Raw genomic sequence first — 71,548 nt, 5'->3', positions numbered from 1 at the left:
TGGGAGCCATGGACTGAGCCTTGGCTCCCAGCTGAAGAGGGCACCAATGGTCCTGCAGATCCAAGAACATGTTGAATTATGTTGGATAGAAAGGGAGCAGATGGAGAATATGTTGTAGCCAAATAAGTCTTTTCTTTCTCATGTCTGTCTCCCCTCACCAAAAATGTAAGCTCTGCTCCCCAGAGCCAGCCAGGAATCTGCCCATCAAACCCAAAGATGCTGGTCTAGCACCACCTAGTGGAAAGACTGAAGTCAGCACGGGGTGGCTTTTGGGCCCTTCTTGGGAAGGAAAAAGGGGCAAAGGTGACTTTAACTTATCTACTTGCTAGGCACTGGGAGGAGAGGGAAAAACACTCCACCAGAACCCTTCCTGAGAAATCGCTCCAGCTGAGAACGTCTTCACTTGTGCCCTGTAGTGCATGGTGTATAGTATTTTATAGTAGAGTGGTGGGAGGTAGGTCTGTATGCATGTATCATGCGTGTGCTTCCATATGTCTGTATAGTTATTGATCAACTGGTTTAATATATATAAAGAACTTAGATCAGTACCTGCATTTGCTGGAGAAATTAGCTGCTTTAGACTTTTTCCAACCAAAAGTCTATGCCCTTAAGAACACCAAAGGTGAGATGGCTCCTGTCACGAAGGCGTAGGCAGAGAAACATCTGGCTTCTGGTGGCACAGAAAGGTGAAGGGAGGGGTGCGGCAGCCGAGCTGAGCCCTCAGAGGCACTTAGGGTTAATTTGTTGTGTGCAGAGAAGAAATCTGGGGGTGGAACTGTACGCCAGAGCCGGAGGTGTGGGGTCGGGAACGCAGGAACACATCTGTGCATCTCCCTGTCATCTCACATTTTATATTTACTTCTGTTGATGAGATTTCGTCATGCTCGATTACGATTCATAGACTCGTGTTTCCAGATTTTATGCATCAAATGCTCTGATTTACAGAGTCACCCTAAGCCTGACACTGGCCCCCAAAGTGCTGTTTCTGGGGGTGTGGGCACTGAGGCTTGTCCTAGGGTCACACAAGGGACTCGTTTCTGGATACAGTGGCCTGTGGAGAGTCTCGGGAGGGCTGTGGCAGGTTGGAGAGACCACCAAACACCCAGGTCTGGGCCATGCATGGGGGCAGAGGAGCAACGGGGCTCTGGGGGCAGCCACCTGGCATCATAGATAAACCCACACTGACCCCATACCCCACCTTCTCCTCTTCCTCCTGCCCTTCCTCAACCCCCTCCCATTTGACCCTGAAACCTTCTCTCCCTCGCTAAACTTTGACGAAGCAAGGGTTGCGTCTAACCCATAAAATATAGCAACAGTGACGGTGTCGCTTCTGTGATTACATTACATAAGATGGTTATGGTGATTAGAAGCAAGTCGGAGGTTCTGCCCACACTCAAGGCGAGGAGTTTATGTGAGGGCACGAAGTCTCAGAGAGCAAAGGTATGTGGGCACCTCAGTGAGAGTCCGCTGCACAATCTTCATAGCAACCTGTGATGTCGGAACACTGCCCCCATTGTATAGGAAAGGAAACGTTGCCCAAGGTCACCCAGGTAGAAAGTGTCAGGTCTAGAACTTGAACCCTTGTCTGTTTGCTTCCACACGTGAGCTCTTCGCCACAGGACAATACCACAAAAGGGAAAGCGGGTGTAAGCCCAAGCCGCCCTACCGGGCAGAGTCTGGCGCTTTCACACAGAGACTAGGTCAGTGATGGCGAACCTTTTGAGCTCCGCGTGTCAGCATTTTGAAAAACCCTAACTTAACTCTGGTGCCGTGTCACATAGAGAAATGTTTTGATATTTGCAACCATAGTAAAACAAAGACTTATATTTTTGGTATTTATTTTATATATTTAAATGCCATTTAGCAAAGAAAAATCAACCAAAAAAATGAGTTCGAGTGTCACCTCTGACACACGTGTCACAGGTTCGCCATCACTGGTCTTAGGGCACCCTCAGCCTCCTCTACAGCACGGGGTTCTGAGTCTGTTTGAGCTGAAAAGAGGCCCCAGGTACTTGGTCATTGATCTAACCTTGACTCCAAACTTCTCTAGAGGAGCAAAGGGTGAAAAGGGTTGGAAAAGCTCAGAGCACCGGAGTACAGGCTATAGGAGATGCCAAGCCCTTTCTATGGCAAGCCCAGGGGACATTTTCACCTCATTCTCAGGCCGGCATCTTGATCATGGCTGCGAGGATGGGCCCCTGTGGATTTTGCTGACTTGGGACTCTTCTTGCCGGCTCTTCCCAGGAACAAGAGTCAGAGTCTGTCCCTTGGCTCCTGCCTACCTATCCGCATTTCAGATCTCATAGAAGGCCCTCTTTCCCCCACTGGATAGATTTTAGGACGTTTATGAAGGAGGGTTGCCTTGGAGGAATTCAGGATAAGTCACCTCTATTGGGTACTTATTGTGTGTCTTGACACATATTACTTTACGTGACCCCTTCAATATCCTTTCAAGGTAGGTATTGTTATTTCCAGTAAATGTAGAAGAAAACTGAGTCTCAGGGTAACTTGCCCAAGGTCGTATTACTAATAAGTGGCAGAATCAAGATTCACACCCAGGTCTGCCTGGTTACCCAACCAGTGTTTACTCTACTCTGCCAGTCGCCTCTCTGTGCGGCTCCTCTCATCCACCTCTGGCTTCTCAATCTAGACCCCATTCTTGTGGGTCTCATTCGGTCCTATGTCCACACCCCTACTTCTGATTACTTTTTCAAAAGTTATCACCATCCTTCATTACACTATTCATCACGATCACCCCGTAATTACTATCACCCCTCACATCACCACCACCACCGCCATCAGCTTAACCATTGCCACCAACAAAATCATCACTCTCATCACAATCCCCCAAAACCAACATCATTATCTCTGATTTCACTATAACCATCACAACCTCTCTTTCCTCATATCACCTCTAATAAATAGCATGTTTTCATAATAGCATAATAGGTAATAGCATAATCCCAACACCACGATTCACCTCCTCATCATCGCCTTTCTTACTATATCCACCACCACCACCACCACGACCACCACCATCACCACCAAAGCTCTTATTAAGCACTTAGCCTCCAGATATCTTTTTTTCCCCCGAGGAGCCCCTGGGGAGCGGGAGACAGAGCCAAGGCACAGACACAGGGATGGATCTCCCTGTGAGCCCCTGCAATGAAACGTCTAGGGGGTCTCCCCTGCCACAGCGCAGGGCTCAGTTGTTCCCAAAACCAGGTCAAAGCCCCAAAAGGAGGGGTCTATTTCCTGGGGCTGCTGCTCCGATGACTACAGACTGGCCTAAAGAAACAGGAACATGTGCTCTCCCAGTTCTAGGGCCAGAATCTGAAATCAGGGTGTCTGGGGCTGTGCTCCCTCCGAGGGCTCCAGGGGAGGCTCCTTCCTGCCTCTTCAGCATCTGGGGGCTCCTGGCCGCATCCCTTCAACCTTCACATGGCCCCTCTTCCATCCTCACATGACCACTCTGGAGTGATCATGTGGCCCCACCCCCTTATTCACATGCCCACTTCTGGCTGATCACGTGGCCCCGCCCCCCTTGTTCATGTGACTACTTCTGCTTGATCACATGGCCCTGCCCCCTTGTTCACATGCTTATGTTCCTGTGTTCACGTGGCCCCACCCCCTTAAGGCCTTGAATGGTCTCTGTTTCCGGGGTGCCACCTCTCTGGTTGGCTGTCTGCCCCTGTTCTCTCACCTGTCAACAGTCCCTTTGCCAAAGTCCTTCCAGAAAGTCGGTTGCACATGCCATCTCTTTCCTGCTGGACTGTGACAGCTGGGATTGAAAAGGAGACAGGAGAGCAGTGGCCCATCCAGAGTCCATGCAAGGGGTCCAGAGGGGCCTGTGCAGTCCCTGGGAGGCTGGGGGAGGGAAGGGTGGTGGGACAGGGGTGCTGATTAGGAAGTGGAAAGCCCTCAAGGAAGGTGGGGCACACACACAATCGCCCCACACTCCTGTGAGGAGCAGCTGTGGCCCATTGTACAGGTGAGGCTACTGCAGCACAGGGAGGGTGAGCGACTTCCTCGAGGGCACACAGCAGTAAAAGGGCAGAGTTAAAAATGGAACCCTGGGCTGCCCATAGCCTATGCCTCCTTTACCTGTGACCTCTGGGTAAGCGGCCCCTCACCCTGTGCCCATTTGCTCTAATGGGCTTCACCCTTCCCCCCATCCCCTTCTCCACCCCCAGCAGATTGAGGTCCTTTCATTGCACCAGTGCCTCTGGGTGGCTGCCCTCTGCCCCACGTTCCCTCCCAGCTGGTAACCGTGGCAGAGTCCCGCTGCATTGGGGCAAGGGTCTTAGGTGGAGAACGCCCCACCTCCCCTCGTCATCTGTGGCTTAGATGACAAATACCGTTATTTTTCCTGGGTCTGGCTTCTGTGCCCGCCTCCCCTGGCAGATTTTGTTTTACCTCGAAAAGAAATTGATTCGGGGTCTGCAAACCAGCTGACTTCCTGCATTTGCTCTGTGAGACGTGGCTGTGCCCCCAGTGCCTCCTGGTGCAAGTCCCTGATGCCACCCCACTTTCGTGGCAGCATCTCCCATCCCCTGGAGGCCCCATTCCGCGTACGGCACCCTCAGCGCGCCCCTGCGGCTCCAGGGACCTGCTGAGCCCAGGCCCCAGCTGGTCACTAGTCCCCCAGGTCCTGCCTGCAGCCCCAGGGTCCTCAAACCAGTTTGGGGGGGCGGTGGTGGGTTGACCCCTTGGACAGAGGGGTGCAGACACCAGGTGGGCACTCCACCCCCCACCCCCACACACACACCCGGAAACGTCATGAGCACAGAGTCTGTGCTGACGTCCAGCTCCTAGAGGGCTTGGCCTGCGCAGTGCAGCCACCCATCTGCAGAGTGGCGGGCGGAACAGGCCTCCCAGGGCAGCTGGGTACCCACCTGGCCAACCTCCAGATATCTTAACTGGGAACCGGACTAAATTAGGAAAGCAAACACTCCGTAAGCTGGTGCTAATTTGTCACTGACCCAAGATTAATTAGCCACTCCTGTGCTTCCCTCATATCCATTCTCAACACTTCCCACAGTACCCTTGTCTTTCTCTCTGTCCTCAAGCTCATAAAATACCTGTCCTTTCTGGGGCCACTGCCACCCTCTGCCCCTGAGCCTTTCTGGGAGACAATGGCTCAAACACCAACTTCCTTCCCTCCAAACTCCTCCTCTATCTGAGGTGGAGGCCTGAACCCCAAAACTCTCTTCCTCCCAACTCCTCTTCTATGAGTAGGAGGTATGAACCCCCAAATTTTCTCCCTCCCAGCTTCTCCTTATCTGAGCTGGAAACCAGGCCCTCCTGATCCTGGCTGTTAGTACCATTTCCAGGCTTTCCTGGAGCCCAGGGAAAGCTGGCCTCTGCCACCCCCACCCTGGGCAGCCGAGGGTCTGGCATTGATCAGCAGCCCCGCAATTACCCTGCAGGCCCTGGCAGGGATTTCAAGGCTGGTTGACTTCAAATGAGAAATCCATGGGGATTTGAAGAAGGCGGGGGACCCTTTGCTAGGGGGAAGGGCGTGGGGAAAGCCACCCTCACCTGCATGGACCTCTGTGTCTAGAACCACAGCTTTGGCCAGGAAGCATCTACCATCTCTCTGGGTCGATCCTGGAGGCCTCACCTGGAATCTGACCAAGCCAAGCCCCCTGCCCACAGTCACACCCGCCCTTAGAGAGGAGCCATCCTGAGAACCTGGGCAGGCTTGGGGAAGACCCTCCCCAGAGCAGACAAATCGAGGCCTCTCCTCCCTGGAGGCTTAGGATGAAGGCTTGGAAGGATGAGTGGCAATTCAGTAAAGCTACTCAAGGCATTAAAAGAAACTGTTCCAGGAACCAAAGGGATTCAGAGGTGAGGCCCACCGGGAAATGCCTTCTGAAATGAGACCCATAAATACACATCCTCTGATCCCATGCATTTCCTCAGGGCACCTGCACACACACGTTTTCTCTGGTGAACATGCTCTCACCCGTCTCCTACATCCATGCACTCACACACTCAGAGACAAAAATAAACACGAAAAGGCCATCCCGTGTGTCCCTTCTCACACACACTCACACACACACACACACACCCCTTCCCCCATCCTCGCACATACTCGCTAACACATTCCACACCATCGCACACTCACCTCCTCTCACACACATATGCTCATACATCTTCAAACACATTCTCACATCCTCAGAAGCCAACTACCCGGGGAAAAAGAGAGATGTCACCTACACACTCAGAAGCTCTCTGAGGAATTGCGGACGAGGCCAGCCACTTGTTCTTTTCTCCCTCTCCCCCCTCGCGGAGGGAATTTCATTTAGAAGTTGCCCGAGCCCTAGCTTTCAGATTACAGTCTAGACCATATAGGTTTCCTAAAGATAAGGCTGAGAAATTGATTTCAATTACCGAAGTGGAGAGGCTGCCCTGCTCAGCCTCCCGAGCGGAGCGTTAACCCTGCAGGTCCGGGAGCCGGAGCGGAGGCGTCCCGCGTGGCAGGCACACGTGGGGCCCGCGCACGCGCGCTTGGAGCTCACCTGGCCCTTTTCAAAGAGAAGCAGCAGGAAACTGCCTCAGCACCGCCTTCCCAGGGCCTCCCAGTGGGCTTTGCAAAAGTGCGCCAGTCTGCCCGGGGGCTGAAGACCCTTCCGATGAAGGGAAGGGAGGCCACCTCATGCGTGTCGTCCTCTTCTGAGTTCGGGAGCTGGAATATGAGCGACTTGCAAGGGCAGGGCCGCATCCAGGGCACAGGGCAGAGTTGAGAGTCCCCCTGGGGAGCGCCTATTGTGGAGGATCTGGGAGGTGCCCCACAGTACCAACCCCCTGGGAGCCCAGCGGGGTCCTCTGAGTGCCATGCCCACTTCTCTTCTCTTCCCCAGAGCGTTGCTGACCATGACCTCATCTCTCTTCATCATTCCCACCACCCCCCATGGAGGCTGACCGCAGAGCTGCGTGGCCCAGGGGCACTGGCCATGTTTCTCCAATTCCTGGGCCTGCTTTTACATGTGGGCGCTCGCCTTGCCAGCCGCACCGAGCACTGGCTTTCAGGCCCTGCCCAGGGCCGAGAGCCGGGGAAGCGGGGGCTACAGGGCTCAGCTCTTCCTCCTGGAACACGTGAGAGGGTCTCCCTCCCGTAAGCACTTCCCATGGGGGGGAGGAGGGGGTTATGAGCCAAGAAGGCTTTCCTTGCTTTCATGGCAGAAATTCAGGCCCAGGAAGTGTGTTTTCAGGCTATTCTTGCTGCTTACCACCCTCCGCCCTGCCCACGGCCAGGGCCAGGTTGGCTTGGGATGGGCGTTGGTGGACAGTGAAGAATGGGCATTTCTGCTTGGGGCAAATTCTAGCTCGGACCCAGACAGCGGGATCCCCGAGAGATTTGTTCATCTTTAACTCCTCCTCCTCCTCTGCTGTCTGAGCATAGTGGCGTCCAGGGGCCTCTGCTGCTGCCCTGGGAGGGGTGTTGGGGGAGGCGAAGGGGGAGCCAAGAGCCAGGGAGGACGCAGTGTTCCCTTTCCGCTCCTGTGCGCCTTAATTAAGTGCTTTCATTTTCCTCCTTTCGCTCCACACAGGCCCGGCTGAGATAAGGCATTGATCCCCTCCCGGAGGAGGAGAAGCCGGCAGGAGGCCTGCAGTACTCTCTTTGTGGGACAAGACGGATGGCTTATTAGCGAGCCCTTAATTGTGTCGTTTGTAACTTGGGGAAGTTCAAAGGGAAAAGAAAAGAAGGCTGAACTGGAGGCTGCCTGGGGTTCCATTCCTCCCTTCAAGGGGGGTTCTGCTCAACATCCCAAATAAGAGAGACCAGCCCAGATCAGCCCAGCCCAGACCTGCCCCATCAAAGGGGGAGCTAGGAATCAGGATGCTCCTGAAGGACATCATCTCACGCAGCCAGAATGATGCTCTGTATTGCCTGATGCAGCCAAGGACAAGGCCCTGAGCTGGGAGTCCAGAACCCCAAGTTTAGGTACCAACTCTGCCACTAGCTGGCTGCATGACCTTGATCAAGTCTACACCTCTCTGGGCCTCAGTTTCCCTTTTCCTCAAATGTGAGGGCTGACCTGCATCCATGTGTTTGAATTCTGGGCTAGGACCGTGTGGCAGGGAGGAGCCAGAGCCCCAGCTTCTTCAGGGTCCATTTACATCCTCTCTGTGTATTGGAATTTCATGTCAGCTCTGTGACATCACCCACTTATTTAACCTCCAGTCTTCGTGCTTCGGCTGCAAAATGGGCTTAAAAACAGGATCACAGGGTTGTCGGGCATTAATACAGTTCCTTGCACATAGTAAGAACTCCATTGTTACTGCTTCTGTTTTGAAGTTTCTTGCTTTAAAAAAAGATTGGATTCGATCTCACAAAAAAAGCCAGGTTAGGTTATTGTCCCTATGTTACAGGTGAGGAGACTTAGCTCAGAGCAGTTCATTATCTTGACACCAGACACACAACTGCCCTCAGTAGCCCTGGACAGAGACCCTGAGTCCTTTCCCTTCCAGGGTCCAGAAGGGAGGGGTGGCAGGGCCCCCTGGATCAGCTTTCACCAGTGTCTCACCAAGGGGGGACCCTGACCATGCCCAGCTAGAGAGAAGGCACCTTCCAGAGTGGATGTCAACCCACTCAGAAGCTTGGTCTCCTCTTGACCACGTCTTGTGAAACAGGACAGCTGCCCTGTCCATTCTTAGTCAATGCCCACACGCTGGGAGGAGAGGCAGTGAGCAGCATCCCAAATCCCTGGTCAGTTTCAAAAGACCTAGAGTCCAAAGCTCCCAGTTTTCTTCCCTGATGAAGATGCTGAGAATCAAGACAACAGCTTTCACTGTAGGGGTTTTCAACTGGGTGCCACGAACCCAGGGGTTCCTTAGCAGAGTTGTAAGGGTCAACCAGGGTAGAGGATGTCAGTAAACTGGCTCCTACTCCTCCGTCCCCCTAGTGACCACACTTCAACTGGAAAATCACTTTATCTGTTTTATGTTGGGTTTCCCTGTGAGGTGTCACTTTCTGAACGGCTCCAGCTTTTTTAAAGTTTGAAGATCCCCTTTCAGCAGGAAAAGCATGGAGTGGGGAGCCAGAAAGACTGGTTTCAGCCCCAGCTCTGTGCTGTGAACGTGGGCACAGCCCTTCCTCTAGGTGGACAGAGGGAGTTTGTGTCCAAGGGGTACTTCCTCCTGTGGGTCAAGTCCACCTGGACTCCCTGGGCTGCTCTGTGGATGGGATGAGATCAAGTGGGCGGGGAGCCACATCCCCAGCAATCCTCACTGCCTATCTTGCCGAAGCCACCAGAGGCCTAATAAAGCCCGGCATTGTTTTCTTCCTCGGATCTCTCTGAAAATATTGATAGTGGCTTGCCAAACAAAAAAGCAATTCTTTTCTCCTTATGGCGGGAGGAGGACAGGAAAATGAGCCTGCTCATTAGTTAGGCAGCGGAGATGTCTCCCTCACTCCCCTGCTCGCCAGCCTGGCTGGGAGACTCAGGGTAAAACACAGATGAGAGAGATTCATCTGTTTGCATTTAATTTGAGGCTGAAGTTCCCCGCTCTTGACAATGGGGAGCTGCATTCCAGCATGCAGAACCAGGATGAGGGTGATGGAGGAGTGATTACTGCCTGTGAGGTACAGTAATTATAGATCAAGGGCTTCTTGGTACTATCTGGGTCCCATCACTGTTTCCTTGGTGATTAAAGCAGCACAAGTAAGGGAGGGCCGGGTGCCGATGTGAAGCAGCATTGGTGAGGACTGGCACTTCTGAGACCGCCAGAGAAACCATCTCTATCACCAATAGAACACAGTGGCCGCCCTTCATCAATTGTCAACTCTAAGCTAAACCGTGAACTCAGAGCACTGGGGACTTCATCTAATAAATCCCCCACAACAGCCCTGAGGCAAAATGGGGAGAGTCAGAGCTTCATTTTACACCTGTGGAAACTGAGGCTCAGAGAAGATTAGTAAATTGCTTAAAGTCACAAAACTTGAGCCAGATTCTAACCAGATCCTCACCCCAAATTCCACAGCCTATGCTCTTAACCATTCCCCTGTTCCCTCCCAAGTTTCAGAGTTCATAGATTAACTAGAGGCCCCGTGCATGAGATTCGTGCACTTGGGGGGGTCCCTCAGCCTGGCCTGCGCTTTCTCACAGTCCGGGAGCCCTTGGGGGATGTCCACTTGCCTCAGAGGCAGAAGAGGCTCCCACCACCACCACTGTGCTCACCAGCCATGAGCCCGGCTTCTGGCTGAGCTGCACTCCCCCTGTGGGAGCGCACTAACCACCAGGGGGCAGCTCCTGCATTGAGCGTCTGCCCCCTGGTGGTCAGTGTGCATCATAGTGACCGGTCAGTCTGCCATTCAGTCCATTTGCATATTACCCTTTTATTATATAGGAAAATAATAATAATAATATTTACTGAGTGATTACTGGGTGCCAGGCACACTGCTCTAAGTGTTTTTACCTCATTTCTTCAACAATCAATGGGGTAAGTACTACTATCTCATTTTACAGATGACAAAACTGAAGCACGAAGAACTTAACTCAGCTGCACAAAGTCACACACCTACTTAGGAATGGAGCTGGGATTTAGTATTCTGTCGTTCAGCCAGGTTGACTATTTCCTGTCCATCTGACAGCCCCTGGTGGGGAAGGGTTGAGCTGGGGCCCGTGAGCAGCTGGACATGTTGCTGACTCACTTGGTGACAGGCAGGAGACAGAACACCCCTCTTACTCATATAACGGGGAGCTAAAAAGGAAGCTTCACAGAAACATCGCGATACAACACACGCTGCCTGCCCAAGTGAGGGGCCTGACCAAGACTCCCTCCTGGGGTCTAAGTCCCATCTGGGAACCGGCCAAAGACTGAGCAGAGAGGCAGCAGCTGCCTGGAGGTGGCCTGCGTGGCCAGGGTGTGTGGGGCCAAAGGCTGCGCAAGTGTTTACTGCAGAGCCAAGCGACAGAGAAGAGCTCGGGGCCCGTCAAATCCTGCCGGGAGGAGCAGGGACTCACAGCAGGACTTTGTGGAGAGGCCCAGGGAGACGGGAGTTGAGCAGAGTCAGGAGGTGTCCACCAGCCGAGCCTCATTCAGACCTGCACCCGCTTCCCCAGCCCTGGAGGGCTCAGTGGCAGCAGCCCCATTTCTGTCCCCCACAACCAAAAGCTGCTCTGGCTGGAGGAGGGGAGAGATTTGACACTGACTCAAATTTGAAATGAGAATTATTATCTGGGACTAGACATTCTAATTTTGGAACAGAAACCTGTTTCATACCTGAAAGTGGCTCTTTTAAATGGACTCGTTACCTAAAAGGGAGCCAATACGCCATGGGGAGAATATTTAAAAGGACAATGGGAGATACAAATAAGATCGCATTTTGTTTCCATCCCATAAATTGCCATTTTAAGTTGTTCAGTGTATCAGTTTTACCTACCAAATCCAGGATTCTGTGGGATGAGCAGCCAAAAGTGCAGGGGGAGAGATTCTGAAGTCCAGCCCAGAGCAAAAGTAAGGCAGGATTTATCCGCTAATGGAACCCTGCGGACTAGCCAGTCTCTCTGGCCCAGCCCTGAGCCAGTGCGTGTCAGGAGAAGCAGCAACATCAATACCAACCATTTCAACAGCAACACTGTCAGAGGGCCCGGGAGCGGCCCGTCCCCAGCCCCGGCCTGGGTCTCTCCTGGAGACCTCTGACCTCTCACAAGCCCTAGGGGCTAAGTCAAGAGAACTTTGGAATTCATACAAAGCCCACACCAGGTAACTGTAAAGTCACTGAAAGTGTTTAAGCAAGAAGGTAGCCTGGGTCTTGCCTGGGACCTTGGGGAGCAAGCAGGCTGGAGAGGGGGCCATGGTCTCTCGGGAATGGCTTCTGGCTGCTTCTGGGCCATACCCACCCACCCATTCACCCTCTGGCTGCAGGTTGGACGCTTTTGTAACTTCCCACAGCCAAAGGTTAGATGGGCCTGGACTTCCCGGGACCCAGGAACAGCACACAGAGATGCCAGAACCTCAAGCATGCTATTCTGATGCAGCCGCCCTCGCTGCTTCAGCCCCTGAGACCTCCCAGCCCAGAACAGAACCACCGCCCTGACCTGAGCATCTCCCAAATGCCCCAGACAGTCTCTGGGCCTCGAGGCAGGCCGGGGTGAGCCAGGAGAGGTGGCGCATCTCCCGGAGCCCATATCCCTGGAGACTCCACGGGTGAGCCTGGCGTCTCCCGCATAGGCCTGTTGGACACAAAGAAGAACAGAGACTGTTCTCTCTGGGCATGAGCTCCAGCTGCTCCCAGCCACCCGGGGCAGCCCCGCTCCACCTCACACCAGCTGCAGGTTGGTTCCACGGCCATTGTGGCTCCAGCTCCTGCTCTAGCACCAGGCCTGGAGCCAGGCTGCCTGTTCAAATCTCTGATCCGCCACTTAGCCCTGTGACCTTACGCCAGTGACTTACCCCCTCTGCTGTCACTTTCCTCCTCTTCATACAGACGTGGTAATAGAACCTACCTGCCAGGTCCTGCATGGTGAGGCGGCTGGGGTGACAGAACAATGCCTCGCTAGCCTGACTCCAGCCCTCGCCCTCTTTCCCGGCTTCTTGGGCTCAGAGGGCTGACTTAGTGCGCTGCCCCCCTCCCCACTCCAGGGTGGATTGGTTTGAATGCGAACTGTAATCTCCTGAAAGGCCCCAAAGGGACCCATTGGCTCCTTCTAAGGAGCATTAACTCACACTGTAACCAGCTCTCCGCCCGCAGGAGGCCAGGTCCCCAGGGAGCCCTCCTGCCGGCCCTGGAGGAGCTGGCAGCCCGGTTTCCAGCCTGGGAGTAAGAGTCGCCTGACAGCAGCCCCCACCCAGCCTTATGCATGTTCAGGAGCCCGCTACCTCTCAGAGACCCCGCCCGCGGCCAGCTGCGTCCTCCTTGCAGGGCCATCAGGAGGAGAAAGGGCTGCAGGGCCACTCAGTCAGGCAGGCAGCACAAGATGGCCCGGAGCCGTCTCCTTCCTGTGGCTGAGAGCAGCCCTCAAGCTCCCACTGAACAGATTCCCTGTGGGTTTGATCACAAGTCCATGACCCCTGCCCAGGAGCCCCTCCTCCTCCTGTGGGGGAAAGGAGGAGTCCCCTAGCAACTAGCTCCCTGGGGCCCCCTTGGGGGAAATGAGGAGTCCCCTAGCAACTAGCTCCCTGGGGCCCCCTTGGGGGAAATGAGGAGTCCCCTAGCAACTAGCTCCCTGGGGCCCTCATGGCCTTGGCTGCTGTCCTGGGTCCACCTTTCCAGGCCAGTCACAGGTCCTGGGCATCAGAGCAGTGGGAAACCCCTCATGAGCTCCTCCCTCACCAAGACCAGCAGCCAGGAGTAAAAGAGCAGCAAATCTCGGGGTACAGTCCCCATCTATGTGGTCCTGCCTGAGCCTTCGGGGTGTTTACAGCCTTAGCCTCATTGACTCCTCAAACCTCCCCATGCGGGGAACACAATCATGTCATCATGAAACAGTGAGAGCGCTGAAGCTGAGGTGCGGGAGCAAAAGCTACGTAAACTCCATGAAGGCAGATATGTCCCTGTTTAATTCACTCCTGTATCCTCAGGCTCCAAAACCATTCCCAGTATCAAGGAAACACTCAAACTTTTTCTCTTGTATGAATGAATGATCAAAGAAACAAATGAATAATTGCTTCTGGGGTCAGCAGTTGACAGATTATCTCCCATCAGCCCGAACCGCCAGCAGCCCCACAGCTGGAACACAAAGTCCCAGCCTGTGGCCCCGGAAGGTCTAGAAGATGGGGGTCCCTATGCTGAGCTGGGGCCTCCATGGATTTGACGAGTGTGGCTAAGATGGAAGAAAATGCAATTGAACCAATGCCCCAGAAGTCAGTCTAGCAGAAAAGCATTGATGCCAGGACCCCAGCCTGTAACAGGTAGGCCTGTTACGCTGTCTGCCACCCTGTCTGCCGACTCCCTGGCCAGGGCCTGCCCACCTCACCCAGCTCTCAGCAGCAGGAGGTCACAGGCTGAACCCGGAGACACCTCCAGTCAATCCCCCACTGTGTCCAGAGCTCACTACCTCTTACTCCTGGGGTCCTGCTCAGCCAGGAAGTGACTGAGCCTCAAGTAGGAGAGAGAATAAAGTAAATGATTCTCTGCCCCACCCCCTCCCGATACTCACAGATGCAGGTTGCCACTCAAAAAGCAATCTCTCCAAATGTTTAAAAACATGCCTACAATTTATATCTTGTGCTTGACAGAGCACCTCCAAGTCATTTCCTGGCTCATAGAAGTACAGATTCCTAAGCCCAGGGGGCTGTTCTACCCCGCTAGGGCACTAAGTTGGATACCCCCATGGGAGAGTGGAGAGAATAAGGTGGGAAATCCCCTTGGATCTCCTTCCCACCTCGGAAGCCATCAGAAGGGAATCTCAGAGGCCAACAGCTGCAGTCCCAGCCAGGAGTCCCCAAAGGTTACAAAGCCAAAGAAAAAAATGGGTGTGTTCTTGATTCTTCAGACATCCTATATAATAAAAGCCTAATATGCAAATTGCCCCCATGCCCGGGAGTTCAACCGCTCCCTATGATGTGTGCTGACCACCGGGGGGCAGCGTGGCACTAGCAGCAGGTGGCAGTGGAGGTGCTGCCAGCCCCAATGGGCCCCGATGAGAGCAGAACTGCAGTGGATGGTGGAGCGGGTGGCGCCAGCTCCCAGGCGCTGAGGGAGCCAGGCATGGCCCGATGACTCAGGCAGAGGCGGGCACGCAGGGGCTCAGGTGCTGCCCAGGGCCCAGAGGTCAGCTGGGACCTACCCTTCCATGCCAGACACTCATGCTGTGATCGCCGGCCAGGCCTGGGGACCACACCTATGCACGAATTTTGTGCACTGGGCCTCTAGTTCAAAAAAAAGCCCCCTGCTGTGGGAAGCAGGCAATTCTAATGCAGTGTGTCCTGTGCTCTAAGACAGGGAGCCTGGGAACCAAGGGACTCAGAGGAGGGGATGTCAGCCTTCCCTTGCCAAACTGAGACAGAGAAAGGAACTCCAAATGGAGGACACAGCATGGGCAAAGGCTCAGGGATGTGAGAGAACCTGAAGTGTAGAGTATAAAGCCCTGGGGTAGCAGGAGATGCTGTGGGGGGCAGGCGGGGGTGGGGGGAGGGCGGGATGGGAGGGATTAGGGAGTCCCCTGGCTCCAGGAGCTACCTATGACCCTGGAGGTGTGTCCAGCGGGCCTTGAAGGAGAAAGGGACATCGATGGTGGGACTAAGATAGGCGAAGAGGCCAACCTGAGAGGAAAGAAGCTGCTCAGAGAAGAGAGTCACTATGGAGACCTGGAAGATTGTGAACGTCCCATCCCCTCCGCTCCCCCAACCAGGGGCTGGGGCCTGAATTCCCACCTTGTCTCCTTCCACCTTCTCCTTGCACACACTCACCTTCGTTTGGTCCGTTTGTACAGCCTGCCAAGCTCATTCCCGCTCCAGACCTTCCCCCCGCCCCCCAACCACGTCTCCCCTGCCCGGAACACCCTTCCCCCAGCTCCTTGGATGGATGCTCCTCCTCCTAATGCAGGTCATCGTTCAAATGCCACCTCCCCGGGGAGGCATCCTCTGCCCTCGGTGTCTAACATCGCCTCCCTCTGCTCCATCAGCCTTTTTCATTGTCTTCAGAGCATTTGCCATCTGAAATTGGCTTATCGTGGCTTTATGCCATTATTCTTCGTCATCTGCTTAGAATTTTAAACTCCATGGGAGCAGAGCCCTTGTCTGGCTGTCCCCAGAGATAGCCCCAAGCACGGAGACCAGTGCCTGCCACATAGTAGGTGTTCAATAAATATCTGCCCAATGAATAAACAAACAAGCCCTTCATCACAGCAGCTGAGATTCTGGCTCTGTTCAGAGTGGGGCCCTCCCACCTACCAACGCTAGCCGGGCTGCTGTCTGTGTAGTGCTTTCTGCAATTAATCATGTTCTGTCAGTGGTACCCTTTGTGTTGTCATTGGAAGCTGCACCTCATTCATCTCTGTCTCGCCATAGGGCCCTGTGCATAGTAGGTGCTCAATCAGGGGTTCCCTGTCATTAGCTCTCACTACCTCCCCAGGTGAGTGATGGGGGCAGAAACAGTGGGGTTGGGCAAACACCCCCGCCCCCTTCTCCACTCCCGTAGGTCCCTTTGGGCAGAAAGGATAAGCAGAGAAGGGGCAAGTCACAGAGGGGTGGCTGGGAGGAGTGGCTCAACAAGGGACTTACCATCCTGCCCTGAGGGAAAACTCCCTTGTGGGCAGGACAGCAGTTGGTGCAGCCGGAAGGACACAGCTCTTGGTCTCAAAAAGACCTGATTCCAGCAAACAGCTGCACCCCTCAGGAGCTGGGTGAACTTGGGCAAGCCAATTCACCTCTCTGAGCCTCAGGTCTCATCAATAAAGGCAGCGTTGTTGGGGGGGGGGGGGTCACACGTGATCATGGATGGAGAGAGCCTGGCACACACCTGACACAATCAATGCCAGCATTGAAAATAACAGTGATAAGCAATGGCTATCGGGAGCGCACTCAATGGGAGCCACCTTTCAGTGTGTGCTGCCTTCACAGCAGCCCTGACACAGGTACTAATCAATACCCTATTGCAGGTGAGGACAGGGGGCTCCAGAGAAGTTAAGTAACTTGCCCAAGACCACAGAGCTGGCAAGTGGAGGAACTAAGATTCGAACCTGGGAAGCCTGCCTTCAGAGCCCACCCATCCTCTGAAGTTTACTACTATTCTTGCTAGAACAATGCAAAACAGAAGCATAGCCTTACCTCTCCACACCTCAGTTTCCCTGTCCAGAAAATGGGTGTCATTACACTGCGTGCCCGTGGGGGTATTGGAAGGATTCAGTAACATGTAAGAGGCGACTGGCCCACAGTGGGCACTGAAGACATGTCAGCGGCTACTCCTGCCCCTGCCCAAAGGGCCAGCCGCCCACGAGAGCGCTCCAAGCAGAAAGGCACATGGAGAGCAGAGCCAGCTGATGAAACAAGTGTCGGCTGCTCATTTGGTAAATGGGATTTGGTTAGAAAGATGAACGCTGCCACTTCTGGCTAATGTGTCATGTAAATTCTAATGATAATACAGCTCCCGCACCCGCACCCGCCCGTGCAGCAGCCTCTGCCGCTGCCGCTCAATTATCTCCCGAGGCTCCTGGCAGAGTCCATGCCTCACTGGGATCCTCGCCCCAGCCTGCCTTCCCCAGCCGCAAATAATGAAAACCCGCCTCGTCCCCAGATTGCTCACTTACATTTTCTATTAATTTTTTCCTTTCAGAGGAAAAATGAGAGGAGCTGGAGAGGGAGGAGGCAAGGGAGGGGGCGAGGGTGAACAGCAGCCTCTCCAGGCCCAGTCAGCGCGGTCCCAGGGACCGACACACAGGCAGACTGGGGAGGGGTGGGCAGACCGGGGAAGCTGCCGGCGAACCCCTGGGACAGAGGAAGCGCCCTAGATCAGTGCGGCCCAGAGGGCAGAACCAGGACCCTTGCCTGGGGGGAGCACTGGACTAGGAGTCAGGAGCAAGGGTTCCAATGCTCTATTCATTGCTGTGTGGCTTTGAGCAAGTCGCCTGACCTCTCTGGACGCAGCTCCTTCATTTGTAAAAGATGGGTTGAGTTGGTTGGCTGGTGTCCGGGGCCAATCTTGGGCTGACTGGCTGTGATTTTCCAACTCAGAGACTTGCGAGCGCCTCTTTCCCTGCAAGGAAGGACTTCTCAGGTGACAGGAAGGGGCTCTGTGAGTGCTAGTGCGTTCCCGCTGTGATGAGGATGTGCAGGGACTCGTTGTTCTCTCTGGCAGCGTTCTGAGTCCACTTATGCAGAACCTGATGGTTGGGGCAGCATGGAGCGCGGGGCCCGGGGGGGGGGGGGGGGGGGGGAGAGACAGTTGTCCCCATTCCAGAGAAAGGAAAGGAAAGGCTTGGGGAAGGACAGCTCTGCCCCAGGCCCCACCCAAAGTCTGGCATCTGTGTGGGGTCATGGGGAAGCCGCAGTCCTTTTGGAACCAGTGTCTTCCATGTGCTGGACATGGTGGCTGCAGCCTTAAACCTGGCTACCGTCTTTGTTCCCCAAGGAGCTGTTTGCAGTCCAGCGGTGTGGGACAGACCCCCAAACAGGCCATGGCCCTGAAGGGTTGCAAAGAAAGTGAAAAAAGTCACAAGGGATCCTAGCAGCAAGAGAAAGACACCCACATAGCCACCCCCGGGGAGGCTCCCACGAGGGGGTGGTGTTTATCCAATAACTCTGGAATGGGCAAAGGCTGCCTCGAGGGTTCATTCACAGGTAATAACAAATCTGCACACAGTGGACACTCAATAATTGTTGTGACCACACTCCCCCAACCCAGCAGCCCAGGACAGCGGGCTTCCTGAGTCCACGCAGTGAACACTACCCTGCCCGGCTAGAGAAGAGACCATCGTGGCTGCCCCAGACCCCGTCTGGCCTGGCCTTTGTTCCCTGCACACACCTCCGGTCCATCCGAGGAGACACCAGCACCACCTCACTGCCCTTGATGAGGCCAGCACAACCTCTTCCCCCCGATCTCTGCCTCAGAGACCGCCTGGTGAGCCCACTGTCCACCAATCCCATGGACACTGGCCTCCCCAAGAGTCTGCCCCATTAGGGCATTCACACAGGGAGGGCCATGCAGGCGCCCGAGGCCCAACGCGGAGCCGGACACAGAGCAGAGGCTCAGCATGGGCCTGGAGAGTGAGTGGCAAAACTGTGTTTATAACCAGAATGTGATCCTGTTTTCATAAAGGAAAACCCTAAAACCGTCCAGTCTTATTTGCATGTATCCGGGGAAAGGTCTGGAAGAACACACACTAAGCCGCCGACCGGGGCTGCCCTGGACAGTGGGCCTGGAGGAGGGAAGGATGTGCACTCCACTCTGTAATCGTCTGTATGTGTCGCATTACTTTGTGATATTAATGACTTTTCAAACGTGAGAATGGCCCTGGTCGGTGTGCTCAGTGGGTAGAACATCAGCCCTCGCCCTGAAGGGTCTCAGGTTTGATTCCCGGCCAAGGGCACATACCTGGGTTATGGGTTCAGTCCCCACACCTGGTCAGGGAGTGTTTGGGAGGCAACCAGTCAATGTTCTCTCTCACCGCGATCTCTCTCTCTCTCTCTCTCTCTCTCTCTCTCTCTCTTCCCCTCCTTCCCTCCCTTTCACTCTCTCTGAAAAAGCAAAGGAAATAATATCCTCAGGTCAGGATTCTTTTTTTAATGTGAGAAGTGTTTAAGCATTGTACCTAATTAAAAATTAAATCAATCTCAGAGATTTTCCGGTCCTCCTTTCTCCCGCCCAGGAACTGCCCTTGCCAGGAAGTCCTTCCCAGCGTCACGCCTGAGTCCCTGGAGACACAAAGCTCTCTTCATGGCTGTCTCCAGGTGAGAAGGAGAGGAGCTGGCAGGATCTCTGCCCAGCCACAGCCTGATGCACCGGCCAACAGGGCCCCCAGCCCCACGGGAGGGGAGAGGAGGGGGAGTGGCGTGGCCTGGCCCCACTCTGGGGAGAGCTCTTCACCTCCCAGGAGGGATTTTCCTGGCAGAAGCAGCAGCCCCTTCAGCTCCCAGGACGCGTGGGATGCCTTCAGGCCCAACATATGTGGGATCTTCTAAAACAGGGATAGAGAAGGAGGCAAAATAAAGTCTGTTCCCCCAGGTCTGTTGTCTCAACACACAGAGGCCGCCAGAAACACTTCCCACAAGAGGCAGTGGGGGCCAAGATTCACAGGCAGAGTCCCAATGTACAGACAGGCAAACTGAGGCCTACTGGAGGAGGGAGGGTGAACTCCGGATCACCCAGCACAGGGGGGTAGAAGCAAAGCCAGGACTAGAACCTAAAGCCCCTGGATTGGACCATGAGGAGAAGGAGAAGGGCCTAAGAGAGGATGAGGATAGGGAAGGGACAGGTGGGGAGACCCGGAGTTGCAGAAACAGAGCTGGGGAGACTGGGTTGGAGAGGGGAAGAAGGGCTGCCCAGGCTGGCATTCCAGAGGGCCCTTGTTGGGGTTCCCTGTCTCACGCAATTAGCAGAGAGTAGAAAAGATTCACTAAATGTTTCCAATTCTTCCCCTTCCTGGCAAGGGTAGTTGCACTTCCTGTTGTTGGTAGTGAGGCAAGAGACTAGTTCTGCCCACTAGTTGTGGTGCCCTCACTGCTGGGCCAGAGCACATAAGTGCCACCGCACCTTCAGAGCTCTCTTTCCCTCTGCCCAGCAACTGGCAAAATCCAAGGAGGCAGCTGCTCTATCAGCCAGGTGACTAAGACGGATGGAGTGACAAGGTGAACAGAGGTGCTGCTGACCTTGGTTAGCCACTGAGACCTGGGGATTGTTTGTTATGGCTGCACAACCTGGCCTGTGCTGACTGATAGACAAAATATGAGCTTTGGAACCAGATGGCCCAGGTTCAAATCCTGCCAGCACCACTGATTCTCTGAATGGCCTTAGGCAAGTCCTTTTCCCATGGTTCTCTGCCTCCCCTTTTATAAAAATACAGGACCCATGCATTAGGTTCCTTCCAGCCCCCAGAATTCCAGGCCTCTCTCTACTCCGTGTGTTAGTAATCTCCCTACCCCAGCCAAGATCACCAGGGTCCTAAAGAGAGGAGCCTCCCAGGAGAGGACACACTTCTGGGGATCCCCAGAGGGAGTCTTTCTAGGGCAGTGGGATGTTCTCCGTCAGGGGTCCCCAACCTGGCTGCTCATCAGAATCACCTGGGGAACTTTAAAAATGCAGATTCCTTAGCCAGACTTCTTGCAATTCAGATGCGGGAGGTCTGAAATGGCACACCTGAGGCCAGATTTGGGAAGCCCCGAAGGATCTCCCCAAATCTGGCAAGGGGGAGACTGGGCTAAATAGGCCAAGGCCAGCCATGGATCCCCAGAGCCCACTGCCCCTCGTCCTCCCCCTCCTGGAGCCCTGGAACAGACACCTCAGCCAGACCTGGCTATGTTTTAGATGAAAGCAGAACAGGGCACTCAATAAGGTAGCCAATTCCAGCTCCCCTGCAAGGCCATGTGTCTCCCCAGCCAGGTCTGGCTAGGTAAGTCTAGCCTGGAGGCCTGCCTCCTTCCACAGGGTCCCTGGCCATCTCCCCATCCCTCCCCCCACTGTCCTCCCCAACCCCCCACAGAGCCAAGGGGAGAAAAACACCCAGGTTTGAATTTCCGATTAAAAACCAACCTCTGCTTATTGCCTTGGCTGTTCTTGCAGGAGAAAGGGAAAGTGTACACGCGTGTGCTCAGGCATGTGGGGGGGGGGTGTTACTGATTGGGGAGGGGGCTACGAATAGGTATCTGTGAGCATCTGTGTGTCCATTGGAGCCTGCGGTGTGAGTGTACAGCCATATGTCTGTGTGTAAGTACAAGGTTTGGTTGAGTGTAAGTATGGGTGTATCTGTGTGTTTGGGGGGTGTGCAGGCATGGGTGTGTGTGTGCATGTGAGTGTGTGTGTACATGGATACACTTAGGAGGGTATGTGACAGTGAGTGTGTTCTTAGTGCAGGAACAGCCTTCTGGTTAAGCCAACGCCATTAGTTTGGGGTAGTGGGTTAATCACAAAGTCCGGTTCTGGGAGACATCATTAACAAAATTGCACACCTTCACAGCTCCACTTTTTTTTTTTTCAACTTTCAGCATCTAAGTTGTTTGCCTTTTTTAAAAATATTTTTATTTGATTTCAGAGAGGAAGGAAGAGGGAGAGAGAGGTAGAAACATCAGTGATGAGAGTCATTGATCATCTGCCTCCTGCACACCCCACACTGGGGATGGAGCCCGCAACCCGGGCATGGGCCCTGAGCGGGAATCAAACCATGACCTCCTGGTTCATAGGTCAACGCTCAACCACTGAGCCACGCCAGCTGGGCAAGTTGTTAGCCCTTTTTGTTTTCTTTGGTGCTGTCTCCCCTCTGCTGATGGGGCTGCTGATGGCAGCTGGGTCATCTTTCTTGGGTAAACTAAACCCAGAAAACACCATTCCCAGTTTCCTGTTTCAATTTCTCTAAAGTGGAGCGTGAACTTAACACACTCTTGTAAAGTAAGGTGAGTGCCGCATCTAGAGTTTTACAATATTGTTTCCAATCTTGGCTTACAGTTGCTTATCCACATCTAATTTGACAGCAATTTTTTTAGCCATTCACCTTAATAGAGTCTTTCTAAAGACCTCGATTTTGTTTTATAGAAACGAGAACTGTTTGTGTGTTCACAATATTTGGGTTGACTCATTACTTACGTAAATTACACAATTTCAATGACAAGTGCCACTGGCATAAACAGGTTTGGAAACAAGGGCAGCTGGCCCTTTGTAAGCTCACAGCCCCGCCTGTGCGAGCAGAAGCCCATGGACCAGAATATGAGAGAGAAGCCTTGCTGATGGGCGAGGTCTGTGCAGGGTGCACGGCAGGCTGTGCATTTCACAGAGGAAAAAGCGGACCCAGGCAAACCTCCTATCCGTGTGTGTGTGTGTGTGTGTGTGTGTGTGTGTGTGTGAGAGAGAGAGAGAGAGAGAGAGAGAGAGAAGAGAGAGAGAGAGAGAGAGAGAGAGAATCTGTGTCCAAGTGTTGGTAGGAGCACATCTGAGTATCCCTGTCACTTACCCCCTGCAGGCAGGTCTCCACCCAGACCACGGGGAACCACAGTTCTCCACTCAATCATCCCGCTCTGGCAGATGGCAGCGGTGATGGTGGTGGCCAGCTCCTCCGTGTAAGGGAGCTGGCCTGGGCTGTGACATGGCCTGAGCCCTGGCAACACGACAGAGCTGGGTGGGTCCCCGCCAGTCCATCCTGAGCATCACTCTGCCATTTCTTTGCAGTCTCCCCACAAGCTGTGAGCTGGGATCCTTCTACCCCCACCACCCATGTGGACACTGAGGCCCTGAGAGATGCGGGGTTTGGAAACATGATGCTGCCAACACGCTGCTCGGGCCCGTCTCTGGCCAGGGCACCTCCCACAAGGTTAGGAGACCACTGACTCCCTGTGAAGCGTGGCTGAGCCCTGTGCTCATGGGCTTCTATGGAGCTGGGGGTGGGCAAGGAAAGGGAGGCTTACTGGGGAGTACCAAGAGATGGGGAGGGGGCTGGGACAGGCTGACATCCACTACTAACCCCATCAGGGCTTGTCTTGGCAAAGGTCTCTGGATTCTTCAAAGCCACCCACACCCCCTTGGGCCCTGGATGCTCCCATCCCCCTCAGGAGGAAGGATGAAGGGGCTCTTCTTCCCCATTTTACAGATAAAGAAACAACCCAAAGAGGTGCCCCTAGCACAGTGATGGCGAACCTATGACACATGTGTCAGAGGTGACACGTGAACTCATTTTTGGGGTTGATTTTTCTTTGTTAAATGGCATTTAAATGTATAAAATAAATATCAAAAATATAAGTCTTTGTTTTACTATGGTTGCAAATATCAAAAAATTTCTATATGTGACACGGCACCAGAGTTAAGTTAGGGTTTTTCAAAATGCTGACACGCCGAGCTCAAAAGGTTCGCCATCACTACCCTAGCAGCTAGTGAAAACTGGGCAGGACCCACGCTCTCATGGCTGGCAGTTAGTAAGTGCACAACGAAGTGCATTCTACTGACCAAGGTTGCCAGATAAATCTTCTAGTACAGGGATGTCCCAGATAGTGTATGGGATATACTTACACTTAAAATGTTTACAGCTTCATATTGAATTTAACAAAGCATCTTATACTTTTTTCTCTTTTTATGTATATTTTTATTGATTTCAGAGAGGAAGGGGGAGGGAGAGAGAAATAGAAACATCAACGATGAGACAGAATCATCGATCGGCTGCCTCCTGCATGACCCCACTGGGGATCGAGCCCGCAACCCGGGCATGTGCCCTTGACCGGAATCAAACCCGGAACCCTTCAGTCCACAGGCCAACGCTCTATTCACTGAGCCAAACCAGCGAGGACGCATCTTATACTTTTATTGGCTAAGTCTGGAACCCTACAATGACACCCCCCCTCCCGTTCACCTACTTCCAAGCCTCCAAGGAAACATCAGGTAAGAAGTGTCAGCCCCCTCCACCCCACCAGAAAGAGAGCTGATGACCCAGCGAAATGACTGGGGAGTCCTAGGCCTTGACCTCAGACAGCTCTGGGTCTGAGCTCTTGCTCCCCGGTGAGTTCTCTTGGCCGAGTCACTCACCCCCTCCGAGTCTCCATAGGCTGGTTACAGGCATCAAGTAAAATTGCATGTAAAATGCTGTGTCCTGCTTCAGTGTCCAATGGAAGGGAGCCTTTATTTTCATTAGTGTTGCTGTTTTGTCGTTATTTACCAGGAAATGAAATTAAGACTGCGAGAAAGTGACTTGCTCAAGGTCACGAGGAATCAGAAGCAAACCAGACAGATGCCCAGGCTCAGGCCTCCTGTGTCCTGGCCCTCGCACTGCCCGCTGCCCAGCTGCTTCACTGCTTCGTGGCCAGAACGCTGGGCTGATCTATCCTTGAACATCCTCCATCTCTAAGCAGCTGCCTCCCCAGAGCCCTGGGGCACAGCAAGCAACGCAGAGCCCCGTAGTCTACACCCACCCTCTGCCCCCGCCAAACACCCACAGACTGAGGGAGGCCCTCAGCCTCTCCCCCCTGCGACCCGGGGGTGCCTCCCAGCCCCCACCACCACCCAGGAAGTTCAGAGAGGTGCTGGGAAGACAGGAGTGAGGAGGGGCATCCCGTCCAGATGTCTCCGGAGGTCAGGAGGCCTGTGGCTGCTGACCCCACCCTCACCCCCAGGTTTCCTTCAGATGCAACTGCCCAGAGAGCCTGGGCTTTTCGGGGGGGGGGGGGGGGCGGTTGGGGGAACTGAGAGAAAGGAATGTGGGGCCTGGGGCTCCAAGGGACCTGGCCCAGAACTCTGCCCACTCCAGCTCCCTTCCCACCTCCCCTACTCCCGCCCCTCATCTGTAACCCTAAGGAGCTGCTGGGCTGCTGACGGGCCCCATCTGCTCCTGCCTGGCTCCCTGGAGGAGGGAGAGAGAGGAAAGGATGCAGAGAACGGCAGAGCAGAGAGAGGGCGGTGGGCTTTCGGTGCTCGGCCCCGGGCCCTCAGCCTGGGGCTGCTGGGCATCTCTGGCCTCCACGGGAGCCCCTTGCCCTGCTGCCAGAGGCTTCCTCTCACCCTCACCTCCCAAGGGTGAGAGGGTTTTTGAGAGAAGAGGTTGCAGCCACTTCCTGTCTTGCCTGGACCCCTAGACCCAGCAGCTGGAAATCTTTAACCCCCAGAGGAACCACCTCAAGAAGAGAAGGGACAAGCCTTCCTCCCCAGCAAGGAATTCCTGAGGTATCTCCTCATGCCCCACCCCTCTCCCCCACCCCAGAGGCTCTCAGACCGTGGGGAGGGGCAGGGACTTGAGGACCAGAGGGCCCTGACCGCCCAGCCCCCTCCGTCACCTCCTACGAGGCTCCTGCTCGCCAATGCTGCCATCTAGAGGGGAGATGGGGCACTGCAGGGACTGACGCCTGGCCTGGAGTCCAGGGGTCCTTCTCTCCCAGCCCACATGGAAGGAGGATCCGCAAGCCTGGACGCCTCCCTGGAGGTGCCGGGAGACATCGCATCCTTGCCCGACCCCAGGCAGCCATGTGGCCAGGAGCGATTCCCTGGCTCCCTGCTCACGGGGTGACCCCCTCCAGGAAACCCAGAGCCCCCAAGAAGGGAAAACCGTGTGCTGGGCGCTTCTTACACCTCACCTCCTCTGAGAACCCACAGAGCCTGACACACAGTAGGCGCTCAGCCTGGTTGAAACATGAGTGAGTGAGTGGATTTGGGGCTGTTCACCTGGAAGCCCCCAGCCATATCAGGTCAGATCTACCTCCCCCTCCACCCCTGGCTGCCCTCGCCCAGATGGCCAGTGAAGCCCGAGGGGAGAGGAAACCCAGGTTCTAGTCCAGGTTCTGCTTCTCACTCGCTGTCTGAGCCATGGCAAGACTCCACCCTCTGGGCCTCAGTTTCCCCGTGTGTATGAAGGGGAGCTGGACTAGCCAGGAGCCTCTAAAGCACGAGGAAGGGCCCTGGTATAGGAGAGGAGGCCTGAGCCCACCCAGCCACCCTGGCTCTCCTGCCCCTTTCACCCAGGGTCAAAGGTGAGGCCATGAGCTGGTGCCCATGGAGATTCGGACGAATTGCTGCCGATGCACATGTGTGTACCCCCACATACACAAAGCATGCACATGTGTACATACACGCATGTACATGTGTGTGTACAAGTGCCCACAGACACACACCTGTGTCCACACACCGCACACCCACACACGCCCTCTACCAGCGCTGCAGAGCCTCCGGAGCAAGTGTAGGGATGCGCTAAAGTTATGAAATTGATTTCTCTGGGAACAGTTGGAATTAGTTTTAATTATCTTTATCTTTCTTCCAATTGTGCTCTCAGCCTTCTCCTTGCTGTTTAATCCATTGCTATTGACTTCCCCGCAGGCGCTGGGGAGGGGAGTTGCAGGGTGGGGTGGGCAGTGTGCTCATTTTCAGAAAAAATAAACAACAGCAACAACTACCCACCACCCACCTCTTCCTCTGCGCCAGAGTGGCCAGCCTCTCCCTGGCAGTTGGCAGGGCTTCCTGCACACACACACACACACACACGCACGCACGCACACACACGCACGCACGCACACGCACACGCATGCACACACGCGCGCGCACACACACGCATGCACACACACACGCACACACACACACACACACACAAAAGGCCAGACCTCATTCTCCAAAGAAGCCCCATCCAGAAGCCACCCCTAACTGAGATAAGGAGCTGAGATGTGATGTGTTCGGATCTCAGCATCTCACAAGTTGCTTCAAAGTGGTCCCCTTGGGAAGCTGAGCGTCATTCAGGAGTCTCAAACCCCTTTCCCTCTCACTCTGCAGGCTCCCTTCTCTGAGCCCATCCCCAGGACACGTGGGCCGGGGGGGGGCGGGGGAGGGGGCACCTCCCTGGCCACTGTACTTACGTGGTGATAGCATAGTAGGCGAACAGTAAATACTTGCTGAATAAATGAATGAAAAGCTTCTCTTTGAAACCTGTGCTGAGTCTAGCTTCGCTCATTCATTCATTCATTCATTCAGCCAATACTGAGTGCCAATGAGGCTCCAGGCACTGGGCCAGGAGCTGAAGATACAGAAATGCTGCCACCTCATCTGTCCTTAGGGACGCCCCACCGAGGAGACTGGACAGGTGGGTAGCAGTCCCCAAAAGGAGCGAGGGTGAAGGATGGATCTGGAAGAGGAAAAGACAAAGGCAACAGCTTTTATTTAAACGCCCTCGATGAAGGCAAATCTCCATTTTTGAGGATGAGTTGATTTCCTCACTCCTGCTCCGCCTCTAGAACTGGGGGGTAGGGGGGGAGGCACTGATCCTCGGATGCCCTGTTCTCCAGGGACTCCCCCAGCTGCACCCAGGCCTGGGCCAACTCCTTGGCAGGCTCCTGGAAGCGCTGCAGGTCTGCATGTGTGTGGAGGGGATACGGCCCCTCCTCCACGGGCACTCCCCTGGGAGCCGCGGAGGGGGCGGAGGGCCATGCCTCACCAGCAAGGTGTCCGCGCTAAGTGCCCTGCAGCGCTAATATTTTATGATTAAAAACCATTAAGGTTTAGACCGTGAAAATCCAAGGGACACAAAATCAATGGCCCAATATTGCTTCCCCTGGTAAGTTGTGTAAATATTGTGTCTTTTATTGTTTGGCCGATGGCAAGAGCAGAGATACAGGTACAGATTATACTAATGAATCCCCTCCCGCCCCAGCCCTGATCTGGTGGAATTATCCCTGGCTTGGAGGGCCCTGGAGAGCTGGCCACTGTGGACGGCCAGCCCCTCCCTCACCCCCTCCCACGGACCCCCCACCCGCCCACGCTCCTCCCTCCCCCGTGCAGTGTCCCCCACGCTAACCACAGACACACACACAGGCTCACACATCACAGGGCGACATGCTCTCCTGACAGCCCGTCCATCACCGAGCTCCGCCATCTGCTTGAATTTGCATATTTAATCAGAATCTGTCTTCTCTCCTCTGGAGGTTCAGATTAGGGTGGAGACGATGATTTCAGGGGTTGTTCCTGTCTGTGTGGGGAAGGGGATGATGAGGGGGTGTCTCTCTGTCTGCCTGGGGTTCCTCCTGACCCCTGGAGGGGGGGGGGAGCAATGCCAGGGACTCTCCTTGCTCTGGAAGGGGCTGGACATGATGCCGCGGTCCCTCCTATCAGTGGGGAGCTGGGGCTGCCTGAATTCTCTCCAGCTTCTTCCAGTCTCGGTGCTTCCTTCTCCGGCCCTGCCCTCTCAGAGAAGAGCAGGGTATGACCCTAGGATTAGCGGTCACAGCCATGTCCCTGCTTCCTGCACAGATGGGGAAGGTGGAGCAGAGTTGGGGGACCCTCTAGCGATGCCAGAGAAGCCACCTGGGAGAATCCAGTGTATCCCTCCCTCTCCCCGAGAAGGCTCAGAGAAGAGAACCACTGACCTAATATACGGGGAGAAGAGCCAGCTGATGGGGGCGGGCAACTGGGCTGACATGAGGGGGAGAGGACACACCGCTGTGGAGAGCAGCTGGGTTGACCTGAGGAGGAACGGCTGGGCTGATGTTTGGGGAGAACATCTGAGCAGATGGGGTGGGACCGGGCCTGAGGTGAGGGCACAACCACTGGTCTAATAAGGCTGAAAGCAGGGTGACATGGGAACATCTGACGTACAAGAAACAGGGGGACGTGAGAGAATGACTAAGCTGGTGCTGGAAAGCAGCTGGGCTCACACGTGAAAGGCATCTTGACCAGCGTTGGGAACAGACAGGCTTCTACTGGAAAGGTAGTTGGTTGAAGATGGGCTGATGTCGGGGGACAGCTGGGCTGATATGAGGGGGAGAGGACACACCACTGTGGAGAGCAGCTGGGTTGACCTGAGGAGGAACGGCTGGGCTGATGTTTGGGGAGAACATCTGAGCAGATGGGGTGGGACCTGGCCTGAGGTGAGGCTGAGCTGGGCTGAGGTGGTGGGACAGCTGGGCTGAGGTGAGAGAACAGCTGGGCTGAGGTGAGAGAACAGCTGGGCTGAGGTGAGGGGACAGCTGGGCTGAGGTGAGAGAACAGCTGGGCTGAGGTGAGAGAACAGCTGGGCTGAGGTGAGGGGACAGCTGGGCTGAGGTGAGGGGACAGCTGGGCTTAGGTGAGAGAACAGCTGGGCTGAGGTGGGGGGACAGCTGGGCTGAGGTGAGGGGACAGCTGGGCTGAGGTGAGAGAACAGCTGGGCTGAGGTGAGGGGACAGCTGGGCTCAGGTGAGGGGACAGCTGGGATGAGGTTGGGGGACAGCTGGGCTGAGGTGGGGGGACAGCTGGGCTCAGGTGAGGGGACAGCTGGGCTGAGGTGGGGGGACAGCTGGGCTCAGGTGAGGGGACAGCTGGGCTCAGGTGAGGGGACAGCTGGGCTGAGGTGGGGGGACAGCTGGGCTGAGGTGAGGGGACAGCTGGGCTGAGTTTGTGGGACAGCTGGGCTGAGGTGAGAGAACAGCTGGGCTGAGGTGGGGGGACAGCTGGGCTCAGGTGAGAGGACAGCTGGGCTGAGGTGGGGGGACAGCTGGGCTAAGGTGAGGGGACAGCTGGGCAGAGGTGGAGGGACAGCTGGGCTCAGGTGAGGGGACAGCTGGGCTGAGGTGGAGGGACAGCTGGGCTGAGGTTGGGGGACAGCTGGGCTGAGGTGAGGGGACAGCTGGGCTGAGGTGGAGGGACAGCTGGGCTTAGGTGAGAGAACAGCTGGGCTGAGGTGAGGGGACAGCTGGGCTGAGGTGAGGGGACAGCTGGGCTGAGGTGGGGGGACAGCTGGGCTGAGGTGGAGGGACAACTGGGCTCAGGTGAGAGAACAGCTGGGCTGAGGTGGGGGGACAGCTGGGCTGAGGTGGGGGGACAGCTGGGCTGAGGTGGGGGGACAGTTGGGCTGAGGTGGGGGGACAGCTGGGCTGAGGTGGGGGGACAGCTGGGCTGAGGTAAGGGGACAGCTGGGCTGAGGTTGGAGGACAGCTGGGCTGAGGTGAGGGGACAGCTGGGCTGATGTTGGAGGACAGCTGGGCTGAGGTGAGGGGACAGCTGGGCTGAGGTGAGAGAACAGCTGGGCTGAGGTTGGGGACAGCTGGGCTGAGGTGAGGGGACAGCTGGGCTGAGGTGAGGGGACAGCTGGGCTCAGGTGAGAGAACAGCTGGGCTGAGGTGAGGGGACAGCTGGGCTTAGGTGAGAGAACAGCTGGGCTGAGGTTGGGGGACAGCTGGGCTTAAGTTGGGGGACAGCTAGGCTGAGGTTGGGTGACAGCTGGGCTGAGGTGAGAGAACAGCTGGGCTGAGGTGAGGTGACAGCTGGGCTGAGGTGAGAGAACAGCTGGGCTGAGGTGAGGGGACAGCTGGGCTGAGGTGAGGGGACAGCTGGGCTCAGGTGAGAGAACAGCTGGGCTGAGGTGAGGGGACAGCTGGGCTGAGGTGGGGGGACAGCTGGGCTGAGGTGGGGGGACAGCTGGGTTGAGGTTGGGGGACAGCTGGGCTGAGGTAAGGGGACAGCTGGGCTGAGGTGGGGGGACAGTTGGGCTGAGGTGGGGGGACAGCTGGGCTGAGGTGGGGGGACAGCTGGGCTGAGGTAAGGGGACAGCTGGGCTGAGGTGAGGGGACAGCTGGGCTGATGTTGGAGGACAGCTGGGCTGAGGTGAGGGGACAGCTGGGCTGAGGTGAGAGAACAGCTGGGCTGAGGTTGGGGACAGCTGGGCTGAGGTGAGGGGACAGCTGGGCTGAGGTGAGGGGACAGCTGGGCTCAGGTGAGGGAACAGCTGGGCTGAGGTGAGGGGACAGCTGGGCTGAGGTGAGAGAACAGCTGGGCTGAGGTTGGGGGACAGCTGGGCTTAAGTTGGGGGACAGCTAGGCTGAGGTGAGAGAACCGCTGGGCTCAGGTGAGAGAACAGCTGGGCTGAGGTGAGGGGACAGCTGGGCTGAGGTGAGGGGACAGCTGGGCTCAGGTGAGAGAACAGCTGGGCTGAGGTGAGGGGACAGCTGGGCTGAGGTGAGAGAACAGCTGGGCTCAGGTGAGAGAACAGCTGGGCTGAGGTTGGGGGACAGCTGGGCTTACGTTGGGGGACAGCTAGGCTGAGGTGAGAGAACAGCTGGGCTCAGGTGAGAGAACAGCTGGGCTCAGGTGAGAGAACAGCTGGGCTGAGGTTGGGGGACAGCTGGGCTTAAGTTGGGGGACAGCTAGGCTGAGGTTAGAGAACAGCTGGGCTGAGGTGAGAGAACAGCTGGGCTCAGGTGAGAGAACAGCTGGGCTGAGGTGAGGGGACAGCTGGGCTGAGGTGAGAGAACAGCTGGGCTCAGGTGTGAGAACAGCTGGGCTGAGGTGGGGGGACAGCTGGGCTTAGGTTGGGGGACAGCTAGGCTGAGGTGAGGGGACAGCTGGGCTCAGGTGAGAGGACAGCTGGGCTGAGGTGGGGGGACAGCTCACATGTGTGTGTTGTGTATAGGTGTGCACATGTTATATACACATGTATCATTAACTTTTGTGTCAGTGCTGGGCACGCCAGCATCACTGCTGTGTTGGTACCTGGCAGCATGAGGCTCTCGGTGTGGCATGTCGCTGTCACTCAGGTGCCGCTGCTGGTAGGTGCAGAGTGTGTCTATAGAATGTGGGTCAGTGAGCGTGTTTATATGTGCATCAGTGTGTGAGTGTGTCAGCACTGTGAGCAGGAATGCATCAGCATGCGTGTATGTAATGTCAGTGTATGTGTGTGTATCGCATAGAGTGTGTGCCAGGATGTGTGTGTCCCTGTGTGTGCGTCTGTGTGTGTGTGTGTGTGTGTGTTGGCAGCATTTCGGGTATATGTGTGTCTACAATGAGTGTGTATTGCAGTGTTGAATATTTGTGTAGATTGGGTCAATAATGGGTTCATTTGTGCATCAGTGATGGGTGTATGTGTTTCAGTTTGTCATGTGTGTGTGTCTGCATCAGCAGTGGGCATGTATGTATGCCAGTATGCTGTGGTGAGCGTGTGTGTGTGTGTGTGAATAATGGATTTATATATGTGTCAGTATTGGAGGGGGTATAAATGTCACAGTGCCTGTGACAGTGTGCATACGTGTTTCAGTGTTGGATATGTGTGTAGATGTGTCATCTTCTGGGGCACGTGTGTGTCAGTGCTGTGTGTGTGTCAATGTTGGGACTATGTGTGTGTCGGCACTGAACTCACATGCACACCAGTACGTGCGCGTGCATCTCTGCTCCCTCACCCCCACCCATCCACCTTGAGGCAGGAGGTCAGGGGGCTCTCCCAGCCCTGCATCTGAGCCTCGTGCCCCTGGGGCCTGGGCTGCCAGACCTGGCACCTGCATCCCCCAGCCGCTGCCCCCTCCCCAGCCTCTCCCTGACTGGCACCCGAGTTAATGTGCTGCTTTTCTCCTATTCTACTCAGGCCTGTGATGGAAAATCCTCGGGCTGGAAGTGAGCCCCGAATCGATAGTCCATTCCATTTAACAGGGTGGCTGTCACCATAACGAGATAAAAGTGGATTGGCTTCTGTGCTGCTGCCGCGTCCACAGGAAGCCCATCTGTTCCCTGCACAGCTGGCCAGGCTCAGAGTGGCAGCAGGGAACGGGACCTGGCTGCGGGTCCCGCCAACGCCTGGGATGCGTGGAGTGCAGGTCAGAGATGGCTCAAGACTGGGATCCAGGTGGGGTTCAGAATGGGGCGCAGGACAAGGTCCAGGCAGGATCAGGGGGGCTCAGGATGGAGACGAGGCCAGGATGAGGCCAGCACAGGATGAGGGCCCTGTGTCCAGGCTGAAGATCCCTCGAACCCCCTAAGAAGGCTTACCTCTCCTGGACTTCACATGTGGATGAAAAGACCCCCAGGAGCCCTGTATAGTGTGTGACGTCACCTCCAGGAAACACCCTTCCATTCCCTATGGACTGAAGGAGAGAAGGGACTCCCACTGCAGCAAGAAGGATGCAGGTCGGACACCAGGAAGAACTTCCGGATCGTGAGGGTGAGCACTTTGACAAGCAGAACACAGATGTTCCCGTTTTCAGGATTTGCGCTAGCTTTTGATGACTTTTTTAATACCGGGTGTCAGGTGCAAACTGAAATGGAGATTGATTCAATTACACCCTACTCGACTTCTTTTTTTCTGTGGTACATACTACCCGTGCATTTTCCCAGTTGCTCTGCCTTTTAACTTTGAGGTTCTTTTAATGTTGTCAGTTCTCACAGTCTTGTCTGTAGTGTCTTCCTTTGTTTCCTTGGGAAGGCCCACCTCATCCTGAGATAATCACCTTCGTTTCTTCTAGTTCTTTGTGATTTCATTCTTTCTACTCACATGTTCACCCACCTGGAATTTGCATGAGGCAAGTCTCTTTATTTCTTCCAAACGGTGAACTAATTATCCATCTCCAGTTCATGACTAACCTGCCCTTTCTACACTAATTTGAAATGCCATGTTCGTCATTTATTGGGGTCCTATTTTGGGCTTCTCTGCTCAGTTATTAATTCTTGTGCTAACCAATCAAGTTTTATTTAGAAAGCTTGGTGATGTATTTTGATACCTGGAAATGCCTCTCTTTAACATCGATGGCCTTGTATCTGTCCTGTTTAATAGCTGTGTAAATACACAGCTTTATCTACTGACGCTTCCAGAAAAGCATACTATTGGAAGCCTATGGTGACTGCTTTTGAAATGTACGCAGCAGTTCCTCATACTGTGTGTGTTCAGGTTCTGTGGGTCCAGATCCCCAGGCACCAGGAAGCAGCCCCCTGGCTGTAGCAGCCCATGGAACCCACTGGAAGCCCTGAGGACACACCCACCCGCCTTGCATCCGGAGGGGAGTGAAGGCATCAGACCTGCATATCCCGAGGCTCCCTCTCGGGTGTGCAAGATGGACAGACCACAGTCCTGTCCTGATGGGACTCCTAGAAGCCAACTCTGAGACAAGGACTTTAGTGCAAGCCTCGTCTTAGGGAGGCGATGGCTGGAAACCCCCGCAGGGGCGTGGGGCATGAGGCAGGGAAGGGAGGAGGGGAGGAAGCGGATAAGTGTGCCTTTATCAAGCCAGCATGGGGAATTGGAGCTTTATTCCACTGGGACCTTGGGGACTTGTGTAGCCTGTGGGCCTCCGTTAACCTGCCCACGGCGGGGAGAGCTGGGGCATGTATACACCAACTCCCTCGGAGAAGCAGGGCAGGCCATCACCTCTGCGGCACTTCCTGCTGAGTGCATGGAGCAGGCTGCAGCCCCAGAGACATTCCCGGGCATTTGGAAGTAGGGCCAGTATGTACTGCATGGATCTGGGCTTCACACCAACATAGATGTGGTGTGGACGTAGATGTGGACATAGTGTGGACATAGATGTGGTGGCCCAGTAAGAGAGGACAAGACCCAGATGAGGGCAGAGGTAATGGGAACGGGATAAAGGGGAGTCAAGAGGCTTTTGGGGAAGCAGAATTGGTAGAGCTTGGGAGCCAGGAACTGAGAGGGGGTGGAAGCGCAAACTAGGCCACCCTCAGATTTCTGGCCTGGGAGACAGATGGATGATGGGCAAGGTGACTCAATGGACAACCCGAGAGGAAGAGCCTGGGTGGGGTCTTTGGAGCATCAGAGAGGAGCTTTCCTGGAGGCAGGTGGGTGTGTGGGTCCGGGCAGAGCTGGGAAGTAAATGGAGCGTTGGGAATCGTCACCAAAGCCCCGGAAGCCAGGATGTGGTGAGGTAGGTCCATGTTGCAAAAGGATCCAGAGATGGGGCGTGGGGGGCCTCGGGAATATCCCACAGATGTGCAGGAGGGATGTGGGCGAAGCTTGACAGGGGCCTGTCTCCTCCAGGTTCCCGGGTGGCAGGGAGGCCCCTCCCACCCTCCTGGGGCAGGGAGGGGGGACTCAGAGAGGGAGGATGGGAGGAAGGGAGGAGACGGGGTGAAATGGATTCCAAAGGAGCCGACAGCTGTCAAATAATATAAAACCTCATATGTTAATAATTCTTACAATTTTGCCAAAGACTTAATGGCTGTCCTGTCAAGAGCGGTGACAGAAGCTATTATGGAAACAAGATGGGAATATTTGGAGGCAGCATCAACATCAAGGCCCCGTGCTGGGCCTTCAAGGACTGGGAGGAAGGCAGCCGGGCCTTCTGCTCAGCCAGAGGGGACTGGGAGGAAGGCAGCCGGGCCTTCTGCTCAGCCAGAGGGGACTGGGTCATTGAGGATTCAAGCCATTCACTGGGGATTGATCACCTGTGAGGACATTTTAATTAAGAATGAGATCTTGGAGCTGCCCCATCCTTCCCGTCCCCACGCCCTCTCTGATCTGCAGCCACCTTCACCCCAACACACAAAACAGAAGCAATCAGCCAACAGCACAGCGAGAGGCACCGCAGGGGGTTTCCGTGGTAAGAGGGGCAGATGAGAGGGCCTAAGGGGTCCCTGTGGCCTGATCTGGGGTCCTGCACTGCTCATGACCTCAGGCCCCAGGACTAGACCCAGTGCAGCGGCTGATTTCACTAAACGAGCTTGGACTAATCACTTGGTTTTGAAATGCCTCGATTTCTCGTGTTTAAAATGGGAACAACAGCAGGAAGCACATGCCACAGCTCTCTGAAGCACCTTCAGCTTCATTTTTTTAAAATACATTTTTATTGATTTCAGAGAGAAAAGGAGAGGGAGAGAGAGATTGAACCCTCTTGCAACCCCCATACCAAGGATCAGGCTCGAAACCCAGGCATGTGCCCTGACCGGGAATGGAACTGTGACCTGGTTCATAGGTCGACACTTAGCCACTGAGCCACACCGGCCGGGCCGGCTTCATCTTATTTAGCTCTCCAATCAGCTCCAGGAGATGGCATCATGACCTCCGTTTTACCGATGGGGACCATGAGGCAGGGAGCCGGGCTGAGGCGGGCACACAGGGCTAATTGGCAGAGCCAGGATTGGAGCCCCATCTTCCCTGCCAGAATCTGCCTGACGTTAAAGGATCCTTTAGACCAGCGGTTCTCAACCTGTGGATCTCGAACGCTTCGGGGGTCGAACGACCCTTTCACAGGGGTCACCTAAGACCATCGGAAAACACATATATAATTACATATTGTTTTTGTGATTGATCACTATGCTTTAATTATGTTCAATTTGTAACAATGAAAATACATCCTGCATATCAGATATTTACATTACGATTCATAACAGTAGCAAAATTACAGTTATGAAGTAGCAGCAAAAATAATTTTATGGTTGGGGGTCACCACAACATGAGGAACTGTCTTAAAGGGTCGCGGCATTAGGAAGGTTGAGAACCACTGCTTTAGACTAAATCATGACAGCTCCCACCTTTGAGGGCCTACCTGTGCCAAGAAGTGTGCTAAACCAGAGCTTCTCAAACTGGACGTGCACGAGGAACCCCTGGCTTCCTGCTGACATGTAGATTTGTGTTCAGCAGGGCCGGGGCCTGAGAATCTGCATTTCCCTTTGCACCTAGGAGGTAGCGATGCTGCCATGCTTTGAGTATCAAGGTGCTACACTCTTTACCACATGTAATTGGCACAACACCCCTATGAAATACGGACTGTTATTCACCATCCTTGTTTTACAGAGGAAACTGAGGCCTAGAGACACAGGCCACAGCGCTCAGCAGAAGAACCAGGGCTTGAAGCCAGGTCAACCACTATCCTGGGTCTGCCCACACACCCCCAGAGCTCTACCATCTCCCCAGCACAGGCTGGGTTAAGGGGAGAGTGTGGGGGAGTCCTGAGAGAGGTTCGAGGGAGAGCAGCACGCTTACAGGGAGATGGATAGTGATGAGAGATGCATATATAGGGAGCAGAAGTGAGGCTTTTAAGATGCAATGCTGTTTGTTGTGAACAGACTTTCCCTTCGTGTTCCTCAAAGGACTTGAGCAAACATTCAAGTGGTTTTTCCTTTTGGGGGATCCCCAGACTGTTCTGTCTCTGATGTGACAACAGGCAGAAGAGGAGCCATGCAGCTGCTTGGTTTTGTACAGGTCCCACAGGGAGGCCAAACCCACAGGAGCCTGAGGCCCAGGGAACTGCCGGCCAAGGGCCAGGGCCAGGAGGCGGCTGCCCAACCTGGGTCGAGCAAGGGAGACCATGTCCTGCCCATTCCACTAGGAGGGCCCCCCGGCTGCCAACAAGTACGTCCCATACTCTGAGCCACCAAAGACCCAGAGGCAAGAAAAAGAGGCCATTGTTACTGAAAACAAGTGGCCGCTGGAAATACCACAGGACACCTGCCCCCGGGTGGCGTGGGGAGGCCCCTGTTCGCAGGTGCAGGTCTAAGGCCGAGGGTCTGAGCAGGCAGAGGAGCAGGATCCAGGTGGGAAACCAGCCTGATGAACAGACTTGGAGGAAGAAGAGGACGAGAGGGAGGGAGAAGCTGACGTCACTGAGCACCGGGCACGGCTGCGTCATCTCGTTTAATCCCCACAACGCTTCCGGGCCCTTCACCTTATTATCCCCACTTTGCAGATGAGGAGACTAAGTCTTGAAAAGATAAATATGAATGGTCCAAGGGAGTGATCCCACAGGACTGTGATTCTAGGCCTGTCTGGTTGCGGAACTCAGGCTCGTAGCAGAGTTTGGGGCCCTTTCCTGGTGTCTTAGTCAACTCAGGCTGCTCTAACAACTTACCACAGCCCAGCTGGCTTCAACAGGCATTTGGTCCTCACCGTTCTGGAGGCTGGGACACTTAAGATCAAAGTGCTACACCTCCCGCGTCTGGTGAGGGCCCCCTTACAGGTTTGCAGGTGGCAGCCCACGGTGGAGAACAGAAAAAGCAGACACAATCTCTCAGGCCTCTTCAAACAAGGGCGCGAATCCCATCCTGAAGGCTCCCTCCTCATGACCTAGTTACCTCCCGAAGGCCCCATCTCCAAACACCATCACAGGGGGACAGGGCTTCAACGTGTGAATTTGGGGAGGATGCAGACATTCAGTCCATGGCGCCTGGTATGGGAGGCAGGTGCTTCCCACCGCAGAGGCCCTCAGGATCCGCTTTCCCACAAAGAACAAAACCACAGAGTCCCAGGCAGTCAGTCCCCAGTGCTCTGTTGCCTGTAGCCAGGAAGCGCACAGACATCCTGGCTGGGCCCTCCTGGTCCCCACCTAGTCGCTGCTCCCAGGCCACTGGGCTGCAAGCCCACACTGCCTATAGCTGCCCGCCCAGGAGCATTAATTGAAAATTAATCCGCTCGGTGCGTGCTGATGTGCAAATCAAAACTAAGTGTCTCAATTAGGAAGAGAAATGGAGTCAGGCACTCGTCTCAGGCACCGGCTTATTTATGGGGATAATATCATTTTTAATGAGGGGAGCTAATAAAAGGCACAACAAATGCAACATTTAATAGAAAAAAATTACAGCATTCCATCAGCTGAGCGCTGGCGGGAGGGTGGGTGCCAGGGACACTCGAACTCCCGGGAATCTATCTATGGTTGTGTGGGTGCCTCTGTGCACCAGCATCTGTGTGTGACACGTGTCTGTAGGAGCTCACATGTCCATGTGCGCACACATGTCAGCATACATGTCCACATCTGAATATGTATGTGTGTGTATATGTGTGCCTGCATCTGGGGGAAGGGTGGACATCCCTGTGTTTTTGCTACAGAAGGTAGATTTCCCACCTGCTGCCTAAAGTACCCCCATTCAGCATCCTGGGCTGGTCAACGAAGGGGCCTGGTCCATTTAGCCCCCGGAGAATTGTAGGTCTCTGCCACCCACCTCCACGGAGGTCATAAAGAGGGAATTAGACCCCTGGGGCCCAGCCTCCTCTGGGCTCTCCCTGCCACACGTAGCTCATGGTCATCCCAGCCAACCACATCACTGACAGATGCAGGACAAGGCCCTCTGGGTACCATCCCACTCCCCCAAGATGGCACTTAGGCCCAGCCTCCCCCTTCAGGCTCAAGAGCCAAGGACTTTGCTTGCCAGGCTCAAGTCCAAGTTCCCACCCCCACTTCCCTACTCCTGCACCAGACGCAGTGCAGCCCCAGACCCAGGATCTGCAGCCCCGGCCCAGGTAGGCCTCAACGTTAGCATCTGTGGAATGGGGAGCAGTGGAGATGGGCAGGTCAGAACCCAGCCTGCCTTCCCAGCACCCCCACACAACATGCACATGTTAACCTCCCACCTCTGCTCCTGTGGGACCCTTCCTGGGATGCAGGTCCAAATACTGCCCTCAAGTCCATGCTCAGAGCAACCTCACACCCCCACCCCTCCCCTCCTCAGCCTCCTCCCAAGAGGGCAGTGTCCTCACCCATCAGTTGGAAATTGCAACAGGACTTGCCTCCCAGGCAGGCGGCTTGCCCTGAGGGATGCATGGGACATGTACGCAGTACACTTAGTGTGCCCCCCCCCCCCCCGCCCCCGCCCCAGCACACGGGCCAGAGCAGCTCACCCTTAGGTCTAGCTTTACCGCTGTGATCAGACCCCTGCCCCAGGCCAGACACCAGCCACCTCTGCCGCCTCTTCCCAGCACCGTACAAAACCTGGGAGGCACGGAGTGGTGATTTTTATGCTATTTCTCAAAAGAGGAACCTGAAGCTCAGAAAGGCTGAGAGACTTGCCTGAGGCCACACAGCATGTGTGAAACATCAAAAGTTCTGCAGAGGTTCCAGAGCGCACTGGAACCCAGGCCTCCTGGGACCAAGACCGGGCCCTCAAAGCTCAGAGGGGCCTGGGGGCTCTAAGCCAGGGGATTCAGGTTTAACCTGGCTTTGCCTCCCACCCACTCTGTGACTTTGGACTCATTACTTAACCTCTCTGTGTTTCTGTTTTGTCATCAATAAAATGAAGTAATAACGCCACTTCCTAGCGGGATTGTGTTAGGGTTAAATGAGCTAATACCCATAAAGCACTTAGAATCCGCCTGGCACATGATAAATGATCAGTCTGTATTGAGATGTTGTTACTAATATGAGTCCACCCCACCCCAAATCATTCTCTCCCTGGTCAGGCAGCAAGGCCATCCATCAGGCAGCCTTCAAAGGTCCTCAAGGCAGGGCCTGCCCCTCCCCCACCTGCCCAGCATGGGGCCAACACAGATTCCCTGGCCTGGGCACTGTGCCTTCCTGCGCATGGCCATCATTCACTGAGATGCACGCTTGTGTTTGTGCCTCTTTCTAGATGTGTGTTATTCCTGAATTTTGCAAAAGTAAATAACAATAATCAAATGAAACTAAGCACAGGAGGGGGGCTTGTACCCAGTAGAGGGGTACCAACTGGGCAGGGGTATTGATGGTCACTAGTACCTTGACTTTATACAGGAACAATGTCTGCCTCCTTCCCTCAGTACCCCCAGCAATTTGGATGTGATAGGTAATCAATTACCACTAAAGAGAGGGAGAGGCTGGGGGGTGGGGGGGCGTAGATTAGAGTCATTGTGCCCTCAGTCTCAGGAGTAGAGACCCCCCCCAGGCCAGACACCAGAACTGGAGGCTTCCCCCTCCCTCCCAGACCCCAGGCACCTCCAGACGGACGACATTTGAAAGTTAACTTCCCACAAAAGTCACTCTCCAGGATTAATATTTATTTCTTATGAAATTTAAATTTTTCAGTGTAATTAAATTTTTATTCGTCGTGAGTTATAGATAAAAATATTTATAACGTTCCCTTTTGTGCCACTGAGGATGAGCCTTGGATGAAACCAATTACCCGGCCTGCTCCCGGTGACTGCTCCCAGGTCAGGGGCAGGGAGAAGGTCAGAGGGGCTGGTGGGGGCACCACGAGCACCTGTCACCCAGGCAACTGAGTCAGCTCTGCCTCCCATATCCAAGCAGTGGGGGTGATAGGAAAAGGGGAGGACTCAGACCCACCCCACCCCCAACTTCCTGGCAAAGAACTCAGTGGGAGTTGGGAACCGGGGCCAGAGAGGGAGGCCAGAGGAAGCTGGGAGGGGACAGGAAAATGAGACCAGAGAAGGAGCCAAAGAGAGAAGGGGGAGAGAGGGCCCACAGCCTCCCACCCCAGCACGGAACATGGTGGAACCGCCTGTCAGAGGCAGCGGATGTTGCCAAGGAGATTGCAGCTGTTGGCTCTGGAGCCTTTAATCACTTGTGCCCAGAATCATGGCGCGTGTCCTCTTGGGTGAGGAGCAGCCGGAAGGGCACATCCTCGGCAGAGAGGGGAGGCGTGGCGGGGTAGCCGCAGGTTCAGAAGCCAGGCAGGCCAGTGTTCAAACTCTGACTGACCTGGGGCTGTCCCCGAACCACGCTGCACATCAGTTTCCTCATCTGTAAAATGGGGGCCCGGAGGTCACATCAGATGCTGTGTAAAGGGCCTGGCGCCCAGCTGGGGCTCCATTCATGGGAGAGGATCCTGACCGGAAGCTCAGCTTGGCTGAAAATCCATGTTCTCATTAAACCTGAACCCTACACCCTCGAAAAGAGGGCTCTCTGGACCCCTCTGATTTCATGGGTGTTGCTGTGAAACACAATCACCTCAGGCACTGGGAGAGCAGAACCCACCCTCAATACCACCACCCAGGCTATCAGCACAGCCTCAAATCCGCCCACAAACTTACTGCCCCACCAGGGGGCAGCCTGGGTCCCACAAGGCCCTCGGCGCAGTAATGTTACAAGCGGCAGGCCAGACAGCAGCCATACAAACAGCGACCTGGTGAGACACCACACCCACAGGCTGCACAACAATGAAAGTCAATTAGGCTCCTGCCACGCCCTCCTCCCCCTCCTCCCCCTTCTCCCCCTCCTCCCCCTCCTCCCCCTCTTCCTCCTCCTCCCATGACCAGAGCCCCAGACTGAACAAGGGCCAGGACTGCCTCCCTATCACACGGGGGCAGGGACCAGCCTCCACCGTGTCCTCACCTTGCTGGGGCCACGCCGTGCTTTCTAATTAGACCTGTCACCGGCCCTGAATCATTCCCGGGCTGGGCTGGGGAGGTCATTAAGCCAGAGATGGATAAGTGCTAAACCGGCCCGCTCTGGAGATTTACAAGGCTCGGGCTGGGAGGATTTATAAGGTTTGTTAAATTTCTAATTGAGTTTAGAGTGCAGTGCCACGGTCTCAGTGACCAAGCCGCACAAACGAGAATTAAAACAAGTGCACCCATCCCTCACGCTCTGGGGAGGCGGTGGCCTCCTCACCTCTCCCCCGCCCGCCAGCCTGGCTGCACAGGCCAGGGGCTGCCACAGGCAGCGAGGTCCAGTGGGCAGCCCCAACCCAGCCCCCTCAGCACCCCCTGCCCAGCTCCAGGCCCGAAGACCAGCCTAGCAAAGAGCGGCAGGCTCAGTGTCCGTTTGCGGTTGGTCGGTTGGCTGGATTTGTTGTTTGTTTGTTCCCTTTTTTTTTTTTTTTTTTTGAAAAGCTAATACACCCACATAGTTCAAAATTTAAAGAGCATAAAGGATATCCACAGTAAATCTCTCTTCCGCCCTGTGTCTCACAGCCACCTGGTTCCCTTTTGTGGAAAAAAATAAAATAGCCTGGCTGGCATGGCTCGGTGGTTGAGCTTTGACCTATGAACCAGAAGGGCACAGTTTGATTCCTAGTCAGGGCACATGCCCAGACTGTGGGCTCGATCCCCAGTGTAGGGCGTGCAGGAGGCAGCCAATCAGTGATTCTCTCTCATCATTGGTGTTTCTCTCCTCTCTCTCTCTCTCTCTCTCTCTCTCTCTCTCTCCATCTCTGAAATCAATAAAAAATATTTTTTTTTCATAGTGATGTTACCAGTTTCTGGCAAATCCTTCAAGATTCACACATACAGCAAACATATACATACATAGGTATCCTTTGCATGTACAAATATTCTTTCTCCACTTTGATATACACCCTTAGGTACCTTGCTTTGTTCACTCAATACCAGGTCCCGGGGAGCTAGATTAGAATGCCAATTGGTCTGCATCACACAGGCCTGGGTTTGAATCTCAGCTTTGCCCCATGATGTGCAGAAGCTGACTCACACCTGCTCACAAAAGCCAATGTGAGCATCTCTTCCCAACTTCAAGTTCAGTACTGTCATGTTGGTAGCTTGAAGTTCTGTGGCAGTATTTACACCACAGAAATTGGCAAACACCACAAATGGAGGCTTTGTTTGGTTTGGAGAGCTGGCTCTTAAACACTGAGCAGCACGCTGCCAGCTTTGCCATTTGAGAGCTCTGTGACCTCAGGCAAGTCACTTGATCTCCCTAAGCCTCCGTTTGCTCGTGTCTAAAATGGGTATAAATATAAATATAGAAATAAGTATATGATATCATATCATAGTGAGGATTAAATGAGATATAATGCATGTGGGTACTTAGTCTACGTGCTGCTGACAATGACTAGGTGATCTCACTCTGGGCAGCCCTAGGATGAGGTAGGGGAGGGCAGGGGATGCTGGATTAGCATCAGGTTGGAATGATGTGGATGGCAAATTTGTCCTGAGGGATCTCTGAGAATAGAAATCAACCCAGTTCTGGACCCAGTTCATCGGTATCACCACCGTATCTGTGGTGTGCCTGTGCCCACGCCGGGCATGAGGGATGCAGAAATGAACAAAACTCCAGGTCTGCCCGCAAGGGACTCCGATCTAGTAGGAGGGGCCGGACATCTAAACAGACAATGCCATCGTGCTGTAGGTACAGGCCAACAGGGTGACTCCAGGGGAAGAACCTGACTCCCCAGGTGGGGGTGGGAGGGGGTTACCCAGAGGACATACCCTTTATGCTGGGCATTGAAAGATGTCCAGGAACCCCAGACAGAAAAGGTTGGGCCTGGAGGGCAGTTCCAGAGCCAGTCCCAGGAAGTGGAGTTCACTTCTTAGCTCAGAGAGAAGAAGCCACTTGCCCAAGGCCACACAGCATGGAAGCGACAGAGCCAGGATTCTAATTCAGATCTCCTTGGCCCAAAGCAAGACCGGACCTCCTGCTGCATGGGCTGCTCTCTGCCCAGTCACCAGGCCATCCTGCGAGTCAGCTGTCGTGGCACTGGGGGGTCTCAGGAGCACTTGGCAAGCCACACCATGAGGGGGGGTGCACTCTGCACCTCCTGACAGGACTGGTGCACTGACAGGGAGCTCAGGGGCTCACACAGGGCAGCCCTCGTGGTCAGAAACCCCCACACACACACACAGCCTGCGTATGGGAAAGCAAAGGCACCCATTGCCTCTGCGGTCCCTGAGCCCCCTCCCCCACCAGGGGCTGCACCCCACCCTCAGGGCTCACTGCTCCCCTCTTTCTTCCTCCCATATCTTGGCTTTGGTTCTTAAATCAAACGCTCCATGGCTTCCTGTCTGAGACACATGCCCACTCGTGGGGAACAGATGAGGGAGCAAGGAGCCCAGAGAGGATCGGGCACGTCTGCCCCAGAGTGTCCCGGGGGCTGGGGCCTGCAGGGGGGTCCTTGTGTGAGTGACAGGCAGCTCTGCATCCCCCTCATTCACTTACTCAATAACACCCACGGGAGCCTCCTACTGTGTGCCACGTGGAAGACGTGGTCCATTGGGGAACACAGCAGGCAAGGTCCCTGCTTTAGTGACACTTTCATTCTAACAAGGGAGACGGAGCATAAACCATAAACCAGGAAACTGGCTAATTTCAGATGGTGGTCACTTCTGCTCTAGAAGAAATTATCTAAGCTAGTGAGAAAGAGAGGGTGGTCAGGGGGTCTTCTCTGAGGAAAGAACATCTGGCCTGTCACCCAAATGACAGGAAGAAACCAGCCACGGGAAGATCTGAGGGAAAGATGTTCCAGGCAGAGGGAACAGCAAGTGCCAAGGCTCAGAGGCTGTTTGAGCTAAAGGAGGTAACTCTGTGGAAAGGGAATGGCCCTGGGGGCATTGGGCACACCCACAACAGAGGGCGCAGTAGAGCCAAGCACACCGAATGCTTGTCTATGACCTCTCTGGACCTCAGTTTCCCCATCTGTGTATGAGTCAATAGCAAAAACATTCAAACTGACTGAGAGAATGAAATGAGCTTGTGTGTATGTGAGTCACCCCATTTCTGAGCTTGTCCTGCTAGGGCTCTGGGAGACTGAGGGGCAAACTGAAGTCCAGGATGGGAGCCTTCCCTGACCTAAGGAGGGCAGTGAAGGGCCCAGCCCCGAAGGAAGACGAAGGGCTGGGACAGTTTGGCCAGTTTTCTGGCTCCTTAGAGGGACCTCAAGGATAATAGGGTCACCCTGCTCAGTGATGGCAAAAGGTTTTCCTGTCCAAAGGCACAGGTGATTTGGGGGTCTAGGCCATGTGAGAAGCCACTGAGCGCTTTCCATCTCAGTGGGCCTACCTACCTCCTCCCTCCCCCAGGCAGACATGGGTGAATCATTTCCTGAGATTGAGCCATGGAGGGATAAGCAGCAAGAGTTGAGAGCCACCCCTTGAGCCCCAGAGTCAGGACTCCTAGAACCACCGTCACATTCTCCACACACATGTAAACCACCTGCATACAGGAGTCCAAATAACAATGAAGCACAGCGACTTCTACCCACCCAGGGAGAAGCTAGGGCACAGCACCTTTGGTCCAGAATCTGAGCATCATGCGCCCCCTGGTGGTCATCATGGCAATCCAAAGCCTGGAACCATCAAACTAGATGGAGAACCTCTGGCCCAGCCCTGCCTGATGAGGAAGTGAAGAGCAAAGCCCAGGGCTCACTGGGCACAGTACAATGTTCGGGGCAGGGGGATGCTCTGGCTTTCAGCCAGCGCTCACGAGAAAAGGACATGCCCTGAGATGACACAGCAAGTAGATCATACCTAGTGTCATGAAGAGCTCTCTTTCATTCATTCATTCATTCATTCATTCTGCTTTCTGTAGCATCTATGGCAGTGATGGCGAACCTTTTGAGTTCCGCGTGTCAGCATTTTGAAAAACCCTAACTTAACTCTGGTGCCGTGTCACATATAGAAATTTTTTGATATTTGCAACCATAGTAAAACAAAGACTTATATTTTTGATATTTTTTTATATATTTAAATGCCATTTAACAAAGAAAAATCAGCCAAAAAAATGAGTTCGCATGTCACCTCTGACACGCGTGTCACCTCTGACACGCGTGTCATAGGTTTGCCATCACTGATCTATGGTACGCCAGGCACTATTCTAGGCATAGGGAACCCAAGAGTGACCCAGAAATAGTTCCTACCCTGTGAAGCCTGCATTCTGCTGAGGGCAAGGGATGATAAGCACATGAGCAAACAAATATTCAGGGTGTCAGGTAGGGATAACTTGTATAATGGGAAATAAAGCAGAGTAAGGAGAGAAGGATCCTGGGGCTCTCTTCGGTCACACAGTCATGGAAGGGCTCTCTGAGGAGACGGCATGTGAGCTGAGGCCCAATGAGGAGATAGGGAAATACCTAGGGAAGCATCCAGACAATGGAAAGAGGATGTATCCCTGAATCAGAGGGGTCCTGGCATGATCCAGTAACAGAGAGAAGGCCTGGGTGGCCAGAGTGGAGTGAGCAAGAAGAGAGGGGAGAAGATGAGGTGAGAGAGGTGGGGAAGGCCGTGTCATATAGAGTCCTGTTCCCCTTGTATGAATCTTGGACTTTATTCTAAGTTGTGTTAGGAAGTTGTTGGAGGGCTGAGAAGCATCATGATGGAACTAACATCTATAAGGGCTCCCTGGCTGCTGAAGGAAAAAGAGACTGTAGGGGAACAGGAGCGAGAGCAGTTAGTTTGGAGTTAGGAGGCTACTGAAGATCCAGATGAACAATGACGGTGGCTTGTGGGGGTGGGGGATGAAAGGGTCTCAGATTAGAGATACATTTTGGATGTCAAGTCAAAAGGAGTTGCTGAGGTACTGCTTTAGGAAGTGAGCAGAAGAGAGAAAGAGGATGAAATGAAGGCTTTTTGCCTGAACATCTGGTGAATTTTCTCTGGGTAAGGAGATATTTCGCAGGGGAAGGAGGGGGGAGATCAAGAGTTGCATTTGGATGTGGTGAGCTTGAGGTGCTAGCCATGAGTATTCCCAGTTGGATATAAGAGTCTGAAGTTCAGAGGGGAATGTGGGAGTCATTAGCATATAAATGCTATTTAAAGGAATAAAGAGACTTCTATTTCCATCCAAAATGAAGAAACATGCCGAAACCGGTTTGGCTCAGTGGATGGAGCATCGGCCTGCGGACTGAGGGGTCCCGGGTTCGATTCCGGTCAAGGGCATGTGCATTGGTTGCGGGCACACCCCCAGTGGGGGGTGTGCGGGAGGCAGCTGGTCGGTGTTTCTCTCTCATCGATGTTTCTAGCTCTCTATCCCTCTCTCTTCCTCTCTGTGAAAGATCAATAAAATATATTTAAAAAAAAAAAAAAAAAAAAAAAAAAAAAACAAAATGAAGAAACAGAGAACAAATTGACACTTCCACCTAAAATAACCAAAATAAAACATACACAATATATGAAACAACAGTTTTCAAAGTTGAATACCTTCTCCCTAAAATTAGGAACTAGGTAAGTATGTCTACTTTCACTTCAAATTACCATTATACTAGAGATTTTAGCCAGTGAAATAAAAGAAGAAACAGAAATAAAAGTATTTGGAGTGAAAATAAATAAATAAAATTGTCTTTATTTACAGATGATATGATTATCTATATAAAAAGTCCAATGGGTCTACCAAAGAAAGGCTACTAGAATGAATGGGTTTAGCAATGTTACAAAATCTATCCTATCTAATAATAGACAAACATGGTAATTGACCATACCTCCGCTACGCTTCCCATTGACTAATCAGCAGGATATGCAAATTAACTGCCAACAAAGATGGCGGATGGCAGCCACGCAGCTGAAACAAACATGAGGCTTGCTTGCTCCAGTGATGAAGGAAGCCAAGGGTCTCCACCTGCCACGGCCCAGCTCTGAGCTCCGGAAGCAACAATGTTTCAATTATAGAAGCTAAACAAACCCCAGATACCTGCTTTCAGCCAGCCAGGGCCTCAGAGCTTAGAGCGCCAGTGATGGCAACAGAGTTTCAACCATAGAAGCTAAACAAACCCAGATACCTTTCAGTCAACTGTGGCCTCAGAGCTGGAGCAAGCAGGACAGCCACAATGTTTCAATTATAGAAGCCAAACAAACCCCAGATACCTGCTTTCAGCCAGCCACGACCTCAGAGCTGGAGCTGGGCCTCAGAGCTGGAGCTGGCTCTCAGCTCCAGTGACAGCTATAGAAGGTAAATAAATCCCAGAATAAAAAAAAAAAAAAAGAGGCTGGGAGCTTCAGTCGCCCGCCAGCCTGAAAACGGCCCTCAGCCCCTCACCCAGGCTGGCCAGGCACCCTAGCGGGACCCCCACCCTGATCCGGGACACCCTTCAGGGAAAACCAGCCGGCCCCCACCTGTGCACCAGGCCTCTATCCTATATAGTAAAAGGGTAATATGCAAACTGACCCTAACAGCAGAACGACTGGGAATGACTGGTCACTATGACACACACTGACCACCAGGGGGAAGATGCTCAATGCAGAAGCTGCCCTCTGGTGGTCAGTGCGCTCCCACATGGGAGAGCTCTGCTCAGCCACAAGCCAGGCTGATGGCTGCCAGTACAGCGGTGGTGGTGGGAGCCTCTCCTGCCTCCTCAGTAGCGCTAAGGATGTCCGACTGCAGCTTAGGCCTGCTCCCCGCTGGCACATGGACATCCCCCAAGGGCTGCCGGGCTGCCAGAGGGATGTCTGACTGCCAGCTTAGGCCCAATCCCCCGGGGAGCAGGCCTACACCAGCAGGTGGTCATCCCCCGAGGGGTCCCAGACTGCAAGAGGGCACAGGCCGGGCTGAGGGACCCCCCCCCCCCCGTGCACAAATTTTTGTGCACCAAGCCTCTAGTATATATATAAAAGCCTAAGTGACTGTTACAACCAAACGACCAGAATGACCAAAACAACTGGTTGCTATGATGTGTACTCAACACAGGAGCTGCCCCCTGGTGGTCAGTGCACTCCCACAGCCAACCTCCCCGAGTCAGCCAACCTCCTGTGGTCCTTCCCCTAGCCAGCAGGCTCTGATCACTCGATCAGAGCTGGGCCCCAGGCTGAGACAGGGAACTGGGGGTAAGTGGTGGCGGACATGGCTCCTTTCCCAGGGGGGCTGAGGGTCAGCTCCATCCTCGGGGCTGGCGGTCAACCTCCATGCCCCATCCCTCCCCCCAGCCAGCAGGCCCCGATTGGCCCACCGTCCGCCTGCCGCAGTGGTGGCATGGCTGTGAGGGAAAGAGGAGGAGGGAAGGGGGAACCACGCAGTGGCCTAGCGACCCCACCCATGTATGAATTTTATGCACTGGGCCTCTAGTAAATACATGAAAATCAATTATATTTTTATATACTAGCAATTAACTATTGGAAACTGAAATTCAGATATTAATACCAGCCCTAACCAGTTTTGCTCAGTGGATAGTCAGCCTGCACACTGAAAGGTCCTGGGTTCAATTCCAGTCAAGAGCACCTGCCTGATTTGCAGGCTTGATCCCCAGTAGGGGGCTTGCAGGAGGCAGCCAATCAATGATTCTCTCTCATCATTGATGTTTCTATCTCTCTCCCTCTCCCTTCCTCTCTGAAATCAATAAAAATCTATTTTTTAAAAAATGCTTTTAAAAAAAGAAACAAATATCAATACTACTTACAATAACATTTTTAAATTATTATATACTTAGGAATAAATTTGACAAAAGGTAAAACCTGTACCATGAAAATACAAAATATTACTGAGAAAAATTAATGAGAGCTTAAATATATCAACATACCTTGTTCCTGGGTTGGAAGATTCAATATTGTGATGATGGCAATTCTCTTCAAATTGATCTATAGATTCAACATACTCACACTGAAAATCCCAGCAGGACTTCTTTGTAGAAGTTGAAAAATTGATTCTAAAATGTATATGGAAGATACAAAAGACCTAGAATAATTAAAAAGAACAAAGTTGGAGGACTAACACTGATTTCAAGATTGGTTATAAAGCTACAGTAATTAAGACAGTATGGATTAAAGATAAATATATAGACTTATAGAACAGACTAGAGTTCAGAAATATATATACCAATATCCTGCATGAATATATACATATATATATATATTAGTTATATAGATATATAATTTTCAACAAATGTTCAAAGTCAATTTAGTGGAGAAAGTCCAGTCTTTTTAAGAGAAAAAGTAGTCTTTTGCATATCTAAATACAAAATAAAATGATCTATATTTCAAACAATATATAAAAATTGACTCAAAATGTATCATAGATCTAAATGCAAAACCTAAAACGATAAAACATCTAGAGAATAAGGTAGGGAAAAAATCTTTGTAACCTTGGATTAGGCAAAGATTTCTTAGTCACAACACCAAAAACGCAATCTATAAAAGAAAAAGTCGCCAAATTGATGTTCATGGCAATGTCTGTTAAGGGATTTTTTTTTTTTACAACAGCATTAATTGCCACTTGTTTGTTTAACAAGCAGGATGAGTCGATAGCAATGCAGCTGTGAGGGTGAGCCCCTGCCCCAGGAACACCCTGGTGGAAGGTCAGACCAACAGGCCTCAGAGAACGGCCCAAGGCCCCCCTTCCCGGGCCAGAGTGATTCCCTGGGGCTTGGCCACACTCGGTGACTGAAACTATTAGAAGGCCTGGGATGTTAAATGTTTCCCTGCCCCAGAAGAGTCTCAGTCCCCAACCACTGCTTAGGGGCCTCTGTCCCCCACCCCACCCCTCCCCCCAGCCTCAGTGAAACAGTAGCTCCTCCTTTAGGAACCTGCCCTCAGAGACAATGAAATCCCAGTGGAGGCAACTGATGCAGATCACTTCCTCAGGCATATAAATGTCTGAAACCAATATAATGCTGTAAGTCAACTGTAATTGAAAAATAAATTTAAGAGAGAGAGAGAAGAAACTCCAACTTCAGATCTGCAGGCCTCCAGCCTGAGCTCAGTATCAGCTCTACTCTCACTGTAGGACCCTGGGCAAGTCCCATCAGCACCCTCAGCCTCCATTTTCTCTTCTGTAAAATGGGGGAGTAATCCCGTCCTCCCGGCTGGTGGTGAGGATGACAGGAGATAGCACACCTGCTGCTCCAGGCACAGAGTCCTTTCCCTTCGGCCTGCTCCCTGTGGTTCCTGGGGACAGGGGGCTCTCCTCCTCCCCTAGCTACTCCCATCTGGGGTCCCTATTTGGCCCCAGGGGGCTCTAGTTCTTCCCCTGCCTTTGCCCTGATATGACAGTGTCACCTGGCTGGGCCCAGCAAACCCATGGCAGCTGCAGGGGCAACCATCGCTGGCAACCATCGCTGGCAAGGTGTGCCTGACAGAGGACGTCTCCCAGCTCCCCAGTGTCTCCGGGACCCCAGTGAGGCGGTGGGAGATGGGGAGCCCCACCCAGGAGATGTTTAGCAGAGTGGTTAAGGCGCTGGCTCAGGACCCTGGGTTGGGTCTAAGCTTCCCACCTCCTGGCTGTGAGACCTGGGCCAGCCACTTCCCCTCCTGAGGGTCTCGGCGCCCTGCTCTGTAACATGGCACCTACTTCAGCGTTGTCCTGAGGATTCAATGAGATGATGCATGAATGTGCTGCACCCAGTGCCTGGCCCATGGTGAACACAGTACTATGGGCTGTTGTGGAGGGTATTTTCCCCTCCACCCCCCACCCGCCGCCTCGGCTCACCAGGAGGCTGGTGACCCTCACCTACTCAACCAAATCAGTTGAGTTTCTTATGAGCCTGGGTTCATAAAGCCAGAGATGGGCAGGGTCCCATGATGCTCCCTCCCCAAACACAGTCACAAGCCCATCCCTCAGCTCAACCAGGGTTTTAAAATACTAGAAATCCTGCTAATCACCTCCCTGGTGTCTGGATTAGCTCTGACATCTCCAGCCCAGCGCTGCTCCTCTCCCGGCCGGACCTCTCCCACCTTGGCCCTGCTGCTGCTCCCAGACTCTGTCTGTCTCCTGAGCTTAAGACTCTGCAGCCCAACTGCCTGGCTCTGCCTCCTCCCAGCTCTGTGACTTTAGGCAGGTCACTTGGCCTCTCTGTGCTTCGATTTCATCATCTATAAAATGGGGCTAAGAATGGTATCCCCTTAAAGGGTTACTCTATGGATTAAGTTAGCTAAATGTAAAGTGCTTACAGTCATGCCTTTTAAATGTCATTTAAGTCTTTGCTATTATTGTTGTTATCTTTATCCAGCACATAGCCAAGGGCACAGTCGATTTCAGGGCCGGCTCATTGAAAGAATGGGTAGAAGGGTGGATTAATTAACGAACCAACCAACCTCTCTGGTTCCTTAGTTCACTGGAAACTAATAACAATGGCTATCGGTTTGAGCGTCTAGCAGCTGCCAGGTGCTTCATAACACGTGACCTAACCAACTCCTCACAACCATCCAAGGAAGTGAATCGTATGCCTGTTTCACAGATTAGGAAATCCTGACTCTTAGAGGTTAACACGTCCAAGATCACACCGTCATTTTTTCCTCCCCTTTAATTTTGAATTATACATGATACAAAATCGCTGAAGAAAGAATTTCAAAGAGAGGCAAAATAAAAACAATAAAGATAAAACCACCGGAGATTCCACTCCCAGAAATCTCCATTGCTAAGTGTTTGTAGACTATTGTGTAGATTTTTTATGCAAATGTATATATACATATATATTTTTTTTAAAAAAACAAAGATGAGCTTGCATTATGCATACACTGCACTATAACAGTGTGGCTCTCCTTCTGTGTCAATAAATCCGTCCACCAGCAGCAGCTAGTATTCGGTCGTAGAGCCGAGTCACAATTTATCTAGCCAATTTGCTGTTGTGGGATATTTAGGCCGATCCAATTTCTCACGTTTTATGTGATAAATATCCTCCTTATCCACACAACTTTCTGAACTTGTCCAATTATTTCCTTAGGATAAATTCCTAGAAGTGAAATTTCTGAGTCAAAGACAATACATTTATTTAGGGCTTTTCATATATACATGCTGCCAAATTGTCTCCAAGAAAGGTTGTGCCAATTTATGCTCCCACCGGTGGTGAATAAGATATGGGCCACTGCTATTAAAGATTTACAAAGTGGATCAGAAATGGTGCATTAGTCAGCAAAGGCTAGGCCAGGCTGCAGTAACAAATTAACCCCCAAATCTCAGTGGCATAACACATTGAAGATTTACTTTTGGGCCCACATTGCAGGCTCGGTCAACCTGGGTCAGCAGAGTGTCCCCGCCTTGCACAGTGAAATGCAGGCACCCACGCTGATGGAGCTGCACCATTGCCCCGGAACTGGAAGAGTAAGCGCTCAGATTTTCAAATGTCTGGGCTTACAAGTGACACATATCACCTCCACCCCCATACTGTCCCTCTTAATCTCACCCCCCTAAAGTAAATCCCAGGATAGAAGAAACCAACGAGCTCTCTTCCAGGCATTGAAAGCTATTTGCAATGGGGATCAAGCCGTGTTGAGGTTGGAGGCAGGCTCAGTCCACCCAGACACGGGGCCAGATGGAAGTTGCCAGCAATCCAGGTGCCAGTTTCCCTTTACCTTGTTTAGGAGATTAGAGGTGGGGAAGAAAGAAGAGGAGGAAGCTGGAGGGCAGAGAGGGAGGGTAGGGAGAGCCATGGTCCGGGGGAGGGAGCCAAGGGCCCAGGAGGCTGGCATTCCCTAGTCACTTAGAGAGTACCAGGCCTGATGGGAGTCCAGGCTGTGTGGCCTTGCTCAAGGTCATCCAAGTAACATGACAGTCTCTTCTCCTCACTCCCCTCCCCCCCCCCCCCCCCCCCAGCTGTGGAATATATTGGGCAAGGGAAGGGGAGGGGCATTTCCCAATGTCTGCTCCTCCCCAACACCTAGATGGAGAGGGACCTGGGAGTGTTCCCTTGGGGACTGTTGGGGAGGGGGCTGTTTCCTAATAAGGGCTCCTTCCCTTCCCCTCAGCTCTCTTTGATCTGCACATACACACCCCAGAAGCTCACACAAACACACTTACCCCTTAGAGCAGTAATGGCGAACCTTTTGAGCTCGGCGTGTCAGCATTTTGAAAAACCCTAACTTAACTCTGGTGCCGTGTCACATATAGAAATTTTTTGATATTTGCAACCATAGTAAAACAAAGATTTATATTTTTGATATTTATTTTATATATTTAAATGCCATTTGACAAAGAAAAATCAACCAAAAAAATGAGTTCGCGTGTCACCTCTGACACGCGTGTCATAGGTTCGCCATCACGGCCTTAGAGACAAGCGAGTCTGCTAGGGGAAAGGGAAGCCTTGAAGCCAGATTCCGGTTTAAATCCAACTCTGCCCCTCATTGCGGATGACTTCTCCTCTCTGAGCCTCCCCTCCCCCGTTTCCTCACCAGGGACTGCTGTGAGGAGTAAATGAGTTCATCTGTAGAGTAGCACCTGGAACAGTACCCAGCACATAATAATAAGTATGAGCTGTTAGTATGTCCACACAGGCTCTCACGGAGGAGCAAAAACCGAACCCCCTTCACCCGCCCATGTGCCCTCTCACGGGTACGCAGACATGAACGGATAGATACACACAGACACCAGGGCCATCAAAACCCAGTGCCACTGCACACCCTCAAAGCAAGAAGGCGGGGGGAGGGGGTCCTCCTGGGCCAGCAGCTGTGTCCCTGTCAGCCTGCGGAGACCCAGCCCACAGGAAAAACTCTCCTGCTGGCCGCTCACCAGCACTGTGGTCCAAATCCCCACTCCCACCCCAGGGGTCGCCATCACTTCCCTCCACAGGCGGAACGGCTCCAATGCAGCCCACAGCACAGCAGCAAGGGGTGGGACATGGATTTTAAAAGCAGGTGCTCACAGTCTTCAGCTCCATCAGCGTCACCAAGCCCTTTGCTTACTCACCACCTTGCTGGACCCACACACGCATGGACGGATGGACGAAGAGCAGAGAGCGCGCTGGGGGCTTTGGGAGAGGAGAGACCAGGGGGTGTGATAGGGACCTAGAGGCAGTGCTAATGGCCCTGGAGGCTGTCAGCCAAGACAAGAAGACAAACAAGACTACAGCCAAGGTTGTAGACCAGGACCAGTGGGAAAAACCTACAGAATGAGGGCTCGGCTTTAGAAGCTTTTGAGATAGTGAGCTGGTCCCACAAAACGCCCACTTCCACCATCTGGCTGAGAGTAGGGAGGGTCCCTCCAGACATCCAGGTACCAGAGCTCAGCTAAGAATCCCCGACCGACCGGAGTAAGCCAGCTGTCACCTCGTCCTCCCAGCTCAGGGCCAGGGGTGGGCCCGCAGAGTTGATGGGAGAAGAGCAGAGAATAAAATAAGCAGGAAGGAATGCTCCCAGGGAGCCCCGAGGGGCCCGGCAGAGAGAGAAGCTAATCCTGCAAAGCTCTAGCAGACTCCAGGCGGACCATCAAAGAGAGACAGCGAGGACTCAGAAAAGTGTGATCACATCTTCTCCAGTGACCCCATTTGCTATTTTGTGAAGGAGCCAGCCATCCAGAGAACTTTTTACTCAGAACCTCATGTTCTCCTGGGGGAACTGGATACAAAGGGGATCTTGACTGACGGTCTAGTAAAGCACCCCACTCCCCCCCCCACCCACTCCATCCCTGGCTCCTCTCTCCCTCGGCGAGTCCCCACCCTCACCTCCTTAATGAAGTTCCCAGCTGACACCTCCTAATTCCTCGATGATTAACTTCCGGTGGAATAGGACCAGGACAGCTCTTTAATTAACACGCATGTCTGAGATTACTCGGGACTCATTAAGGCTCCACAATTGACTGGTGCAGGAATTCAATTACTCATGACACTGAAATCCTGACCAGCGGAAGGGGGCGGGGCAGGCGGGCAGTGGCAGGGATGACAGATGCCCAGCCAGAGAGCCCCAGCCTGAGGGAGCAGACACACGACCCCAGGGGAGCCCACTCTGAGCAGGAAGTCACCGCTCTTGTCCCCGAGAGCCCCAACCCGAAGGGGAAGAGACAGCCTCTATCTCTGAGCATCTCCATGTGTGAGAGGGGAGGTACATTTCTGACCCCCAAGGAGTTGCCTGAAGGGGAAGATCCAGCTCATGTCCCTGGGGACCCCTGGTCTGGGGCGGTACAGCCTCTCTTTGGGTACCCCCATTCGGGGGGCGCATAAGACAGCAGTCAGAGCAGGTAGCCCCCTCCCTCTTGTGGGGGGCAGGGGCTCAGGGGAAGGGAAAGACACACAGCCACCATTGGAGGCCCAGTCAGAATGGGGAGATGTGGCCAAGGCTTTGGGGAGCCTAGTCTGAGGTTCCAATCCAAGAAGTGACACAGGCACAAGGCCAGTGTATCCATAGCAGAAGCCCAGAAAGAGCAGCTACAGGAGGGACCGGGAACCACATGGTGGGGAAGGGACAGGCAGAGGTGGGTAGAGAACAAAGACAGCCAATCCCCAGCTCCCTCCCTCCAGGCCCGGCTGCCCCACGCACCCCATCCTGGGAGCCCCACAGGGCGGGGCCGGGACTGTTGGCCTCTGTAGCCACTGCCCCGCCTGCCCAGCCTGGGACCTGAACCACATCACTGGAGAAGGACTCGTTGAGGAAACTGGGAAACTGAAGTCTGACAACTGAAGCCGGGGTGGCCACAAAGTGATGACAGTGAGTGCCTCCTTGACATCGAGTGTTTCCCACACACATTCTCCGTTATTCTCCCCACATTACAGATGCGGAAACTGAGGGCCAGAGAGGTTAAGTAACTCGTCTGAGGTTGCACAGCAATGGCAATAAGGTTGAAACCTCGCTGAAATTCAAGTGGGCTGCATCATCACCCTTTCCTGCCCTGCGCCCAAGCCCCTTTAGTCCTGGTGGCCCGTGGATGGCCGGCTCACATCTGCAGCTGTCATCGCTGTGAATTAAAACTCTTTCCACAGAACTGCATTAAGGAAATTCAGAAGGGCAGACCATGAAGCCTGGTAAAGAGGAGATGCCATGAGGAAGCCTAGCTCATTATGCCAAGCAGCCCCAACAGAATGGTGGCAGAATCTTGGTGCCAATCCCTGGCAAAACTCCACGACACATTATCCCGCTGATAACACCGAATGCAGAGTGGGGAAGCGGAGAGGGTGGGCTCTGCAGCCTCCAGACCAGGACTCCAGGCACTACTCTGCTTTCTACAAGCTGTGTGGCCTCAAGCAAGTTACCTCACCTCTCTGTTTCCTTACCTGGAAATGGGGGGTGGTAATAGTACTTTTCTTTTTTTATGTATTTTTAATGATTTCAGAGAGGGAGGGAGAGGGAGAGAGAGAGATAGAAACATTAATGATGAGAGAGAATCATGGATCAGCTGCCTCCTGCATGCCCCCTACTGGGGATCGAGTCCACAACCCGGGCATGTGCCCTTGACCAGAATCAAACCCAGGACCTTTTAGTCCACAGGCCAACACTCTATCCACTGAGCCAAACCAGCCAGGGCAATAGTACCTTTCTTATAAGTTACCTGGGATTCAGAGTAAACCATATAACATAGGAATGGCTGGTAGGTGGACAGCGCTCTCAGTATGTTAGCTGCTTTGGGGTCATGGTCATTTGTTAACATTACAGGAAAGAATTGAGAAGTCTAGGCTCCACATGGAATAGAATTTCTGAGACGATGAGCTGAACGGAGAGGGCCGCATGGACTCCTGTGTAGTGTGGGCTAAGGTGTCGTGTGTCGACCAGAGCTGTGCTGAGGGTCCATTAAACGCTCTGGAGGCCATGCCATTGGAGGGGGTCGTTGCAAATACATGTGTAGCTGACGCGGTGTCAGGAAGCTGCAAGGGCCAGCAGAGGAACGTCAGGTGACCCCTAAAGACCAAAACAGTGCATTCCCGCCAGGAAGACAGAGCACAACAAGAAAAGGTGAAAGGTCTTTTCTTTGAAAACTGATAGGAAAAGAATTCCACTGTGTGCTGTTTAGCAAACAAAGCACTAAGTAAACTGGTGGGCGGGGAGAAAAAAGTGTGTGTGTGTGTGTGTGTGTCCTTTAAAATCCTTTAAAATAGCCTCAAAATGTCTTTAAAAATCTTAAAATCTTAAAGCATCTCTGGAAATATACATAAGAAATTTTTTTTTCTTAGTCTGTGGGGAGGAGAACTAAGGCTAGAGAACAGGGGGGTGGGAAGGAAGTTTTTCCCTGAATAATACCCTTTTATCATTTTTAATTTTGAACCCTGTGAATGTATTGCCTATTCAAAAATTAAATTAAAATATGTTAACACTGGTTATCTCTGGTTGCTGGGGTGATGGGTGGTTTTCCTTTCTCCTTCATATTTTCCTGTATTGTCTGAGCTTTTAATGACCATGTATTACATTTTTAAATCAAGAAAAATAATAGAGCTATTAACATTTGCTTTAAAAGTCTGCCTCACTTGGATAGGCTAAGGATCTCGCTGGGCCACAACTCATGTGACACAAAGGAGGCTTTTGGTTCAAGGGAGACTCTTTAGAACCGGGAGGGGGCTTGCTGCGTGGCCACAGAGGCAGGAGGAGGAAGCGCGGGCAGAATGACATACTTCCGCTCAGGGCCGCCGCCAGGAAGACTTTCTATCAGGGTTGCTCTGAGAGGAAATGAGCTCCCCATCACGGGAGGTATGCAAGCAAACCCTGAAAAGTTTGTCAGGGGGTTCCAGAGAAAATTCCTGCTCAGCAAAGGAGCTCTATCGTCTAGGACAGCAGTTCTCAACCTGTGGGCCACGACCCCTTTGGAGGTCGAACGACCCTTTCACAGGGGTCGTCTAAGACCATCCTGCATATCAGATCTTTACATTATGATTCATAACAGTAGCAACATTACAATTATGAAGTAGCAACGAAAATAATTTTATGGTTGGGTCACAACATGAGGAACTGTATTGAAAGGGCCAGAAGGTTGAGAACCACTGGTCTAGGAGCTCTGAATTCAAGGTCATCTCCTTGGGGACAGATGTAGATACAATCTTCTAAGCCAATCAGTACTAAGCAGGAAGCTCACCTCAGAGGTTTGGGTCTTGCTCACAGTCCTGGCTGCCTGGACCTACCATTCATTACAGGTGCAGCACCACCTATAATGTAGCAAATGTAAAACGCAATAACATTTAATAATCAATGATCATCAACACGGCTAATGTGTATTGAGCAGTGACTGTGTGCCGGTTACCACCCTAAGCACTTCCATGGGTTAACTGGTCAATTTTCAAAACAACTCCATGAGGCAGGTGCAGTTATTCCCCCATTTCACAGACGAGGAAAGGAAGCAGGGCTGGGTACAGGTGTTGTCTACAGAGAACCCAGTGTTATGGGCTGAATTACGTCTCCAAAATTTCCTGTGTTGAAGTCCTAACCCCCAGTACTTCAGAATGTGACTACATTTGGAGATGGGGTCTTTAAAGAGGTACGGAACGTAAAATGAGGTCCTATGGGTGGCCCCCAATATATCTGACTGTGTCCTTATGAGAAGAGGAGATGAGGCCACCGACGCACACAGAGGGAAGACTCTGTGAGGGCACAGGGAGAAGCCGGCCATCGACAAGCCAAGGAGAGAGGCCTCAGAAGGAACCAGCCCTGCCGACACCTTGACCTCGGACTTCCAGCCTCTAGAACTGAGACAGTGGATTTCTGTGCGGAAGCCCAGTCTGTGGTGCTCTGTTATCACAGCAGCCCTGGCAGAATACACCGGTTAGTTATAAATGGGCATCGGGCATAGCCTGTTGCTTAGCCTCCGTCAGCTGCGGGGCGGGTGTGCCTGGGCAGGGGAGCGGTTGTGAGTGAAGGTGTGGATGGAACAGGCCAGTGCCGGAACGTGTGTGTGAGTGTGTGCCTACACCTTTGTGGGGTACCTAGGTGAGCGTGCACTGACTCAAGTGTGCAGATGTGAGGGCATGTGTGAAACCACAGGTGTGGCCACATGTGTGTGTGTGTGTGTGTGTGTGTGTGTGTGTGTACGCCGGCTGGGTAGGACTGTGTGAACACAGGTGTGTGTTCATTCAGCCCAGCCTGGAAACAGATTCTGAGAAAACCACTGCGCTGTGCACATGCAGGCACGTATGTACCTCCCTAGCGCCCTCCCCTCCACTTTGGTTGGTGCCAACGCTGTGGGACAGTCAGGACCACCTTTATTATCCCGGCACACAGTAAACACTCATTGAGCATTGTATGGTCTTCGTTATCATTTGTATCACAATTTTACAGGTGAGGAAACAGGGGAAATGGCCTACTCAGTGTCATTCTATATAATAAAACCCTAATATGCAAATCAACCAAATGGCAGAACAACCAGTCGCTATGACGCGCACTGACCACCAGGGGGCAGACGCTCAGCGCACGAGCTGCCCCATGGTGGTCAGGGCGCTCCCGCTCAGCCAGAAGCCAGGTTCACAGCTGGCAAGCGTAGCGGCAGTAGCAGGGAGCTGGCAGTCCGACATCCCCCGAGGAGTTCCGGACTGAGGGGACCTCTCACCCCTAGTGCATGAATGTCGTGCACCGGGCCTCTAGTCCATAATAAGTATAGAGTGGAAATAGAAACCAAACTCAGAGAACCCAATTTCAACCCAAGGGTTTTCTCCCAAGGGTTTACACGCTGCTCTTTCATGCCCAGATCTCAGCACACATAGGTGTCATCACATACACACACAGATGCCATCACAACACACTCATACACAGGTATCTGTCACACATACACACCTACACAGGTGTCCATCACAACACACACATACACACCTGTGGGTAACTGTCACACACACAGACATGCAGACACTTCAACATAATATTAGCTAACGTTTTGCTGGACAACAGACTTAGTACTCTGTATGCATAATCTGCTTTCCTGCTCCCCAAAACCCTGCAAAGTAAGTGCCATTCTTATCTCATAGACAAGGAAACCACGGCACAGGGGGCTAAGTGACTTACCGGAGGTCACCCGGCTGTTAAGCAGAAAATCCAACACCTCCACCCCCACCCCCCACACTATGCCTCCTGCGCACACCTTCCACTTTCATTCGCTGGATGGAAGGATAGAATTATTCATCATACAATGGCCTAATATTAAAATGAAATTAGCGGCGACCGGGCCCAGACACTTTCCAACTTGGCTCCCTCCCCCATTCCCTTCTGGAGAGCCAGAGTGGTTTTAAACGACCATACATCTACATAATGGCTTTCTTTTGTTCTTTTTCTCCGGACTCCACTAGACTCCACTAGCCAGGATACACCGTTAATCCCAGAGGCTCAGACGGGTCCAGCTGCGGCCGCCTGTGCACGCGGCTGGAGAAGGGTGGGAAGGCCAGTCTCCCTCTGTCTGGCATGCAGCCCCGAGTTGGGGATATTCAGGTTTGGCTGAGGGCACGGAGAAGTCACCTCACAGCCTATTGAAAAGACTGAAGGTTGGGCTTAGAGCCTCCAGGATGAAGAAAGAGTCACAGCCTCAAACAGCCTCTCTGTGGAGGCCAGGATGTCGGGTTGGATGGAAAGGAAATTGGTAGAAGATATGGAGGTTTTTGTCCCTTTAAGGCTTATGAAGGCTATGAAAGCCTTTCTCTCTGAGCCAAGGCTTTGGTTCATCCTATGGAATGTGCCACCGCTGGTAAAAGTTCCAGAACATGCTGGCAGCAAGCTATCTCAGTCTTAATTTTTTCCATGCTGTTCACCATCCTGGAAGCCACAGCTATGGGAGGATGGATCCTAGTGTCAACAAACACCTGTGAAACAAATATTTACTGAGCCGTTAGTATGTGCCAGGAGCTGAGGATGTCAGTGTGAAGAGACCACGGCCCAGGCCCTCACAGGATTCGTGGTCTCACAGGCTCTAAACAGGGCGCACCCCCCACCTCCTCGCCCACCCCCCCCCACCCCCCACCCTGGGACAGGCGATGGCCTGTTTAGGAGCAGAGATGGGCTCTGCCCCAGGCCTCAGGCCCTTTAGGATTTGCTATGGGGAGGCAGGGCTGTGGCCTCAGCACACAGCGTGGAATCCCATGTGCACAGAGAAATGCAGGAACAGTCCCAGAAAGGGCCATGGACACCCCAAATATGTATCCAACAGAGGAGAGGACCCAGCTTGAGGGAAAAGAAAGAGTCAGTCTGTCATGCCCCCCACCACCCTACCCTGTCCCTCTCTCTTTCTCTCTCTCTCTCTCTCTCCCTCTCTCTCTCTCTCTCACACACACACACACACACACACACACCATCTCTGCTTCCAAGGACAGATGGCCTCCCCCAACCTAAATAGGTGAGACCAAGAAACCAAAGGGTCCCCCACGCAGCTTTCAGACCCACAGACGCCCCCACCCTCACTGTGGTGTTTGGCCCCCGCAGTGCCCACCAAGGGCCAGGCACTGAGCAGCCAGGGGGTCTCATAGTCCTCCCCACGCCCTCGGTGCACGCCCACTGCAGCCTGTGCTGCTGTTTGGGGTGAGTTTTAACAAGGCGCCCACTTGGGCTGGTGGATTAGAACGGTGCTGCCTGGGCGGGCACACGGCTTAGTGGGCAGAGGCGTGTTGGTGATACTAAAAGGGCATCTCATTCAGCCCTTCAGCCAGAGCCTCAGGCAGCACCCCGACTTTGTGGAAATTGTTCCTCTCGCCACTCTTTCCCTGACGGATGAGGTGGAAGGGGGCCTCACTGAGGGCACAGTGAGTAAGGCACCAGGTCTCCGAAGCCGAGGTCCTGCATGTGTACCCATGCACATACCACCACAGATGCATGCACATAGCGGCAGCTGCAGGGTGCCCGGGGCGTGCCCAGGGCACTGCCACTCACCTGAAGGGTCTCTCAATCTCAGAGAAAACATCCCTACTCTCAAGGGAGCCAGCCTTGTCCTCAGGGGGCCCAGGCTGAGAGCATGTCACGGGGACATAGCCCTATTTGGGGTTCTCCATTCTGAGAAGGGTGACAAGACAAACATGAAGCAAAGAAGCCCTGACCGATCATCCCTGCCTTCACCCCTCAAGCAGGCCGTGGCAGGGGGGTCCCCGAGTCTCCCATCTGTGGGTCAGGAGGCGCGGCATCAGCCCCAGGGCCTGGCAGGGAGAGCCCGGCAGAGGCGGGAGGAGAGCAGCTGTCACTCAGCTGCCGCAGCTCCCCGGGGAACATTTACAACTTCACCTATTCTGCATCGCCTGCTTGACGGAGCATCCAAAGCAATTCCAGGACTATATTTCATTGTCACATTTATTTGCAAGGGGTGTCAGTCAGGCCCCGGAAGTCGGCTGCCCTGCTGCTCCTCACTCTTTGTTACACACGCACACACAGAGGCGCACCCTCGCGGAAATCCACGTTCAAGTGCACCTCGAGACACCCAGAAGACACCCAAAAACACACAGCCATGCTCATGTCGTGGACACACAAACTTGGGGTCCATGAATCGGGGCCACCAGGTTGCACAACCTCAGGGAACACCGTGGGTATTACTGTTACTCTCATATATGGTCACTAGGTGCACACAGCAAGGCACAGTGTCCCTGTGCACACAGGCGCACGCGCGCACACACACAGAAGCACACCCTCAGGCACACCGAGAGCCAGGGTCCTCAGGCCAAGGACTACCAGCTCGCAGCCTTCCCGAGCCCTGAGACCAGGAGATATGTGGGAACAAAGAGCAGGGAGCTCTCTGGAGCCCCCTCTCCTTATCCTATGAGTCTCTCAAGCTGAGAAGACCCTCCTACACACACACACACGTGCAAACATACACACACAGCAGGAACCTCTCCAGCCAGCAGAGTTAAAACCCAGCCATTAGCGGTAATTAACACACTTGTTGGGAAAGGGTTTAATTAACTCTCCGCTGGGGCTCCAGGGGAGCCAGGGCCCAGGGCAGGCTTGCTGAGGCTGGGCCCCTCTCTCCTCCCTCACATGGCTTTTAGGCGTGGGCGGAGCGTCTCCAGTGAGCGGTTCACATGTCTGGACCCCTGGATATATGCTGACACCTATTTGACACATTTAGATGTATGCACGTGTGTGCACAGACATACATGGAAGCATCCCCACAAACATGTGACCCCAAACTTCAGAAGATGGTAGATGACAGATAGACAGATAATGAATGGATAGGATAGAAAGCTAGCTAATGGATGGATAAATAATAGATGGATGATGGATGGATGGATGAATAGACATCTGACTAGATAGATGATAACAAACTGATGGGTGGATGTGTAGATAATGAATGGACAAACAGAAAATAGACGGATGGTGGATAGATAGATGGATAGATAGAGATGTGAGTGGGTAGGTGAATGGTAGACAGATGGACGGATGAACAAATATAGTTACGTACAGTCACATACATGAGGAACACACAGTATGTACTATACACACAGTATGTACTATACACAGTCCTACACATGGATATACATTGTCATCACTTACATACTCACATATGTGCATATTCTCTCTCCCTCTCCCACCCTTCTCCCCTTTCCCCTTCTAAGAATGGAGGATTTCTAGCTTAGTGGTTGGGAAGTGAGCTCTGAAGTTCAACTGCATAGACTAGAGCAGTTCTGCCAGTGTCTAGCTATGTGAACTTGCACAAGTTCCTTAAGCTCTCTGTGCCTAGGTTTCCTCATCTGTAAGATGGAGACAATGGTACCTAACAAACAGGGTGGTGTGAGAAATAAAGAAGACGAGTCCTTAGAACACATGAAGAGTGCTTGGGGGAGTGCCTGGCACACTAGCATTGCTGAGGCGGGTCTTCTCCTACAGGGGACAATCTGGGGGCCTCAGAAATATCCAGAACAGGCCCTTGTCCCCAAGGAAGGGAGCTGAGGGCCTCTGGCTCCACCTCTGCTCCCCTCTCCAGCCTCTTAACCCTCACACCCTGGAAACCAGGTCCTAGACAGAGCCCAAGGGCGTGGGGGGACCCCCTGGGATCCCGTGGGGCAGAGAAGCCACGTGTGCCAAGATGGGCTAAGCCAGGCCCCACACAATCAGCCAGGGCGAACCAGACTCCAGGGCCCCAAGCCCCCAGCCCCCAACAGTGATATATATTTTCAATTTTCTCAAAAACTATATATTGTTTTCCTCTAGACGTTCATCTCGTGCTTTTTGACCAGGATAAACGGAAAAATAATAGAATCCAGATGGGAAAGAGATAGTCATTTGTCCTGCACAGATTGCGACGCTGGCACAAGATCCCCCAACTCATGGCCGGGAGGGTGGGGGGTTGGTGGGGAAGGAGAAGCCAGGCCTGAGCAGGATGGGGACTTGCGGCCCCTCCTGGCTCCTCCCAGCCTGGTGGTGGGGAAAGAGCTGGGGTTTGGAGCTGGGACAGTAGGGCCTCGTCTCACCATGTGACCTTAATTCTCTCCCTTGGAGACTCATTTTCCTCACCTGCAAAGTGGGGAAATGAGTACTCAGTTGTCTACCCAAAGAGAGGACGGCAGGTTTAAACAAGTTGCACATGGGTGGGCTTTGTGAGATGCGGCCCCCACCCACACAGGTAGCATCTGTATGCTGAAGGGCCCTGGCTTCCCGCACCTGCACCCCGGGTGCTGGGCTCGGGGATGGGCCTGCATTTACCCCGTCAATTCTCCCTGACTCTGGTACATCTAATCCCTGATCCTCAAACTCCATGGATGGATGGATTTCCATAGCTCCAGCACCCTATCTAGCCTGGAAACACTGCCGAGATGCTCCCTTTTATCCTGAAAGATCATCAAAGCAAGCAATTCATCTGTTAGCGCCCACGAAGTCCTTCCCAGCATCTAACTCAAATCCACTAAGGTAGTGGTCGGCAAACTGCGGCCCCTTGAGGGTGGCTTTTCCACAAAATACCACGTGCGGGCATGCACGTACAGTGCGATTGAAACTTCGTGGCCACACTCAAGGGGCCAAAGAGCCGCATGTGGCTCGAGAGCCACAGTTTGTGGACCACTGCACTAAGGAATGCACCCGCTTACTCTTATTGTGGTCCCAATAGGATCAACACCTGGTGGACCAAGGTGTTTCATTTTCTGCCAAAAAAGAAAAAAACCTTCCTTTCCCAATGCTCCTTTCATTGAGACAAGGATGACTAATAAATAAAAGAGGCATTAGAGTTGCTCTAGCCTGTTTGGCTCAGTGGATAGAGCCTCGGCCCACAGACTGAACGTACCAGGATCCATTCCAGTCAAGGGCATGTTCCTCGGTTGCAGGCTCCATCCCGGCCCTGGTCGGGTGAGCGCTGGAGGCAACCAATCGATGTCTCTCTCTCACATCGATGTATCTCTCTCTCTGTCTCTCCTCCCCTCCACTCTTTCTAAAAATGTCCTCAGGTGAGGATTAACAAAACAACAACAACAAAAAAGACATCAGAGTTTGGAGTGTACGCACCAGCTCTGACACTTATGGCTGTGTGACTTGGACAAGTTGTTACTAACTTCTCTGAGCACCCATCTCCATCGGGCTCAGAATCCTACCTTGCTTGCCTCCAAAGCCGCTGGTAAACAAAGGTGATCCCTGCAGACTTGAAGGATGCCTGGCTCCCTGGCTCAGGAGCTGGCCCCTCCTCTCACATCCCCCAGCTCCAGCCTCCCTGCCAAGGGTGAGACTTTATCTCCCCAGAGCAGAAGGGAGGCAGGGGGATTCGAAGGAGAGGAGAGGAGCTGCTCGCTCTCTGCCTGCCGGGAGTAATTGGTGGTAATCCCACAGCCAAGCCTATCGCCTCCCTCCCAGCTGTGGCGAAGCTGCAGCCTCATCATCCGTCATTAGCCGGGCTCATCTCTCAGCTCAATTGTAGAACATGATTTTAATAACCCTGGCAGGAGGGATCATTCTTCTTTTGTCACTTAACTCCGATCCTGTTGGAGAGACAGACAGAGACGGGAACGAGAGAAAGAGAAGCTGACAGGGTGGCAGAGACAGAGTAAAAGGGAGAACTAGGGGCAGAGTCAGGAGGAAGAGGCACCTGGATAGCTGAGAATGGGAGACGTGGTCGGAAAGAGGGAGAGGGAGGAGCAGAATGCAGCAGAGCCCTTTCTGCCCTGTGGTTCCCACTGTTGCTTCCCCGTCCTCACCCCCACCCTCTGCACTGGTCAGGATAAGACACCCCCCGACCAGGCAGGCCCCGGCTGTTCTCTGGGCTGACCCCTCTGGCTCAACTGAGCGCCTTACGTGGAGGGTCAAAGTGCTCAAGGATCGGGGTGGAGGAGGGGGAAAGAAGGGTCCCGGATTTGGGGCCCTTTGCCTAAGAGCAGCAGTTCCTCCAGGACACGGCTACCCGTCCATGCAGACGATAAAACCACAGATATGAGTCACACAGGTGCCAGGCTGCAGGCCCCACTCTGCCACATGCAGGCTGAGTGGCCTTGCTGGCCTTGGTGTTCTCATCTGTACAGTGGGTGCCTACTTCACATGGTTGTATATGAATATGTGAGCTGATGTATGCGTCACATGCAATGCAGTGCATGGCAGATAGAAATCGGTGGGAAATGAAACACCCAGGACACAGGAAACAGCCTGGGTGCAGAGAGGCCTCCTAGGATGGCAAGGAGCATGCCCTGAACTGTGTTCGAACATCACACCCCACCAGAAACTGCCAGCAGTGCAAGGGGAAAGCCACAAAGGGGCCTTGGCACGGTTCATGGGACCCTCTAGGATGGGAAGAGCCAAATTGCACAGACAATACCTGTGGTCGGCAAAGCTGAGGATACAGCGCCACCTGTTGGCCGTTGGGGAAACATACAAGAGCTCTGCATGAGAGGAGAGGTGCTGGAAGAGGAGGGGTGCTTCTCAGCCCCCAGGGAGGGCCAGGTTTGGGAAGGCCTAGCCCAGAAAGGCACCAGACTGGGTCCCTGAGTCCTTCTCCCTGCCTCAGGGCCCGCACAGACCTCCTGGGCAGGCCCAGGAGAAGGTGGTGACCAGGCTGATGGGGCAGGTCCCAGCTCTCCAAGCTGAGGACTACAAAGGCAGCTCCATTGTCTAAATGGCCTGTTTTCTGCCCAGCCAGCGTGGCTCAGTGGTTGAGCTTCAACCTATGAACCAGGAGGTCACGGTTCCATTCCAGGTCAGGGCACATTCCCAGGTCGCGGGCTCAATCTCCAGTGGAGGGTGTTGTGCAAGAGGAAACCAATCAATGATTCTCACTTGTATTAATGTTTCTCTCTCTCCCTCTCCCTTCCTTTCTCAAATCTTATATATATATATATATATATATATATATATATATATATATATAGCATGTTTTCTCACAAGCCCCAGGGTCTGCCCCTCCCCCCAAAAAAGAAAATCTTCAACTCAAGTCTGCAAGACTTTGTGGTGGACCAGGGGTCTCAGAGAAGGGGGGATCCATTTCCTGGCCTGGGGGAGCTCAGTCAGGTTGGGATGAGGGAGCTGAAAGCAGCCCCTGCAGTGGGGTGGAGGGTGTGAGGCATGCTGGCCTGTGGGTGGGGATATTCCCAGCTCTATTCAGTGACGGTAAATGTTGTCCTCTGTCTGGGCCTCTGGGTTTCCCCATCTGTGAAATGGGCCGTGGAAGACGGACCTAGGTCTGTGTCCTGGGCCCAGGCTTACAGCCCAGCGGTGCCACCTCGCATTTCTGCTTTCTCACGTCCAGGAGGAAGCCCTGCTGCCTGAGACCTGCTGGTAATTCCTCTTTCCCAGGAATGGCAGCGAGCCCAGCCGTGAGCGCAGAACCTGGGCAGGAAGATGAGCACTGATGTCCAGGTGGGGTTAGAGCAGGGGCGGGAGGAACTGACCGGCGCATCCTCAGGCAGGGGAGCAGAAGCTCACGCCTGGGAGAGTTTTCAGGGTCCACCTGAAAGACAAGCTCATGGCCAGCTGAGGCCTTTGTTCTCAGGCACCGACTCGAGGGGGAGGCCTTGCCCTTATCAGAGCACCAAGAGCACCCCCCACCCTTCCACTCTGGGCACCCCCACTGCACCCTGACTGCAAGGTCTGGCAGCCTGGATGAGGGCAGGAGGCAGCCTCCACAGCCCCCCACACAGCCTGCTCACTGCTTGCCTGTCCCGGAAGCCTTCTTGGACCAGGGCATGGATTGCAATGCGGGGACTTGCCCTTGGAAAGCCCCCATGTGTGGCCACCACATCACACTTGGGATCATCACTATTTCCTCCTCCCATTGGAGAGAAAATGTGTCTCTTGTGTGTGTGTTGTACCTCTGGTCATGTCCAAGTCCTCCTGATTGTACCTCTTAGAAAGTTCTCAAGTCCATGCTTTTCTTTAATCCCCATGGTTTGGGCCACCTATAATAGCTTCTGCATGGCGTCCCCTGCCTCGTCCACACCCCTGCAGCGAGCAATACCATCCAACCCATGCGCCCCTCTCTAACCCGAAGGACAGCTCCAGGAGCTCCTCTGCTCCCTGAAAGGAGGCCAACCTGGAGGACGCAGGAGCAGTAGGGTGACCGTCCCCTTACCCGGGAGCAGAGCACCAACAAGGTGCGCAGACACTGTGCTGGGCTCGGTTCTAAGGCCCAGACATTGGTAGGAGGCCCCAGCAGCCCGAGAGCAATGCACAGCTAGCAACCCACTATCAGGAGTCGGGCAGATCGCAGCCCCAGGGTCCAGCCCCGACCCCAGCTTCTCCCTGTGCTAGTCCCACACTGTTTGCCTTCAGAGCCCTTCCTTGCTCCTTGCACCCAGGGGCTGGCCCCTGTGGGCTGTGTTCCAGATCCTACAAGAGGCATTGGTGGGAGGGGCATTGGTGGGAGGGGCATTGGTGGGAGGGGCATTGGTGGGAGGGGCATTGGTGGGAGGGGCATTGGTGGGAAACTGGAGGGTGGTAGGAAGGTTCATTTCTGAGCCTGTTTTGACACATTGGAAAGCCCAGAAGTTACTGGACTCAGAACTGGCCCCTGTACCGGGCTGCCCGGCATGTGTGTGGGTCCATCACCATTCTGTGTTTTGAGACCTCGCCCACCTGTCATTACTCCTCACCTGAGTGGAATTCACACTCCCCTCATTTGTCACATCCCTGCTTCTTAGCTATTTGGCCTCCCCTGGGCACTCATACCCCTAAGGGCCTCAGTAACCACTTAGCAGGGTGGTTATGGGGGAGATTGCCCCTAGATCCTGGACTACGGCTGAGCCAGGTGGGAGGCTGGATGCCTGTTACCTGGACTCATCCAAACGACCAAGAGCATGCAGGTCTTGCTGCAACCCCTTTTCCTGGGTCAGCATCCCCAACAGAGACCCAGCCACAGCTCTCCCACCCCCTCGGCTAGGAGGCGGGGCGGAGAGCAGGGCTGCACTCTCCTGCCGGGTGGTGGCGGGGAATTGGCTGGTTAGGATCAGCACTGGGAAAGGTAGAGATGGCTCAAAACCTCAGCTAGAACCGGGGGGAGCTGTGCAGTTAGTGGCATGGGGCTCTAGGTGAGATGTGTGGGAACCTGCGTTGAACCTGTTTAACGGGAAGCCATGAAGAGTGAACTACAAGCTCTCTCCATCACCAGGGGGGCCTCATTTCCGGCTGAGGGAGTTTGGTCAGATTAATTCAGAGTTTGCCCAATGGGTAGAACTGAGCACCAAGATCCCCCCTCGCCCGGTCCCCCTCCTTTCCCTTCCAATCCTGAGACGCTTTGGGGGAAGGTAAGAGCTTTTTTCTCCCTTTAAATCTCAGTCTGTTGCTTATCTTTTAACTTTGTTTATGGTGTCATCTGTCTTACAGGAGATTTTTATTTTTACGAGCTCAAAGCTGACAGTGTTTTCCTTTATCGCTCTGAGTTGTGGGCCTCACTTAGAAAGGCTTTCCCTCTCCCAAGGAGACATTTTTCAAGACTTGTCACTCCAGGTCCAAAGGAGGCACTTGAACCGTTTGCTAGTGCAAGACAGGTGCTTCAGGGCCTGCCCCGGGGCCTGATGGGAGGCCTCGGGGGCCCACGGCAATGATGCTTTAGTGATGGCAGCCAAATGGCTGTGTGCTTCTTTTCAAAAAGCTTTTTCTTATGGAAAATTCCAAACAGAAGGGTAGCAGAGGGCTCTGAGCTCTTCTGTTACCCCTGCCTCCACTTTTCTCTGGGCAGGTCCTGGGGCTGAAGGCACCCTCTTGTTACACCCACACCCTTCCCCACACCCACCTTCATACCCTTTCTGCAGTGGAGTGGCTTATACTCATCTTCCTGCTCTGGTCCACTCTGACACCCAGCTCTTTTTCTTCTCCCCTTGTGTCTGGCCCTGGAGCGTCCAATCTCTGCCCCATCAAGGACCTCTCTGGTTGCTTTGTTCCCCCACATGTCTCCTGTTGGAGAATTCTGCCTCCTGAGCACCAAGGCTGGGCCCACCCCTGACCCTATGCTGGATTCCTCAAGGCGCCAGTGCTGCCAGTCACAGAGGTGCTGGTACTGGTTTTCCGGGAGCCCATACAGCCATCAGACCATGAAAAGTTTTGCAGCAACGGAGAGCCATCGAAGGTCTGGGGCGTGGTAGTAAGCACGTGGCAGTCCCAGTGCTGCTGGGACCTTGGCTGGGGCTGTCAAAGCAGAGCCAGAGCCCGGCTGGGTGTGGCTCAATGGTTGAGCATCAACATATGACCAGGAGGTCATGGTTCCATTCCCAGTCAGGGCACTTGCCCAGGTTGCAGGCTCCATCCCCAGTAGGAGGCATGCAGGAGGCAGCCGATCAATGATTCTCATCATTCATGTTTCTATCTCTCTCTCTCCCTTCCTCTCTGAAATAAATTTAAATTTTTAAAAAAATTTTTTAAAGCAGAGACAGAAAGATGTGGGCCCGACCCTCTCTATCAGCCCTCAACTCCCCCTCCCAAGTGCCAGTGACCCTTCCAAATAAGCCCATACCTGGGGTTCCCCACCCTTCATC

Source organism: Myotis yumanensis, unplaced genomic scaffold (genome assembly GCF_028538775.1).
Source record: "Myotis yumanensis isolate MYYU_CA2020_CCGP unplaced genomic scaffold, mMyoYum1.0.hap1 SCAF_2, whole genome shotgun sequence".
Taxonomy (NCBI): Eukaryota; Metazoa; Chordata; class Mammalia; order Chiroptera; family Vespertilionidae; genus Myotis; species Myotis yumanensis.
The sequence above is the reverse complement of the archived record's forward strand: the minus strand, read 5'-3'. Positions refer to the sequence as shown.